The following is a 72,089-nucleotide window of genomic DNA, read 5'->3' as shown; positions in this document are numbered from 1 at the left end:
GCTTCAGGTTAGGATTAAGGTACTGGGACAGGAATGTTCAAGCTCAGTTGATTTCCTGGTCACCTTTGATTTATTTATTAGTTTTATCTCCTACCTTTTTCTGTTTTAAAGAACTCATCACTCATTTATATCATTTCCCTCCTCTTGCTCTAGGTCTTAATAACAACCCTGTGAGGCAGGTTGGGCTGAGAGTCTTTGACTGGCCCAAAGTCACCCATTTGGCTCCATGACTGAGCAGGGAGCCAACTGGGCTCAGCCCAGCTCACCTGAGCCCCAGAGCCATGTTCTCTCCTGCTACACCCCACAGGCACTCTCTCTCACAAATTTGATGACTGGCCAAATCAGGCAGCTTTTCTCAGTCTTCTGAGGAAGAACATTAGCTGATTATATTTCTCTAAAACTTTTAATGAAGTCTGTACAAGTAAGCATTTGAATGTCATATGGCCTCAGGGTGATTTTTTAGAATCAGTTGACTTGCACAAAGTCATAATTTCTGCAAACTGATTTTTCACCACTCAGCCGACTCTGCACATTGCAGCCATGTGGGTTTCAGGTGCTTATTTGCACAAAATAATAAATGGTTTTAAAAGATGTCCATCCTTTAGGCAGCAGTCTATGTGCTGAATAAACATGTGGCTGGATCAATATCAATCCATCAGATTTCTCCCACCTATTTGATCTCCACAGAGTCCTAGTCATGAAAAGATGCGGTGAGGATGAGAAGACTCCACCCATCTCTACTCTAGCCCTTACCCAGCCCCAATCCCTACATGCAAATCAAGCCGGACTGGATCTTCTGAGTCCAAATCACCAGGCTGTTCTTCTACATAAGAGGTACTGAGCTGTGCAAATTTGTGTGGTTTTGTGCAGTTTCCAAAATCAAGGGTAGGAAACATCTACTTGGGGCATCAAAATCTGGCAGATTTGCTTGGCTTGCTTCTCTCATATCCTGACCCATCTACCCAGTTCTCTGAGTCAGTACAACATGAGTTGCATCAGTATGCAGACTTTGGCTTTTGAAGTTGGTGATAAAGTTGAGCCAGTGCGGTGTAGTGGTTAAGAGCATGTGACTGGGACTCAGGCGATCTGGGTTCTAGTCCCGGCTCAGCTGGGTGACTTTGGGCCAGTCACAGACTCTCAGCCCAACCCACCTCACAGGGTTGTTGTGTGGATAAGATGAAGGAAGAGAATGATGTAAGCTGCCTTGAGCCCTTTGTAGGAAAAAAGCAGGATATCAATGGAAGAAAAAAAAGTGCACAGTCTATTGTGACTGGCTTTGTATGAAACCCTATGACCATTCATTGAAGCTAGGGAAGACCTGATCTTCTCAGAAGTGACAACCATACCACAACTTTCCTGTGGGAAAATTAACCAATTTGTTAGGTTTTTTATTTTTAAGTTAGTAGCAGTTCCTCAAAAAAAAAAAAATCTTTGCTATCCTTTCTTTACATTTGGCAGGAACATGGGCCTTCTAAGAAGCTGCTGTGACCACAAATACACATTAGCACCATGCCACTAATCTATTTATTTCGGAGTGTTCTTGTGCAGAAAGAAAAACACTGCATGAAAATTGGTTCCAGGTCTGTCTCTGCTGCCCAGCTTTTGGTCTCTACAGCTCAGTCAGCCAGTTCTGTTCCTGCAAGTTTCCTCTTCTTCTTGTGCCTCTTCCTTGCCCCTTCTCTTTTAAATTGCAAGCTGCGCTAATATGATATGGAGAAAGCAGGGTACCCCTCATGCCTTATACCAGGCCTTGCCCATCCCTGGGAGATTCTAGTGCTTGCATCCTCCACTCTCCCTGGCCAACTGCAAGTGATTTCTTGGTGTTCTGGTGACTCCATCTTCTGGTCTTTGTAGGAGGCAGATATGCTCACTGAACCAAACAGCAGTGACCCATACAGAGAAAGTCATCACCCCTTCCTCCAAGGGGTTAACACAAATGCATGTCCTGGCATGTTTTAAAGCCATTACTTTGTCCCGTCAATGACCTTCCCTTCAGCCATTGAATCGTTTTCTTCATTATGTGGTTTATTGTGACTATTTCTTGTTTGTGAAAAATTGAACTAAAAGCATATTTATGCTCTAAGAACATAATTTAATAGGCTAAGTAAATGGCCTTTGTGTTAGTTTTGGATAAATGAAACCTATATAAATAATTCATCGAATGCACTTCTTTTCAATTGGGTGAGCAATTTTAATGATGTTAACCTCTGCATAATGTAAGTCTGAGAATGCATTGACATAATGAAGTTTTCTTACCTGACAGTCTGTCTCATGACTTAAAACCATGAGTTTTTGCAAGTGGCATGAGGTTCTACAAGTGACATCCTGGGCTAGATCAAGTAGAGAGGGATGGAGAACCTAGTGCAGTTGAAGCACTGAATTCCATTTGGAGTGGTGGGCTGAGCCAAAGGCAAAGAGGGCAGAGTCCCTTCACATTTGAGTGTGAAGTTCTTATTGCCAGCAAGCAAGACCTAAGAGTGGCTTTTCAACATGTTGGAACAGGGTGGGGGAAATGGCACACAAGGTGGGGAAAAACTAATCCATTAGTGGTTGAAGAACAGGAGGTGGGAGAGGGAGAATGAGCTTGGCCTTCTCAAGACAGAACTTCCCACAGGGCTTCCTGTTCATCAATCTTTTCTTCAGGCTTCCTACCTCTGAAGATACATTTTCCCCCTTTTACTTCCAGGTGCTCTTTTTTGTCTATTAATAACTACTCAGTTTTCTGCACCTGGCCCTGTCATGTCATTCCCCACAATTTCAGGTCCATATTGCATTTGGAGCTTTAGTTACTTCTGCTGTTTGCAAACCACTCTACCCTTCCTATTCAATGAATGAGGCTACCAAGACATCAAAGGGAAGGTTTCTAGTTCCTTGAATCTCCATGTACCTTCCTCAGATGTGGTCTGCACAGAAAGCTTAACCTGAACATACAACTGAGCTATCCTTCCTTGCTGTTGTAACTGAAACAGCTCCATACATGTTGGGCTCACCAACATTGCCAGATGAAACGGTGCCTCCTGGTGTTCTTTTACTTGCTCTAGATGTTCCTTTGGAGATTTGTCTTTTGCTGACAAACTCATTCTCATGTAGCTTCATTCTGTGTTGCATCTCTAGCTCCCAAAGCACTATTTTTTTTCTATTCAGCCAGATTTAACTAGAATTCTTCTGCTCTGATATCTCAGTCACTACCTTATTTTGAATCAGGAGAACTCTCAACTCCTCCACATTTACTCTTCAAAAGGAAGTACTTTGTCTTGACAATTTTCAGTTAGTGTGCCTTTATCCATAGACACATATTCTACCACATTCCCAACCTATCTGGACATATGAAACATTTTTGTGGGCAAAAAGGAAGATAAAACATAACAATGTTTTTGGGAGATGGAACAACAGTGGGATTCAAACCCATGACATCTGTTATTGACCCATCCAAAGAGATGCTGCTGCCAAGAAATACAAGAACATCTCATGACCTCAGGTTGCACTTTCGCATCTGCTATTAGAACAATCTATTAGGACAGTTGCTAATACAGCAATCTAAATACCAGTTGTTCCACTGAAGTCCAGCAGACTTTGGTATGGGCTGTGCAACAGATCACTTTTCTAATGAGCATGCCAGGTATGCACATTAAGAATCTGTTGTCTTTGGCGGAAACACAATACAGGCATGTTTCTTTCCAGAAATGCAGTTGGTGGTAATAGGGAGAACTATCTATGAAGATTGTTCTCCAGGTCAATGAAAGACAAGTATAAAGTGGTTTTACAGTTGATCCACAGTTTCTAGGTCACAGTCCTTTTGGTTGTCTGATAGTATCTGGATGGAGGCAGGAGTATTCTGAGTGTTCTTCTCAGGTGCAGGTCCGGCAAAAGTAGGCTTGGGTTAAAAACACAACAATGACCCTGGCGCACCCTGATCATGTTACAGCATAATGGTACACACTCTGTGGCTTCCAGCTACATTTGTTAAGAGCATACATTGGTTCCTGCCTTGCTATGGGAAACCTGCATTGCTCAGGGCTGCCCCTGCCATGGGTCAGTTCAAAGCAACCTGCTGCAGCACCACAAAGGAAGGGATTGATGCCTGAATGGCTTAGCCAGTCTTTTAGAAATGTTTTGACCTAGGAACCATTTGGGCTCTTATTAAGGCTGCAGAAGTTTGGGGCCTGCACTGCTAACTAGACCTAAAGTTTTCTAGAATATCATGAGGGAAGCAGGGCAAAGCAGCAAACTGGGAAAAAAATGGTTTCTGCTTCGCTGAGTTTCTCGGCATTCAAATAGAAACTCGTTTCCTCTCAAATCACATCTAGAAGTGATGTCAGGGAATCCACAAACTTGTCAATAACTATGAAAGTCTGAGTGTATAAAGTAATTGAAGAGCTCACAAGTATATGTTTTATAGGAATCAGTTAAATGAATTACACTCAAGGAAGTGCCAATCAAGTGTCTCTTGAAAAGTCCCTGTTTCCTACAGGCGCTCCAGCTCATTAAAGTTTATTACCAAGGCAATTCTATCTATGAAGTCTCTGCTGTGCAGAGATCTTTTAGACCCTTTAGCAATCATCTGTCAGATCTGACACTTCGTAGACTGCAGTTGCTTTCCAGTGTCGATAGAGAAGTCTGAATCTGACATCACTTTCCAAATAAAATTATATTCAGTTCCTGCTCACACCCGAAGAAGTCTGATGAACTCTGGAAGAAAGCACGTTTCATGAGGACTAGTGAAATTTCTTGTGTTTATGTGTATTATTGTGATGTTTTGCCCAGGTATGAATGAATCAGTCAGTTTTGCTTTTTATTCCTCCTTATCTAATAAAACTCATTCTTTTAGTCTCAAATTAAAATCTGCCAATTTTAATACATTCCTATAAATCAAATTCTTAGTGCACTGACCAAATTCAATAGCTTCAGAAATTTCCAGCATAGATAGGAACTGTTAAAGAAGCCAAGACTTTCAGGAATAAGTGAGGACAACCTTAATTCACCACAAACATGGCTGAACGCACAGAAATAGAACCCATGGCTTTTAAAAGTCAATCATTCAAAACCCCAGCCTATATGAATTCATCTGTTGTTTTCATTTCTTCCACATTCACATCTTTAAATAAATAACTACAAATATAAATAGAAAATTACTCATTTGGGTAAATTCGGATAAAAAACAAATGGAAATGACATTCATACCCATCCCTAGTAGAGCTGGTGTAAGAAATCTGGACTATACTAAGACTGTACTGTAATTCTGAATTCTTCCCCATGCAAAAAAATTCTGCAGGATTTGGCAAATGGGCTACATTAAAGCATGTTCAGATGCTAGTCTACAAAATGCAGTTAGGGGGTGGTTTTTTCTTGCTGTTGTTGTTGTTATTTAAATTAAGGAAGAGATTCAAAGGTATGGCACCATGCCTGCACTTACCTCTTATCATGGTCTGCATAATGTAAAGATGGATGCTATGCACTGAACATAGAGGTTATTGCTAATATTAGAACAAAGTTGTTAAAATGATAAGTTTCATCAGACATTTCTTTTGGCTATACTGTCCCCCAATCAGAAGCCAGGGAGACTCTGAGAACTTGTTTTGCATCTTGTAAAAATATCCAAAAACAGATGGATTGAAATACTTTCTCAAGACACCCCAGAAAAGTTGTGCACAACACACTAAGTGGTTAAGGCAAAGGGAAACCTTAGTAAATGGGACACCACCTGTATAATCAAACCAAACCAGTTAATCTATAACATTTGGGTCACCTGAGCAGAATGGCAGAAATCTATGCCATGAAAAGAGATACAGGTCAGCTGCAACACAGAGACTGTTCCATAGCATGAAAAGATTGCCAGACACAGTTTAGAAGACAATATGGCTTTGGGTGATTCGTGCCTTCGGTAGGTGGAGCCCTGCTTCAGAAGCTGCTTGTGATATGAGGGATTAGATGGATAGTTTCTGACGGATCCTCCTGTAATATCATTCCACCCATGCAGAAAAATGGCCCTTTACACCTTAGATTACTTTCTTCATAGCTCTGAACAAAGAATTCCCTCTTCTCTCAAGGCACGACATGTTGGAAACCATTACCTCTCTGCCATGGTATTCCCTTTGGAGCTGATCATTTCTTTGCTGGCTGCTTGCCTGTGTGTCTATATTTTGAATCTGTTTCAATTTAACATTGTTTAACAGATACTGATCTAGCTGTCTGTCTCTCTCATCTATGCCTCCATTCAACTGAAATAAGGATCAGCATTCTTGCATTTGTGTATCACTGTCCCATGACATCCTAAAAAAAAACGTGCATTGTATGAGACCAAAGGAAACCTTTTGCCTAACTAGGACAGCACTCAGACTTGGAGGAAATTCTGTCTTGAAATATATGCTAAGGGGAAGAGCTGCCTTTACTTTCACCTTGTTTTACAATTGACTAAGCTAATCCAGCACAATGTTAGAATCATATTTGATGTGCAAACAAAATATGTTTTAGGGCAGGGATAGGCAATCCATTGGCCTCTATAGGTGCTTGACCATAATTCCTATCAGCCCCAGCCAGGAAAACAAGTGCTCAGGGATTGTAAACTGTATTATCCAAAATTTCTTGTTGATAATAAAGGAACAAAGTTGCATACTCTGTTTTAGAGCAAGTTCACACAGGAGCATGTTTTGTTTTCGGCGCTGGCATCCTGAACCACAAAAGAATTTCCACAAAGCTAGAACCAAGAAAGAATTATTTTTTTTCCTTGTAACTGTGCAAAAACATCACACAAGGCGAGCGTTTCTTCACATAATAGGGTGACCAGATCTGCTTCCAGCTACTTATTTTGCTCAAATGTGGCAAAAGCAGAAAAACAACGTGCAATTGGCAATTGTGATCAAATTGGATTTGCCACTGAATTTAATTCAGTTAAAGCAGAGGTGTGTAAAGTCTATGGCACTGAGGACCGAATGTGGAACTGGGCAGCTCAGGATTATATTTCTACATGGACATACCCATCCATATCCCAGTCACAGAACGCCCCCCTGCAACACCCCCACCACATACACACCAAGACGAATCATCATGTGAATGATGTTGGAGGAACCTACAAAAATGCATTGACAGATGACTTCAACATCCTATCATGTGTTACTTAAGATGCGTAACTGTAAGAAGCAGACTGTTGTTCTGTTTTTTTTCTGGAACCTTATCCAGTCCATAGAAAGAGGCGGTGCAGTTAATGTTAGCCTTAGCACCCAGGAACGAGAGCAAGATGTACAATGATACGTGGCTCTGCACACCCATCCTTGGAAGCCAAGCTGGGCAGCCTGCTGCATGCCAGCTGCTTTGCAGTGCATTGCCTGCCAGCTCCAACGGGCCTGGCCAGTGCCCAGCAATTATGCAAGCTGCATTCCAGCACCAACTTGCATAGAGCAGCTCTTGGGTTTTGTTGGCTTTTCAGGCTTTGACTATACCAATCACCTGTTCTGGAGAACTGGAGGAAAAAAGTCCTCCACCTCCCTGCTCCTGTTGAACAGATCTTCAAACAGAACTCTCCAAAGATGCTATAAATCTTCTCTTTGGACCCACTTCTGTGCACAAAGTGTGATGGGTGAGAGCCATTGGCAATACTTTGTGCTGGTCATTCTGTGAGCAGACAAAATCTGCATTTGTCATGTAAATTATTGGGCTCTGTTCTAGTTATTAAACCAGTTCCTTTTACACTATATGCCCTTTAATATGAAAAGCGCTCATACTTTCTCCCTGCGGTTCTCCAAAGGTCTTGCGAAAAGGGGGAAAAAAACCCACTCTTCTGCTAATTAATTACAGATGCTTGCATAGTCTCAATTTTTAAAATCCATTTGAAAAGAAACATGTTTTGGAATCGATATCAATCATCAAATTGTTTTTTTTCTTCTCCCCTCAAGGTAAAACAGAAAGCTTGGAGAAATTTAATCTTGCTTCTACACCGTTTTATACTCATTGCCATATAAAATGAACTTTTAAAAAAGAAATGAATTTAATCAGGAGACTCTACAGTGTTTCTTGAATAAATTTATTTTACAATTGTTTTCTAATGTGTTTGAGAAGGAACTGCTTGCTTTGATGATATGATTATTTAGGCTGGCTTAAAAACAAGTCAGGATATAATGTAGTAGACTCTCAATGAAACTCCTGATTAAGTCCTGATGAGACACAAGTGAAGACGGAAGAGAACATGAAAATATAGGGATAATCAGCATTCAGAGCATGCATTCTGTTCAGACTGTGGGGCTCCTTGCTGGCACAGAAAGTTTATGGTTGCAAAACAACCCAGAAAACTGGTGACACATTCAATTCCTGGAATGGGGCAGGTCAGCAGAGAGCAGTTGACATGTCCCAGCCCTGAAACGAGCATTTAGGCTTTTTCTCCAGTTGCTTTAGCTTCCCATCGCACAAGTGATTGGTTCCTAGTCCACACTACAGGTGTGGGAAAGAACTTTATTATTTGGCTTATAATGATTTCAATTTCTTATTTTTCCAGGCATATGTTCATTTTTGATGAATGCTTAGAATTTTTCATACCTTTGGTTAATTTTCTGTCAATTTTCATATTACATGAATGTTTAATACACAGCTTTACTAAACGCAATTGTTAACAATGATAGTAAGAACAAAATGGAGAGTATTTCTGGGCCCCTTAAAAGATTCCAGAGAGGTTCACAAGAAAATTAAGCACATTGAACTACTGTATGATACATGTTAAAATACATGATTGTTCAAATACTTATTCAAATAATTAAATCCAACACAGCACTGTATGCAAGCAACAGGTAGGCAGACACCACACTTATTCTGAGAAGTCTGAATGCTGTTGTACACATTCACATATGTTGTTGTTGTCGCGAAGTCGTGTCCGACCCATCGCGATCCCATGGACAACATTCCTCCAGGCCTTCCTGTCCTCCACCATCCCCCGAAGTCCACCTAAGCTCACGCCAACTGCTTCAGTGACTCCATCTAGCCACCTCATCCTCTGCCACCCCCTTCTTCTTTTGCCATCTATTGTTCCCAGCATCAGGCTCTTCTCCAGGGAGTCCTTCCTTCTCATTAGGTGGCCAAAGTATTTGAGTTTCATCTTCAGTATCTGGCCTTCTAAAGAGCAGTCAGGGTTGATCTCCTCTAGGACTGACTGGTCTAGATTTGCCATAGCTTTCCTCCCAAGGAGCAAGCATCTTTTCCATATAACCCTGCTTATATATACCAATATTTACCCAACTTTATGTGCATGGCCCAGTACGCCACTCAGCATCCTGGTGGCTGTATTCTTTATCAACTGCAATTTCTGAATTGAACATGAATTAAAAACATGGTGGACTAGTGAAGTGCCAGACATGTGAAGGAGTGCCAATGCTGTCTCTCCCTTCAAAAAGAGCAAAGAAGAAGATCCTTAGTCTGACAAGGATCAGGGACCACTTAGTCTGACGACAATCCCTGGGAAAATTCTGGAGCAGATAATAAAGAAATAATTCTTTAAGCGCCTTGAAGACAATGGAGTAATTACTAAAAGCCGGCAAAGATGATCAAGAACAAAGTCCTGACATACTAAGCTGATCTCATTTTTTGATCAGGTAATTTCCCTTGTACATTCCAGGAATGCTGTGGACATAGAAACAGAGTGAGTCAGAAGGGATCTCCTGGGACATCTAGTCTGACCCCTGGCTCCAGCCAGATCCACTCATGACGTGCCTACCATGTGCATGTCTAGTAATATGAAATAACATGCATGGATTTCTGCAAAACTGTTGACAAAGTGCCCCATGACATTTTGCTCAGAAAACTAGTTAAAAGTAGGTTAGTTGGAACAACTTTCAGGTGGATCATATTTTGCTAGAGAACTGAACTCAGGGAGTGCTTTTCATATATTTTAGTACTATTTATTGTTATTGTGGTAGCCATTGCTATATTGTGATTTGTTGTGATTTCTTTGTAATAGACTGTGTGCTTTATAGTTTTAGATTGCTGATTTCTAAACCATTCCGAAAGTCAATTCAGCTAATTGAGTGGGTTATAAAAACCTTAAATAAATAAATGTATGTATCCATGTTGGGAAATCTATTTCAGGAGGGTTGAGACTGAGGGCTGATCCATTCGGGAGAACCTTTGAGAAGCCATATTCTGGTGTTAGAAATAGCTGAAGGTGGAGCCAAAGCCAAAATCATATTTTAGTTTAAAGCTGCTACTGCCAGGACCCAGTCCTTTAGAATGTGGGGAGGGCCAGCACAACCCTTTGGAAACCACAACAGTTAATGGTCTACTTACTGATCCCAAGGTAAACATCTCTGAATAGCACACTGATTTAACAGGCTAAGAATCTGGATTGTGCATGAAAAACTTAAATAAGCACTGCATATTGTTGGAGCTAGAATTAAAATCAGAATTACACCTTCTCGCTCTGAAACTTTCCTGTTTCACTGGAAAGAGAAAAAAAGGAGGGGATGTGTGAAGGTCATCTCCTGGTCCTTGCATCATTCTTGAGGATATGGATAATATGGCAGCCAACAATGGGGTAGGATGGTGGAAGATATTGGAAGAAAATTCTGCAAAGCAGCCTTTTTTTCTGGGGTGATGAGAGAATGGGATGAAAGGAGACAATTCTGATAAAAGTCTTTGACACTTTAGGTCAGAGCTAATTTTTGGAGCTAGCTCACAAAAGCAGCCTGAAAACCTTGAGGAATGTATTCAAAATGGAATTCCCTAGGGTCAACCATCACCCTAGAAAAGAAAAGGAAAAGAAAAGAGCAACAAGGCTTAAAAGGACATGCAATTAAAATAGTTACATTAAAGTGGTTAAAAGTCACAAAGAAACTTCTTCCTATAAATTTTTGAGCTGGAAATTCCTCTCATCCTTGCTCCTGGGTTCAGCCTGGCACAAACAGTACATGTTACTTAATGCTGCCTCACTTTGTTTGCCTTTCCTTGACCAAAGGAAGGCAGAGCTGCTAAAGAACCCATTTGTTGCACCACAGAAATCTCAGAAGTTTATTTGAATTAGAAGCAATTCTGCTAATATTCCAACATTTTCTTGTTTTGAATATATCGTTTCCTTTACATATCCAGCCCAGCTGCTTTAAAGCTGCCGCTTACCTAAACAGTTCATCTCACTTTATTTTTATTTTAATCAGAAAGTCTCTGCTGACATTGCAAATTTCTTCTTAGAGTTGCAAGAGGGCAGTATAATAAAAGGTCACGATGGGTTACTTCCAGATGAGGTTACTTGGATTAAATCTTAGTAAACTTAGTGGGACATAGGTGAAGTCATAACTATGTAGCTTGTCCCATTGATTCCAACGAGATCTAAGTTCAAATGGCATGATACCTTAAGTGTTACCACAGTGGACCCTTGCTTTGCTCTGCTCTGCTCTGCTCTGTCTTTGTCTTTACAGGTAAGTACACATGATAGATATAGGATGATATTTATCCATCTAAAGGACCACTCAAAATAATATCACTTCTGGAAAGTCTGAATACATGGAAGGTGGAGTATGATCCCTGCTGCTGATCCTAACCCTGGATGTCACAGGAATACAAATGGCTTGAATGGAGTTCCAATTGCTTCTAATCTTATTCCTAGTATTGGTTCTGTTTTAGCCCAGTGTCTTCCAGTCAGTTGCATTTCATGGACATATGTTTTGTTGTTGTTTTCAAATTCTGAAATTTATGTAAATCAATGCATTGATGGAAGTGCAAGTTAGATGAAATATGTTACTTTCAATATTCAAAAAGCATAAATGCATGCCATCATTCTGTTCCCATGAGTCATAATAGTTATATGTTACCTGCAGTATCAGAGTTAGTATGTGGAACATTACTCAGAGGGGGCGGTTGAGTTTGTGCTTATGAACTTCCCATTAGCAACTCTACAGCCAGGTTGGGGACAAAATGCTGGACAAGACAGTTCTGTGGTCTGATTCAGCAGGACTCTTCTCATGGGCTTATGAAAATCATGTGACATCATGGATCATAAACACTGATGCCTGCAAATCATCACCTATATCTGTGCTGTCTAATAAATTTCAGGTTTTTGTAATTGTCTGTATTGCCAGTTGCTCAAGTGAACTGCCTCTGGGACAAGAAAAGGTTTCTTCAAGTAGAGGGATTCTGGCAGAATTTATAGAAATCTTTTATACTTTCCTTTTACATTTATTTCAACATGATTCTGAATTGTATGGACTCTACTGAAAGAATGGTGAGGACGTTTTTAAGTCTCAACAGACAGTGCAGTAAACTTTCGCAGTGTCCAAAAATGAGGATAGTTTCTTAAAGGCATGCCAAGGCCTCATGACCCTCAGCTTGTTAAGGAAGAGCACCAGAGGTACAGTGGTACCTTGGCTCATGAACTTAATCCATTCCAGGACTCTGGTCATGACCCAAATTGGTCGGGAGTCAAGTTAAATTTCCCCATAAGGTTCAATGTAAATAAGGTTAATCCGTTCTGTAACTATTTTTTTATCAGAAAAATGTGAAGCAAAGTGACAAAGAACAACAAAGATCGCGGCCATCTCCCCACCCCCCTAACCTGAGCACAAGCGCAGCTATCTCCCCCCCGCCCAGCACAACTGCGATCATGCCCATCAACCCTGCACTCACCCATCATCCCAGCATGCTGGGGAAAGGGGGGAGAGATGGGAGCAATCGTGCTGGGAGGGGTGGCCGAGATCGTGGTTGCGCTCATGCAGGAAAGACGGGTACAATCACAGGCGTGCTTGTGCATGAAAGACAGGTGCGATCTCAGCATCTCCTCCCCTGCCCCCCTGCACGATCGTGGCCATGTCCCCACTTGGGGAGGTGGGGAGATGGCTGTGATCCTGGTTGCTACCCAATGCAGAGTTTGCGACCTGAGTCAACATTTTAATGAAACGTTTGTTCGCAACCCGATTTGGTCATGAACTGAGGCTTTCGTGAGCTGAGGTACCAGTGTAATTGCCTTGAAGCTGCCTTCCCCAGTCATTCTGTAGAAAAGGGATACTTTTGCTGTGAGAACAAAACTGTTTGCCTTACTGAGGCAGCTTCATTCCTCTGCTGTCTCTCTCTGCTGTATTTTAGGGGTGGGGGCTTCAAACTTAAGGCTACTGATAGATTCTGAAAGAAGGGGAAAGAGAAACTGTATAAAATCCATAGCAAGAGTGTTCACAGCTCGGGGAGAAGAATGGGCATATTGCTCAGCCAGGCAGCTTAGGACATCCACAAGCATTCCCTGGCCTGAACCAAGATAGCCACAGATAAAGGAAAGTAAACTTTTCTTTGCTTGTTCGTATTTTATAATTCCATTCAATAAGCGGTACATCATCATTGGCATAGGTGGCTTCATTCCTTTCTATATTTCCTCAAATCTAAAGTGAGGTGCCTTATTTGAACCATGTCCCTGGTTTTATTTGACATATTGGTTAACCCTGGGAAGGGGATGTGGTCAGATAATAAGGCTGAAATAAACTTCTTTCTACAGAGGACAGATTATCATTTGATAAAAGTAACAGATTAATGGAGGGAAAAGGACCTTTTCCAATCATGTGGAGGCAAAGCAGTATAATGGACTTTGAAAATACTAATTAAGGGAAACATGTTTAACTAAAATAATAAAAATAGAGACATTGGAAAGAATATATTTAAAGGATTCTGAGTACTTTTAGAAATTATTGAGAAGAATTTCTTAATTACTTGGGTATCTGACCGCATAATTCATGTGCCCATAGGTTAGCTAAATAGAGGAAATTGCAAAAATTAATCCTTTGAACATGGAGTGATTTATTTTCTTTAAGCTACATTAACAGCTACTTTGGGAATTAGCTGTGTAACCAAAATACACAGAAATTGTGCTTCAGTTAGATTACATATGAATCAAAGCCCTTTTTCCTCTGTGTTTCAGGGTTGATATTAATCAAACCAATGTGGTGCTAAGCAAAGAAGATTGGGGCATTCAAACTCTGCTTGGCCATGGGTTACATAACACAAAGGGGAAAGGGCCCTTGTCTTATATGCTAACACTCCTTCCCCCAGAATTGGGATGAAGAAAGGCAAAACAACTGTATACAGTCAGAAAATTCTTCAGAATTAAAACATAATTTGGGGGAAATTGAAGAAAAGGAACAGATGGGTATTTGATATGTTGCCATAAACAAAGTTAAGGTTTCAGGATTATGCTTTTAGTTGAGTACTACTAAGAACCTAAGGAAAGCCCTGCTTGATCAGACCAAAGGTCTATGTAGTCCTTTGGGCTGATTTTGCTTCCCAAATCAGAAGAAGCAGGTCATGGGAAGACGACAAGCAGGTCATGTGAGCAATAGACTGCTGTTTTGCTTGCCCAGTAACTACTGAGATGCTTCCCTTCTGATCTAACCCGCCCCCTCCCCCCAAGATTCTGGAGTTCTGCCTTACCTGGCCTCATTGCCTAAGTACCGACTCATTAGAAATTCTCAGGTGATAAAGATGGTGATGAACAACTCTGTAAAACATCTCTTTCAGACTACCTTATGTAACATTTTTTAGGCTATGTGATTTCCACTATTCCCCCTACCCTATTAAAGTCATTTCGTTTTAATGAAATGGTTTCATTTAGGTCTCTGATGCTAAAGTGCTTTCTCTTAATCGTTTGTACCATCATAAAATGCATCTGTGTATCTTCTTGATTGTCCATGTAGGGCATGACCCTGAAAGGTAGCCTATAATTACCTTTAGCAAATAATAACGCATTCATGGAAAGTATGATGGATATTTAGTGTGCTGTAACTTCCAGTTATCCCCATTTTTCCTCTCTTACACATCAAATTATTAATTAAGGTTATTCAGATCAGTTTGTCTGGACCCCATCATGTGTTCGCCCAGAGGTCTGTTGCAGACTTTGCCCACCTAGCACCCTCTAGATGTGTTGAAAATACAACTTCTGTTAGTCCTAGCCAGCATGGCCAGTAGTCAGGGATGATGGGTTTGCAGTCTAACACATATAGATGGTGTCAAGTCTGGGAAAACTGGTCTTTTGTGTCTTATTTAAACCAAAAACAAAAAAGGAAAAATCTGCAGAAAAAATGCATTTAACTATGAATTTTTATTTAATGTGTGAATTTTCAAAATAGACATTTCTAAATGTGTGCTCTTTCTCTTTCAAGAGATGCACTTGAAAATATGCATGTTGAAACATTTTTCGTTAAGAAACGCATTGGGACATTTGGGATTTGTGAAAATTGTGAATGAAGTAGCATTAGTTTGTGAGGAGCAGATCAAATGAGTTTGTATGGAATTGTCAATATGGATATGTGCAGTCATAAAATAACACAAAAATAGCTAATTGATGTTAGTGTGCATATGGTTGCAAAAAGTTTCTGTGTGCAGGTCTGTTTTGTACAGAAGCTTATGTGTTCATCAGTGAAACAACACACAAATGACATTGTGGTGAAATAATGCATATGATGGTAGCAAAATCGCTCTGTTTTGCAGTGCATTATCTAGTGATATGCACACATCAGTAACGCTGAGAAGGGAAGTGTTGCTTATTGTAAGCCATCCTGAGGTCTTGTATAATAGGATGGCATACAAAAGCTTTTAATAAATAAAAATTAAAAATTAAGTAAGCTCAAGAGTCTGACTTCTGTGGCAAAATGTGCTTGTTCTGATTCCAGACTTAATTACAGATACTCTTCTAGTTAAACCAGAATTCTGGTAAAGAGAAATGTAGGACACAGAAAATCCTTGAAATGATAAAGAATGGAGTGGGAACAATACCATCATCCTTGGATATGTGCTAAATAAATGCTGTTTGTAAGATCCAGAGCTGGTTTACCAGAAGCTTAAGATTACCACTTACAGTACCAAAGGCATTTTGCTGCCTGAAACAGCCTGACTCCTGCAGCCTGACTCCTGCCTTTTTTCTTTTGTCCACCTCACCATTACACTGCCTGAAGCAGGTGACATTGGATGTATAGCCAGAAGTTGGATGCATATTAATTCTCCCATTATTTTAATGTTTAATTGGTTTTAATTGTGATTTTATTGTGAATTGCTGGATGCTGTACCATTTTATATCTGTGCTTTTTGTAAACCATCCTGAGATGCCAGTAACAAATAAAATAAAATAATAAATGTATAGCCAGAAGTGTGGCTTCCAGATCTGGGAAGGTGTTTATACCACTCTACACAACTCAGATGCACCCACAACTGGAGTACTGCATCCAGTTCTGGACTCCATATTATAGGAGAGACATAGCTAGGTTAGAATCAGTTCAGTGCAGGGTCACAAGAATGGTAGCTGGGTCGGGAGGGATAACATATGAGGAGAGACTGAAAGAACTGGGTCTTCCAGATTGGAGAAGAGGAGACTCCGAGGAGATCCTCTAGTGACGTGTAGGTATGTGAGGGATGTCATGTGGAAGTGGGCTGTGACCTGTTCTTCCCTGCAGTGGAGAGCAGGATGCATTCCAATGAGGCAAAGCTCAAGGAACCAGGCTTCAGGTTGAACGTCAGGACGAACTTCCTGACAGGACTCCTAGGATTTGGAATAGGCTTCCAAGGGAGGTGGTTGAGACCCCATCAAGGAGGGAGTTCAAGGAAGGATTGGGCAACCACATGTTGGAGATTACATGAGCAGAGCTGGCTGGAGCCGAGGTCAGACTAGATGGCTCCTTAAGTCTCTCTTTGTTTCTATGTTTCTTCATTGTCCTGCTGCACTTGAGGGCTGGCCCTGATCACACACCATTCTATTTCGGGCAGGGGCTGAAGTTCCTGCTAAGCCAAACACAACTTAACTTTGTTCCTTTGAATGCCAGAAATAGTTTTGCACCTCAGGACAGATTTCATTGCAAAAGGTTCACACCTTTCCAGGGACCCACCGACACACTCTGAGGCCTCCTTTTCCCCACTTTTCAAGTATACAAGCCATGACAAGAGCAAAGTGAGTTACAACAGGCAGATTTGTCAGTTTTGCTTCCTGCAGCATTAGAATTTCTTAAATCTCAAGGAGTTTTTTTTCTGGGGAGGGAGGTCTCTTCCAAACAGAAACACATTCATGCATTTTGGTGCATTCCATTAAAAACAAAGTGAAACAAAATTCTCACTCACCTGCACCAACCAAATTCAATAGGTACCACTATTCTCAGCCTGGAAAGATCATGGTGTACTTGCTTGCCATAGAGATCTTAAAGATGAGGAGCATCTGGGTGGTGAGGGGGTGGCAATTGTAATTATATAATATCCTAACTGAATACACAAAGAATCACACTCAAGCTGTCAAGAGCAAAGCTCTGGACATGGACTAGATGGACATATGTATCCATTCTAGTTTCTCTCACATCCATTTTTCTCTAAATCCCTAGTTCTTACTTTTTCAGGTAGTTGAATTTTGTGTCCAATTAGCAAATGCCTTAGAGATGTGTAATCATATAAATAAACAACATCATTGACAACAAGAACAATAAGAAACAAATGAAAATAATTATACAACAATACATTGAGAGAGAGAATGTTATAGTGGTTATAGTCCTGGACTGCGACTTTGGAGGCCTGGGTTCAAAAAGCACTCTTCTTAATATGAAGAAGAAGTTTTACCATCTAGATCTCTTAGCAGTTGTTTGAAAAACTGGATTCTTCATATGATCCAGTAAGGCAATTTGGTGTTCTGTCCACATTTAACTGCCTTATCTATCACCTGTGCTGTTCCTCTTGTCTTTATATATTTTCTTCCTGGTGGGAGAGGCAGAAATTTAGGATGCGCTTCACTATAAACAGTTGGAATAGATGAAAAATCCATTGCACGAATGGAAGCAGTTGGTAAGTAATAATACTGACATCAAGTGCCATGTGCCATGTTTCATAGTTTAAAAAGTGGGATTTATAAGCATCTGTCGAAGTCAGAAAACCATATAAGAGAGAGCATGCGCCGATCCAAGATAGTGACACCTACTTCCACTTACACAGTGCGTCAACAGCAGATTGTTATAGTTTGTTTCAGCTTTCTTCTGTGCAATATAATATCCCCCTAGGGTGATGTGAAACATAAATCCTTGAGCGAATCTCTCATTTATGAATAGAGTTGTTATCCCTGAATGCAAGGGCATTTCCAATTGCACTGGTCCAATAATACTTCTTGTGGAGCTTTATAGTGATGGTCAAAACTATAATGGATGTCAAGATTGTTCTGTTGATTGAATTCACATTTCATTTGGGGATCCTTAGAGTCTCCTCATGGTGTATTCCTGCATTTGGCTTGGGGTTTTACGGATCCTACACAGAAAGCTTTGGTGCATTGGCTTTAGGTGTGGGGAAGCAACGGCAGCAGCAAAACATTTGTTGCAAGGCTGGTGGTGTCTTGGTCTTCTGCTGGTTGTACCTCAGAGTTTAGATTATGCAGACCTTCATTTTGACAGGCCAATTTGAATTGTGTTTCTCAGCTCTTGGTTTATGCATGTGCTATTTTTGGTGATTTTCTGAACAGGGTAGTTTAAGTTTGTCAAATACAGCAAAACTTTCTGAGTGTTTTTGAGTGGCATTATATTCTGTGCAATGTAGTCAGTTCTATCTGTCCCAGAGAGCAATGGTGTATAGCATATTTCTAGCATAATTAGGACCAATATAGAACACAGGGATGCGTGAATCAACAAAATTCAGGTTCCTTGAATTTTTTCTCAGAGGTCATTTTGATGCCTCTCTGTATCAAATAGTGACCTTTTATTTATTTATTTATTTAGGCATGAAAAGCCATGCAATTTTCATGTACATTTCCCAAATCTCTCTCTCCATTTTTTGAAACTGATGCCATTTTCTCACATGAATGAAAGCGTATTTCTGTTCATTACCCAGAAGTATGCATTTTCTCATACTAATTTTTGTTGTGTACTTCCAATGCATTTCTGGTCTGCAAATTGCCTCAGAAGCTTCTAGTTCTACACACTTCGGGCACAGAGGGTGTTTGGTCCACATTCAGCCCCAAGAGTTATAAACTCAGTAAATTCTGGTTAAAATGAATGGAAATTATTTTCTCATACAATAATGTCATGTATGTCAGTATAAGTGCTAAACACTATTCCTATAATAGGAAAGCTATGATAAGGGGCTAATGGGATGGGTTATAAATCTAATAAATACATACATAAGTAAGCAAGCAAGCAAGAAAGTAAATCTAATTTATATATGGGTCTGGATCAAGTTTTAATCATATTTTGATTGTACAAATTGAAAGCAGTGGGGCTCCTTTAGTCCAGAAAAGATTAAAGCCCATCAATTTCAACAAATTTACCAGGTATGAGTAAGGGCACAGAGATCTGCAGAACCCTTTGAATTCAGCAGGTATGGAGGGAAAGCGTCTGCGTAACGGTGGTGCTTTGGAAGGGGATGGGGGAAGGAGACTGAGGCCATACCGGGCACATACCTTGCATCATGCAGAGCCAGGCTTCTTGTCTCATTTTCCCACCTCTGGAATGCCCACTCAGCTCCTTCTCTGATGTTGCTTTTGCAGTCTCAGAAAATCAGCCAGTGCAGTGAAGTTCTTTCCATGGCAGTGGGAAGGTACTCCTAGCACAGTGTCAGCATTGGAGCCGGGGGGTGTTCCCGAGGTCAGCGCTGGACTTGGAATAATCCTATGACCAGCCAGCCACTGCCTAGTGACCATAGACTTGCATGGCCCATCTTAATTCAACACACAGTTTTTAAGGGTAAACTATTTCCTGTTGCAGAGGGTTTGGCTGAGCAGTTCATTGATGAGTTTTAAGCTAATTGTGTTCAAGGTTTTGTGACAGGTCTCTGAACTACATAAGTTTTCAAACAGTGAATTTATGGTAAGCTTTATAAAATGGTTCTTCAGCCTCTGGAGGACTCAGATCATCATTATTTCCCTTTGAAATGCCAATTAGGTTTACCTGCTTGATGGCAGAAGATTATACAACTCCAAATGCTGCCGTGCGAGGAAACTGGTGGGGGTGTGAATCCTCTGGATTTCCTCTGCTCTGCTCCTGGGACTCAGGCCTGCTTCTCTGCATTTGTCCAGGTGTCTGGCAGAACATGGGTCTGTGAGGTCTGGTTGTGCAATGCTACCTGCACACCCACTGTGTGTGGCTGGTGGGCTTTGCATACTTTCTGTCCTTTGCACAAAGAAGGGCTCCACGAGCATCCTATGCACTTTCAAACTTGATTTTAGCTTGCCTCACTTCAGGGCCCGGACAAAACATGGGAAGGAAATCCAACAAGTGAAAAACAGCTGAATTGCTGCTAGATCTTCAGATTGCTAGATAGAACATGCCAGGAATTGTAAGATTTTTTCTAATTATGGATAGGATTATGCCTAAGCCTTTAATTGAATCAACTGTATGAACCATTTTTATCTCTGAATAAATTTAATTATTTACCTTAATATTAAGGATATGTTTTATTTTTATTTTACTATTTTTGCATGTGTTATTTTGTTTCTGATGTGCTGGTTCATTGCTGTTGAAGAGACAAGGCAGGGCTGGCTTCAGAACCAAACATTGGTCACATTGCTACCATGTTCCTTCTTTTGTTTAGATTTCAGTTTAAAGAGATGCCAAACTAAAAGCCAGACATGACAGAATGCTGACAGCAATATTGCTAAGTAGGTAGAGCTATAAGCAGAGCTGCAGGTAAAATGAAAGTTCCAGTGAAATTAGCTCTTCAGTTAACCTCGTGTGATGTGACAGAGCAGTTGGATGAAGGAGCTAAGTTTCTGTTCTTTTTGTTTGCTTGTTTCTTTTGTTTGAGGTTAAGGGGGAAATGTTTTCCTAACACCAAGACGATGAGATGGAAGCCTTTTCGGAATCTTCTGTATGTATCCTTGCAGGAAATCCTTAAATTTCCATCACCAAAATTAAGCGTTTGAGAGAGTGTACAATCTGTGTAATTTCAAGCCAGAGGAAAGGATTTAATATTTCATGGCAGCAAAGACACCTAGAATGAGTGGAATTCTGCAAGAAAGCAATTTAAACCAGTGGTTTTTAAAGCACTTATCTCCTAATCCTTCCCTTCCATTCTGTCGTAATGCACATAAGTCAGGCTCTCCTTCTGAATGTAATTGGCCTTCAGCCCTACGTGGAGTGCAAGGGCTGTTCTGACCAAGAAGCCCATCTACGCAGCATTAAGAGGCAGGTGAAAAAGCCAGGCTCCAAATTAGGGGATCATGGCTCTTTCTGCTTCCTTGACCTTTCCCTTTGCTTATTGGAAGGCAGTATCTCCATGTGTGTACAAAGCACAGCTCAGCACAGACATATCACTGAGCTGGTTAAGTACCGCAAATCAGGCTGTCCAGATGACCCAAAAGTGATGTCCTTGGAAGTAGCTGTGTGTACGTGGTGCCCACTAGGTTCCCTGCCTCTCCAGATTGTCTTTATTTCTTTTGATTTGCTTAACATTAAAACGTCAGACCAAGCAACACCCTGGAAAGCTGACATGCTGCAAAGCAAGGGTTAGCCTCTAGCATCATCTTTATTTGTACACAGGTAAAATAAGAAAGCATTAGCCCTTACCTACAGTTCTTTTTACATTGCACAATAAGCCATATTGAAGACAGTAAAACCAAAGAACTAACTACCACTTAAAGTCTCTCTTTCTCTTCCCCCTCTGCCAATGAAAGAAGAAATTATGTCATGTCACACTATTGTGATTTAGCTCCTCATTCCAAAATCAAAATCCACAACCTGTGCTCAGGGGCACATTTTTATAAAATTGTAACACACCTGTATGAAGTGGAAACTTGAAGTCCGTCAGGACCATTCCTACCACCAGAGAGAGTGACTGAGGGTGGGGTGACTTGGAGCTGTCATGAAAGGACAGTAGATTGTTGGTTATTTAATTCATCATGACTGTTATTCATTGTGACTTCCAAAATACTAGAAGGAGTAAGGATGGGGCCGCTGCCTCAGATGCCAAAACAAGATGGCTGCCCTTAGGCACTGACTTGAGGAAGAAACACTAGTGATTACTCTGCCTGGTGCAACATAAAGTCTGCCTTGGGTGGAACTACATAAATTAATGTGACAGGAAGCAGCACTGATGCCATTTATTGATTTTACACTATCCTCTCTGAAAATCTTGGGTGAACAAATCCATTTACCATATAAACAGAGGCATGAAATTCCATTTTGCTGTGACTTATCTGGTCCTCTCTCATACTTGGCATCCCCATGCAGCAAGCTCGGGCATCAGCTAGGAGCAGGGCCCTCTGGGACTTCTGCCTCCCAGCCTGCCTGCTGAGTGCTGCTACCACCAGAATCCTCCTCCCAGTCCAGCACGATCACTGGGCTCCCACCCACACTGCCCAACAGTTCCAGAGTGCTTTCTGTGGGAGCTGAGTAGTAGCCCTCCTCCCATCAACACAAGATGGCCACCCTCTTTATATTCCCCACAATGCAATGCAGCACAACACTCAACAGCCCTGGTAGGTCACTTGTAGTGCTGCTGGTATCAGCTCTTCCTCCCTTTAGCTGCAAGAAGTAAATGAGTGTTGAATCAACATACTTAAAGGAGACTATGGCTGACCATAATAGCTGCATCTGTGACAGTAGCCTTGTTGTTTCTCACTGCCCTGAGGTTCTATGTGGAGCTCCTCTTTGAACTAGGTCTATATAACCCATATCTACCCAAACACTATGCTCAACCTCTGGGGCCTTTCCCCAAATGCCAAACCCTCAAGATGCCCCCATCTTTAGAGCAACCTCCCTGCTGCAGCCACCTGGTATTAACTTTGCTACCTTTTTGGCACCAGGTTAAGAGAGCCCTCTTTGTGGCAGCCTTTAAAGACTCCCTGATCATTCAGGAGGCTGACACAAATATCCGGGTGCCATTCTTTTATTCTTGGCTGGGCCTTTTTATTATCTTTTAATGCATTTTATTCTATTTTAAATTAATTTCTGATTCTTGATCAAGTTTTATCTAGTGTATTCTATTGTTTACAGCTTGACTCAGCAAATAACACCATATTGTATGTTAAAATATCCAAAAGTGTTTTTTAACCTGTACATGTTTTTACTCACTGACTTTTTTCCTGTATATTTTTAAGCACACTGAACATAGTGTTACAGCCTCCTTAATGCAATAAATGAAGGTCATATGGGTTTCCTACAACCTCATGTGTCTTTCTTAAGGCTACAACTGCAGACAAACTTCACATATCTGAACAAAGCGATCTCACTCCAAAATTAAAATATATGGGCCTTTGATTTTCAGGAATGTTGCAGTGTACTTAAAGATTAAGTCCAACTGCTGCCCAAGCCGGATATCCTTTAACATTACACTGTGGTAGGGATTAGGATGGAAAAGATAATGAATGCACCAGGGGAAAAGTTAGGATAACAGATAAGTAATGCACCATTGTGGGAGAGGAATTGTTTGGGGAAGAAGATAATGGAGATTACTTTACACTGAGAACTGAAACAACTTGTGGTAATGATTAAACATTGAAATGTCCTGATATCTTTGGAGAGATATAACTACACACATACCATTTTATTTCCCCAATGCTCTATCTGTAGAATATGTTGATCATTAGTTATATACCTGAAACTCAATCCCTTCTACTACAAGCAATGTTGGATTGCTTCTCCAGAGTCATTTAAAGGAGATATATTTTCCTCTTTCTGTGCTGGCCATTGCTAACAGAAAATTACATATTTTTGTTTAGAAAAACATTATAGTTTCCTTGCAGCTGAAGTATATTATGTTCATCTCCTATCTGTAAACTATAGAAATTCAAATTAATAGTAAGGTGTATTTATTGTAAACTTTATCTCTTTGTCCAGTTATTGGTTTTTCAGATCATTACTAATTTCAATTGCTTTGGATTAATGCTGTTAACACAAGGGTTAAGCTTTGGTTATGATCATAAACATGCATTGAAATCATGAGGTTATCTTACTAAACTGAGCTTCACTCCAGATAAAGAATACAAAGGGTTTCTCCCACTCATCCTGGAAGCAGAGAAGCAGGAGTGGTGGAAAATGTCTTTAACTACTCAGACACTATTTCTCACAGGTGTATGCATGCTGCCCAATTCTTGGCATCTTAGAAACATAGAAACAGAGTGAACTAGAAGGAACTCCTGGACCATCGAGTCTGACCTCCAGCTCCAGCCGGCTCCACTCATGACATGCTTACTGTGTGCATGGCTAGCCTATCCTTGAACACCCTCACTGATGGGCTTCAACCACATCCCATGGAAGCCCATTCCATACCCTTGGGGGCCTAACTGTCAGAAAGTACTTCCTGGCATCCAAAGTGAACCAATCTTTATTCAGATACTAGCCCCCCTATGTTATGTGGGGGTTTTCCCAGACAAGTATGCATAGAACATAAAAACAGAGCAAGTCAGAAGGGGTCTCCTGGGCCATCTAGTCTGACCCCCATCTCCAGCTGGCTCCACTCACAGCATGCCCACCATGTGCATGTCTAGCCTTCCCTTGAACCAGATATAGGACTGCAGACTTAAACATAGCTAATGAAACTATAGCTCATAAACCCAGTTCAGACCATGTCTCTGCTTTTCATGCATACACATATCTTAGCCATGGAATTTAGACTTTGTTCTTAACCATGGTTCAAGATATCATCATCACCATTTTCATTTCTGTACTGCTGCACAGCCAAAGCTCTCTGGGTGGCTTGCAATGGTCCATAAAAAGAGATATTAAAATACATTTATATATAATAAATGTAATAAAATACATTAAAAGTCTAACAATTTAAAATAGTTAAATCCAAAGGGGTGTTCAATGTATTTTCGGTATCGGGTTGATTTGCTATTGATGTGGGTAATTTAATTATTTCATTAACTAATGACACTATCTGAGGCTATACATACAAAATTTCAAATAAGTATGATCATTAGTTCCCTAGTAATCCTCAGTGAAAGACGACCATAATGACTGACATGACAATGTTGAAGAAAATTGAGCACCGCACTGTGATGAATTTCCTTACAAAACAAGGAAAAAGTCAAAAAATCATTCACGAAGAGATGGTGGCCATTTACCAGGACTCCGCACCTTCATTATCTACTGTTCCAAAGCGGTCAAGTGAATTTAAAAGGGCAGAGAAAGCATTGAAGTCGACCCTCACTCAGGTGGGCCAGTTACTGCCACTACAAAAGAAAATGCGAAAAAAATTGAGAAACGTATATTGGAGATGCCCGAATAAAAATCAAAATGTTAGCAGAGATGACAAACCTATCCGTTGGTACCATATTTACCATTTTTCATGACCATCTTAACCTTTCCAAGGTCTGTGCAAGATGGCTGCCACAAATGCTCATGGCACCTCAGAAAAAAGTGCGAGTCAAGTGCTGTAGGGAGTTTTTAGAGCTCTGTGGTGAAGATCCATCGAGTATTTTCTACCAGATTGTTACTGGAGGTGAAGCCTGGGTTCATCACTATGACCCTGAAAGTAAGCAGGAGTCCATGCAGTGGCCTAAAAAAGGTGCTGACTCTCCAAACAAATTCAAAGTCACTCCATCAGCAGAAAAAATCATGGCCACAGTGTTTTGGGACTCAAAGGGAATTTTATTGATCGAATACACGAAAAAAGGTGAAACCATAAACGCAGCATCTAACGCAACTATTCTGCATAATTTAAGAAAAGCAATTAAAGAAAAAAGGCAGGGAAAACTGACTGCAGGTGTGTTGCTTCTTCACAACAACACGCCCGTTCACATGACACGTGTTTCGAAGGCTGTTGTGTGAGACTGTGGTTACGAAGAAATAAACCACCCACCCTATAGCCCGGACCTGGCCCCCAGTGACTACTACCTATTCCCGAATTTAAACAAAGATCTTTGTGGAAAGTGATTTTCCGATGATAAAGAGCTCAAGGTGGCAATTAGCGCATATTTTTTAGACAAGGAGGAAGGGTATTTTTTACAGGGAATTGAAAAGTTAATTTCTAGATGTAGTAAGTGTATTGAAGTTATGGGGGCTTACATTGAAAAATAAAAATTATTTCAATTTATTATTCCTTTTTCTTCATGCTGATACCGAGAATACATTGAACGCCCCTCGTAACAAAGCAAGATGCAGTAAAATATGCAGAATGTGCAATTCTTTCAAGCACTGGATAAGTCTTTAAAGCCTCTAGTCTGACCCCTAGCTCCAGCTGGCTCTGCTCATGACATGCCTACTATGTGCATGTTCATCATCATCATCATCATCCATTTGTGTAGTGCCCATAGTCAAAGATCTGGGAAATTCACTACATTAAGTCACCCATTTAGCTTTCAACTATGTTCCATCCAGCTTAGCTTCCAAGTTTAGGCAGGATTAAGCACTTCAGGCTATATGGTTATATATCACACAAACTGAATACTAGCTTTGTCTGTGCATCCATGCGTTCTCAGAATACACTGGCGTCTGAGCCTGTGCACTCTAGGCCACTTGCAGTAATCTGCTCCCCGGTAGGTATAGACTCAGACTTTGTGCACTGAAACCTTCACACATTCAACTGATGTGAATCTTTGTGATGGGCTATGCATTGGGACAATAAGGACAGGGCTAGCATGTACAGCCCTGTGTCTTGCTTCACGCATTCTGAGAATGTATATAGCTGAATCCCGGAACATGTTTCTATTTCTCTCAAAGTTCCTCTATAGCCTGGAATGTAAATCTCTGTCTTCTATGAGACAGAGATCACGTGTTCTATGATAAGTCTACTGTTAGTTCAACTCCTGGACTCAACATTATGTTCTGACACAGCTGAAGAAGATAAGAGGCCTTCTTTCCAGATCCTGAAGTGTCTGGGAAAAGCTCAGCCAAGTGCTCTTGTTTCACCATAGGTGCAATATTGGCAAAGATGGTAGTTGGCAGCAAGTTGAATGCGTATTGTTGCCAGACATCAGCCTTCAGAAATTTACTTTGGGTTCTTTTTGCTAGGATCCTGAGATGCATCAACTGCACCTGGTGCAAAAGACACATACTTAGCATCCAACTTTTATGAGAATAGGACATTATTCTGAGTTTCAGAACTGAATGGAGCTCTCACTTCTCCAACAGAAAAATCCATTCCTACTTACTCCAATGTTTTTGTATTTCAGCATAATTTAGGGAAGGGTGTCATTTTGTTGCTGCTCCAATAAAACAGAAGTCCTTGATATGCTGCAGTTAATTAGAGATATACCATATCTATCTATCTATCCATCTATACATCCAGGAATGAGTAAGAAATTTGTTGCTATTTTTAATTAGAACGTTTTTCTTTGTTAAGGCAATCACCTTCAGAAACAGGACAGAAGGAACACTGTATTAAGAAAGCCAACCTTACAGATTCATCCATCCTTCTCCCAGCCAGTCTGCCTCCTTAGTCCCTTATCTCCTTAGTTTAGTCCCACTAATAATGCACTGGCTTGGGCATCTTGGGAGTTGTAGGCCTTTCTTCTGCCTAAACATGCACAGGACTGCACCTTAAGGGTAGTATCCAATATCTAATGTCTTTAAAGGTACAACCTTATCTAAGTTTAGACCAGAAAAGGTGGGGAAATACTATGATCCTCCAGCATAATTGGCTGGTTCATGCTGAAAGTTGTAGGCCTTTTTCTCCATAAACATAAATAGGATTGTAGCTTTAAATGCATTAGGAAACCACAACTGAAAACCGAAGTGTGACCAAAAAGATAGCCCTAAGGACTGAAAACAGAAAGGAGGAAAAAAACACCTTCAAGTGCTGTTTCTCAAACTATCTACAGCAGGGGTCTCAAACTCAACTTACCTGGGGGCCGCTGGAAGTAGAGTCTGGGTGAGGCTGGGCCGCGTCAAGTATTCCACCACCGCAGTGGTGGTGGGCTGCTAATCCCTCATTGCTCCCGGAGGCCGGCCTGGGCGCTGCCGGCACTTTGAAGGCCACAGGGCCCCTTCCCCCTGTGCTCCTCCTGTCCCGGCAATTGGCCCGTGGGCCGCAAGTTTGAGACCCCTGCTCTACAGTAATTATTAATGTCTTTGTGTAGCCTTGGATGAATCTTAGGAAGCCAGACTCTTTTGGATGTGAGTTATATATAAAGAAAGTCAAATATTTACTGCACTATTATACTATCATTTTGGATATCATACAGCTTTATCTTTAATATCCAAAGTTTATTTAGCCTTATTAACCAATGTGCCGTGGTAAATTAATACATTCAGAGGAAAAGGCTGAGAAGATTAATGCCTCAAACAACAATAGACTCATTAAAAAAATCAATTCTCAGGTAAGATCCAAGTTTCTCCACATTCGATGCACATATGCCTCCAAACAGAGGCTTTTGTGTACCCAGTGCAGGGTTATTATTATTTCTTTGTTTAAAAAGTAGGGGGCAAGTAAAATTTAGAGAGGCATACCTCATTGGCTAAAAGCTAAACTAACATCTGGAAATCCTGGCACACTAGACTAATAAATGCATTATACTTATGGATTTTAAGATCTCAACAGTTACACTGCCTTTCTGCATGCTAAGAACCCACATCTGTGGCTGAATTGGCTACCCATTGAAGAGAGAGAACAAGTCCACAAGTCCTGCAGTAATTCTTCTACAAAAGCTGTCCTAGTGACCAGCTTTTGAATCTGAAAGGGTGGGAAACCCACCTTCTAGAACCAGGACTTTGTTTCGCACTTTAAAAAAGAAGAATGGAATGAAGCCACAGTTCAGATTTGACTCAATAGTAAGAGTGGGTAACCAGAGTTTCCACTATTCAGTGAAAAAGAGTTAATTTTAGAGGGCACTAGGAGTTACATTTCAAAACCTGAAAACTGCAGATTACTGAGATGAATTGCTCATGCAGAGAAATTGACTTTACAATGAAATGAGAGATTCAAAACCTTTCAGCAGTTTAATAAACCATATAAATAGAACTGATGGGCTGGGGCCAGAGTTGCTCAGCCCACCTGTCTACATCCAGCTGCAGTCAAAACACCCATGGGTAACCGAAGCAAAATCACCTCTCTCCTATCCATTCACAGGGCTGGCACGCAGATGGAGGCAGGCCTGCCTTTAGGAATTAAAATATTGATGTGTTTTTCCAGTGTAGAACGAAGACATTTCACTGGCTGACAAGGCAACAAGGATCTTATTTGTATCTCTGACAACCAATCATTGTATGACATTGGTCCTGTCAGAACTTCTCTCTACCACTGGTGCAGCAATGCTAGGAGGCTGAGGCATGATACATGCAAAACAGGGCTGCCACGGGGAGGCCATTTTAAAATCACTGTGGCAGCTAGCACCTCCTGCTGGGTCAGGTTTCTGTGCTTATGAGCAGGTGTAGAACAAATGTCAGAATGAGCAAGGGGAGCAGCGAGATGCTCACTGACCACATTTGGGCTTTTGAAATACGTACTGCAAGACGGCTGTGATTTAGCTACTACCCTACATAGCAGACTTGTTCAATGGAGGAGCCACATAAGGTAAATGTCAGATGTTTGAGAGCCACAAGTGGATGCCCACAAGTAATGGCGGCAAGTGGCAAGCGGGTGCCTGTGGGTGCCCACATTGGCAAGGAATGATTTGCAAAATAAAGAGCCACATGCAGCCCCTGGGCCTCTGTTTGGCCACCCCTCCTATATAGTATGGGTCCAGTTTATCTGAGGAAACCATTTTCTTTATACGAATCGTCACATAGATGGTATGGTGAGTTTCTTTTCTATACTACTCAAAAGCTGAAACTAAGCAGTTAACAGCAAGTCATATGGGGACTGTGTGGCTCAACAGAACTGATAAAGAAAATGATCTTAGAACAGCCTGGAGTTTTCAAGAGCTGAGCAAGGCTGCCAAGGACAGGTCATTTTGGAGGATGCATATGCCTAGGGCCATCATACTCTGAGACTGCTTGACAGCATGTAGCAAGAGGAGGAGGAAGAGGAGGAAGAGGAGGAGGAGGAAATTTCTTTCAGCAACATTTCTTGAAACTTTTGGCTCAGTTCTGGTTGTGGATTTTACAAATGAAGAGGGGGATTTTGCAAATGAATAACATTTCTGAGGAATGACTGTAGGTCTGCCTTATCTGAAATGCAGGTAAAGTGAGCTGATTGCCCAATGAAAGCTAGGGCACTTTTATATAATCCTCTCACATGTCGTAAGGAAGTTATACCCAAGAATACAACACAAGCCCTGCAAATTTCTCCAAAATTCCTTCTCACTTGATTCTTTTTTTTTAAAGTAACTTCTATCAAATTGGATTGAAGTGGTTAAAAGTGATATGAAAGAAAAATCTGGCACATCGCTAGAAAAAAATGTTTCACTGCAAAGAATAAAGAAACCAGGAAAGTGATCCCAAATACAAAATGGGAAATATGAGTTCCTGAGATATGATAATAGAAAAAAGGCTGCTAACAAACCCTTAAAATCTTAAGTCCGATTGATTTGGTGAGTTATATTAATTTTTATTGTACATCCCACTTTTAGAGATGCTGGCCATGATCATTCCATGTTTCCATGTTTAGTTTTTTAGCAGGAATTTCACAGGAAACTTGCTGATAAATTGCAGCCATTGAACACTGTAAGCCTTTGAGATATAGTGGAACAACAATTTAAATATGTAAATAAGTAAACCCAGAAATATGGAAATAAGCAAACATATATACAACTCCTCTTTAACAACAACACTTTCAGTGTTGCTTTTCATTTTGCTGGGATTTCCCTGCTGTGAGGACAAGATAACAAAATTACTATTGTTGAGCATAAATGTTAGCTTTTACTGTAACTTCCCTGAAATCACTATACTTATACTTTTAGCTTTCTGCCTTGGTTTAGGGATGCTCACTAATACTTGGAAGAAACCAAATAAAAGCAACAGACTGGAAAATTCAAATATATGCTTTTTCTATTATTTATTATTGTTATTATTAAAATGCCAGACACTGTTAAAAAGGAAGAAAATAATAATAATAACAACCCAATCAAATAACCATAATATGAGGAATTTGCTAATTTCTCTCTTAGTTCTGACCTTTTCCTACCTGACTGGTGTTCTCCATTTGGCTCAGACAAGACACAGCTAATGCAAACACACTTATTAGTTCCCTCACGAAACAGACTTAAGAAGAGTTTCAAGTGTACATTGATCTGAATTAGTGCTGTACATAATGTATCCCCACAACTACCTTTGTGGTTCCTCAAACCTCCATGGAAAGGTGTGTGTAGAGAATGTCTGTGACTTTGTGGGAGGGGAAATTCCAGGACTTTTAAGTGGTGGGGTAGCTAGGCTAGTTGCAATAGCCAGGAGGTCTTTCAACTTTATTTTATTTCTCTTATTCCTTTATTTTTACGTAATTTCAAAGACAATCTGCTGTGGTGTTGTATTGTGTGGCCATGTGCTTTAAAAGTGGAGCCTCAGACACCCTTGGAATGATGGTTTATGATAATGTACAGGCCTGTTCAATGGGGGAAATTGACTTCCTCCCTGTATGGGCAGCCCTTTTCCCCTTCTGCAGTAAGTCTTGGATGGAAGGTCCATGATCACAAAGTGTCACTCCCAGAAACATTTTAAGCTCCACTTTTAAAGTATGTGGGAAGCACAACTGCAGAGGCATGTGGTGACGGCATATAAAAGTGTTAAATAAATAAATAAATCTTCTGAACATTAGCTTTCCTTTCAAATTCTCTGTGTTTGTTTTTTCAAAAGCAGAAAATAAAGGAGACCACCAGGTTATCTCCTCCTCCTTGAAAACAATATTCAAGACCATTCCAAACCTTCAGGAGGACTTTTGCCCTAATCAGAATCAATCTTATAAGTGTATGAGTAGAACTCACAAGAAACCACTGTATCACAGCAATAGTTTTCCATGTTTTCATTTAAAGTAATAATTGAAAGGGGAGGGGGTGTTAAAATCCTTTCAGAAAAGAAACGTCAGTGTGATTCACCTTGCCAAAAGAACCATTTCAAAAGATTCTCCCAAAAAGCACTTCTAACTTCTTTCTTTTCTGTCCTTGTATGAGTGAATGTGTGAATTCTCTTTTCTGTTTTCAGTAAAACATATCTCATTTTAAGTAGGCTTGCTATAGAACTGTGTGCTCTCAGTCAAAGGAGTAGGTTTCAAATCCTAAGTCATCTTCTATTGTCTCTAGCTTAGCACAGGCCTTTCTCAGAGCGACTTTGAAGCTTACAGATCAAACCCACTGTAACTAGATTTTAGGGCCAAATGTATTTCCTCTACCTGGGTTGCAAGATCACAACTAGAAATCGATGCTTTTCAGTGTTTAAAGGAACTGGGAAAATATACAGCCACTGCTTCTCCCAGCCTGTTTTTCTCACTGTTTGTTCACCTCTGGTCCTTCTTTATCATCCATACCAAGCAAGATTGAGAGTTGACTACAAAGCAGGTGAGAGGGGAACTGAGATAATAGACCAGAGGATGAATGGGACACAAGATAAAGAGACTGCATCCAATCCTGCTTCCTAGGACATTTTGAAGGATAAGCTTGCTCTACACATAGAGCAAAATGAACTATTAAGAGGTATCAGAATTATGAGATAGTGGGATGCACTATATCACTTCTGTGTGTGACCAATCGCATTTTTGAATGTATGAAATTTCCTTATTCAACAATAAGCTTCTGGTCCCTTTATTGGTCCCTCTATTGTCCTCACTGGTGGTCAACAGCTCTCCTGGGTCTCTGCCCCTAGTTTATCTGCTGGCTGGGGGTTGGCGGAGGATGTTGCCTATCATCTGTGTTAACAGAAGATAATACTGTCCATCAGGCTGGCTTCTGAAAGTGAGATGCAGGCAGAGGACATGAGATTATCCTTTGCCTCTGGCAGAAAGATGGCAGACTGGCTTATATGAGAGTCTGGAAGACTGTGAAGGAGACGGGGAACTGATATACGGTTGATGAAAGTGGACCTTTCTTTCCCTTCCAGAAACAGCCTTCCCTCTCCCACCTGTCAAACTAGCAGGCCATTATCTAGTTCAAGGGTGGGCAATTTGCATCTTTCCAGATGTGCTGGCATACAACTTGCCTCATCCCTCATCACTGGCTATGCTGCCTAGGGATAATAGGAGTTGTAAGCAAAAACATCTGGATAAAGTTGCCCAGCCCAATCTAGCTTGCAATATTTAACTTGTGTGTTCCAATCAGGTAAGATAAAGCTGAAAGCTGTTTCAGAAAATTGAGGCAGGGGAGGGGAGGGGAGGGAGGGAGACAGAGAGAGAGAGACCCCCTCAGGCAGTCATATAGCTCCATGTAAGATTAACTGGACATTTCACAACTTGGTATTTCCAAACCTTAAACAGAACCAAATCTTTAAATTTACTTCTCTGTTAAGCCACTGGCCTTGCAAGGCCTAAGCGTGCCAGTTTCCTCGTGCCTCCCATCCTCCATATGACTCCGGCGTCCTTCTGAACAGCTCTTTAATTAAAAGGAAATGTTCACAAGCTGTTTTATGGGTGGCCCATTTCAATTGGATTATTCTGCATCTTATAAAACAGGGACTTTGACAATCTTTCAATAAAAATATCAAACATAAACTCTTTATAAGTTAATGGCCAATAGTCTGCGGAATGTAGCTAAAGGGGATGTTTATGCTGCAAAATGCCCATTTTGTGAGATTTGAGGCTACTCTCCATTCTCCCATAAGTGATGAGGGGATTTTATTTTGATATTTTGGGCCTTGCAGATTAATGTTTCTGTGGCATGAAGATCATCATTAAACAATCTCATTATCTCTGTTTGAATGAAAATGCAGTGATGCAGAAGCAGCAAATTTCTGCATACAGATGGTATATTAGCTTCTATCCAGCATAATGGTGATGATTGTACTTATTTTTATACAAAGCTTTGAAATGCTGGGCTATTTTTACTGTTTCCCTTGCACCCTTGAGATTTATTCCTACACACCTTTAAATGGCTTTGAGGTATGTAGAATGGTCATTGAACTATGGTTACCAGGCATTAATCTTTCAGACTTAATAAATGTGTTGGCAACTAATGAGCATCTGTAATGTCTTGTCGAACATTTCTCTGGTGTTCAAATTCTTCTGCAGACATTCGCTTCAGTCGGAATATAAAATTCCGGATGCAGTCCCATGGCTTATGAGCATCCTTTGCAGAGCAGGAGATGCAGAGCAGGTGATCTCTGCCTCTCTGCAGCTCCGGCTCTGTACAGATCTGCAAATTCACTAAAATCTGCACATTTTCAGCACATCATCTGGGACACTTTGAAGGGGGAGAGACAGTAGCTACAGGAGAAGGAGAGCAGTCCCTGCCTGTGCTTCTGCAGTCTCTCCCCCTCCCTGCCCACTGGAATGCTCTCTGTAGCCCTCTCCACAGTCAAGTTCTTGACCTTGGAGAAACAACCCCCTAAGAGGGGAACTTAGGACAGATTCCCAGCTCTGAGGTCAAAGTTCCATTTCCAGCCTTGAATCTGGGAATCCAGAGTATTGTCTAGTGATTGAAATGATGTCTAGGAGTCCTTGAATCACTGTCAGTGACTCTTAAATGGTGGCAGGGGACATTTTATCTCCAGTGTTGCTACCACTTGTGGAAAAATGGCTTCTTCATTTGCAATCCCACGCATAGGGTTGCCTTCTTTTCAGCAAATGCTTATATTTCAGAGGCTAGGGAACTATCTCCCACTATAATTCAGAGCTTCCCAAGCTGATAATTTCCACTGCCCCCAATTATTTAGCATTTTTAAAACCACCTCCTAGCTTGCTTCCAGCAAGTTCTTCAGAGGGCCTGCTGGCATTATACGGACACCAGCTCTCTATTCCTGACCTTCACTGCCCCGCATATTGTTAACCCACAGAGAAGGAACAGTTTACTATTCAGGTCTTGGCAATTTACTACTCAGTTTACTTTCTCCTGGCCCTTCCACAATGCCACACACCAAGCAGCATGCTGTGGTTGTAGTTGTTAGTCACGAAGTAAGGTAAGCTCAGAGAACAACACAAGCCCAATGGGCTGAAAACAGTGACATTGTTGTTGCTGTTAGTTAGGAAGTCATGTCCGACCCATCGCGACCCCATGGACAACATTCCTCCAGGCCTTCCTGTCCTCCACCATCCTTCGAAGTTCACCTAAGCTCACACCAACTGCTTCTGTGACTCCATCTAGCCACCTCATCCTCTTCCATCCCCTTCTTCTTTTGCCATCCATTGTTTCCAGCATTAGGCTCTTCTCCAGGGAGTCCTTCCTTCTCATTCGGTGGCCAAAGTATTTGAGTTTCAGCTTCAGTATCTGGTGTTCTAAAGAGCAGTCAGGGTTGATCTCATCTAGGACTGACCGGTTTGATCACCATGCAGTCCAATGGATTTGCAGGAGTTTCCTCCAGCACCACAATTCAAAGGCCTCAATTTTTCGGGGCTCAGCCTTTCTTATGGTCCAGCTTCCACAGCCATACATTGCAACTGGGAAAACCATAGCCTTGACTATACACACTTTTGTTGCCAGGGTGATGTCTCTAGTATGCTGTCTAGATTTGCCATAGCTTTCCTCCCCAGGAGCAAGTGCCTTTTAATTTCTTGGCTTTAGTCCCTGTCTGTGGTGATCTTGGAGCCCAGGACAATACAATCCATCACTACCTCCATTTCTTCCCCTTCTATTTGCCAGGAAGTGAGAAGACCAGATGCCATGATCTTAGTTTTCTTAATATTGAGTTTCAAGCCAACTTTTGCACTCTCCTCCTTCACCCGCATCAAGAGGCTCTTTAGTTCCTCTTCACTTTCTGCCATAAGAGTGGTATCATCTGCATATCTGAGGTTGTTGATATTTCTCCCAGCAATCTTAATTCCAACTGGTGATTCATCTAGCCCCGCCTTTCTCATGATGTGCTCTGCATATAACTTAAATAGGCAGGGCAACAGTATACATTCTTGCCGAACTCCTTTCTCAATTTTGAACCAATCAGTGGTTCCATGTCCAGTTCTCACTGTTGCTTCCTGACCCGCATATAGGTTTCTCAAGAGGCAAATCAGATGGTCTGGTACTCCCAACTCTTTAAGCACTTGCCACAATTTGTTGTGATCCACACAATCAAAGGCATTAGCATAGTCAAAGAAGCAGAAGTAGATGTTTTTCTGGAACTCCCTAGCTTTTTCCATGATCCAGCATATGTTGGCAATTTGATCTCTAGTTCCTCTCCCTCTACAAAATCCTGCCTGTACTTCTGATAGCTCTTGGTCCACATACTGCTGGAGCCTAGCTTGTAGGATTTTGAGCATAACTTTGCTAGCATGTGAAATGAGTGCAATGGTGTGGTGGTTTGAACATTCTTTGGCATTGCCCTTCTTTGGGATCGGAATGTAAACTGAATTTACAGTTTCCAATCCAATCCTGTGGCCACTGTTGAGTTTTCCAAGTTTGCTTGCATATTGAGTGTAGCACTTTCACTGCATTGTCTTTTAAGATTTTGAATAGCTCAGCTGGAATACTGTTGCCTCCACTAGCTTTGTGGTTGCTCAGACTTCCTAAGGCCTGTTTGACTTCACATTCCAGGATGTCTGGCTCGAGGTCAGTGATCACCCCATCATGGTTATCAGGGACGTTAAACTCTTTCTGGTATAGTTCCTCTGTGTAATCTTGCCACCTCTTCTTAATCTCTTCTGCCTCTTTTTGAAAGTTTTGCTTGGATTCGAACTGAGATCATTCTGTCATTTTGGAGATTGTATCCCAGTAGTGCTTTTCCTACTCCTTTATTGAATATGAAGGCTACTCCATTTCTTCTGAGGGATACTTGCCCGCTGTAGTATACTTGATGGTCATCTGAATTAAATTCACCCATTCCTGTCCATTTCAGTTCACTGATTCCTAAGATGTCGATGTTCAGTCTTCTCATCTCTTGTTTGACCACCTCCAGCTTGCCTTGATTCATGGATCTTACATTCCAGGTTCCTATGGAGTATAGATCTTTGCAGCACCGGACTTTCCTTTCACCACCAGATACATCTGCAACTGAGTGTCCTTTTGGCTTTGACCAAGTCACTTCGTTCTTTCTGGCGCTACTAGTACTAGCCCTCTGCTCTTCCCCAGTAGCATATTGGACACCTTCCGACCTGAGGGGCTCATCTTCCAGCGTCATATCTTTTTGCCTTTTGGTACTGTCCTTGGGGTTTTCATGGCAAAGATACTGGAGTGGGTTGCCACTTCCTTCTCCAGTGGATCACATTTTGTCAGAGTTCTCTGCTATGACCTGTCCATCTTGGGTGGCCCTGCATGGCATAGCTCATAGCTTCATTGAGCTACACAAGCCCCTTCGCCATGACTAGGCAGTGATCCATGAAGCAGCATGCTATTCTCTCCCTATAACAACGAACTCCTCTCCTCAGTTTCAACTGCTTCATGGACTGCTCTCATTCCCCAACCATTCTTTCCACCTAGCTAGAATTCCCTGCCAATCAAAACTAAATTTGCCAAACCAGTCCTCCTTTATAAACATCCTAAGTGAGCATCTCTCCCCCTCCTGCTTCAGAACATTACCAAGCTACTGCTGATAAAACTAACCTTTTTGAGCACACGAGGCTTTAGACCTACATAGGTATATTATAGCCTGTCAGAGGCTATGCAAAGTATTTACACAACAGTCACACATACAATATTTCTTCATAGTCAGATTATTGCTTTCTGGGTCATTACTATAAATGGGTCTACTGGTCAGCTCCAGCCCCTGTGTATGGCAAAACTGTGTGAAAGCCAGGGCCTATCTTAGGGAGCTCCTGCACCTGCACCCATATATGCCAGCCATATGTGCCTACATTATATTCTTTTTTGCATCAGGTAAAACCCTTCTTATTTTCCCACTACTTTAATGTTTAATTGATTTTAACTTGGGCTTTAGTATATGAAAAGTCGGATGTTGTGGGGTTTGTTTTATTCTCCTTATTTATTGTAAGCCGTCCCAAGACGTTTGTAGTGGACGGGATAGAAAAACTTTTAATAAATAAATAAATACCCAGCCTTTGAGATCTACACAGGGGAAACTCCTATGTGAGACATCCCTTAGGGAGGTGCTCCCCATGTTTGGAATGTTCTTCCCAAAAAATGGAGATTCACCTGGCGCCTTCCTTACTTTCTTTTTGGCACCAGGCGAAGACCTTCCTTCCTAAAAAAATCATTTTAATACCTAATTTCCATAGACATTTGTTTTGTATCTTTTGCTGTATTTTATTGTTGTTTTTAATGTGTAATGTGTTATGGTTTGTATTATGTTTTTATTGCATTTTTATCTTGTGGTGTGAGCCACCCAGAGGTGCTGTGGCACAACTGGGGGGCATACAAATGTTTTAAATAAATAAATAAAGGCCCAGCAGGCCTCGGATGCCTGCTCCCACTGAACTGGATGAACCCTTTCATAGGTTTTTCTGTCCCTGAGAGGAGCACCACACAGCTGCTTGCAGCAAGCATCTGTATTCCCCACAATACTAAATGAAATTCTCACCCATCTGTATGAAAAATGTGTGGTGATGATATAGTGACTTGGAAAGGCTGGTTCAAGAAGAAAACAGCCCTGTTGGACCAGGAATCAATGCAATCACCAGCCTTCTAATGCAATTAAGCAATGCAAACATATACTCATGGCAATTGTAATTACATTTCTTGGATGAAGTAATTATATTAATTTAAAAAACAGGACTCATTTCTCTTAAATTGATGGGAAAATAGCTTAAGGGCTGCATCATGCTAAAGCTGAATTCTATAAATACCCCTCTGTGAGGTGTTTCCTTTGCCCTTATATCTGGATACACTTAGGCATTATCATCTAAATAGGCATTGCAATTTAAATAGGTCAATCAATCTACCCTCTTGCCCCAGATAGTTTCTTTGGGTCATTATGATGCCTAAAGCAAGACTTCTCTTGATAAATCAGAACTGGTAACTCTGTAAGTCCTGTGTAATACCCAGTAACTCTTTAAATCCCCTTTGTCTATTACAGGTCAACAGTAGTTCCATCCTCTGTCAGCTCAGCAGACAGAAATGGTCCTCTGAACTTTAATCAACTTCCCAGCAATGTGGAAGTCCTCCAAAGAGACTGTTGCAAATGCTTCACATCCCATCACAATTTCATGTAGACATGGGATGGGATGAACTGCTTGGGCATGAAGAGTTACATAAGTATTAATGCCTATTCTAAGATCTATATTCTCCAAAAACAAGGCAAAAGGACTGCCAACAGCACATCCAGTTTATCAATTATACAGATTTAAACATTTAAACATTAAACATGGGAACAATTTTAGAAGCAAGGCCACACTTCAGAGAAGGAATATTGGTTAACAAATAGCATATTTTATATTCCATAACCAATCAAGGTGTATTAATAAACATCATGCATTGTTGAGTCTTAGCTTTTTACACTGATAGAAGTTTTCAGCTGATCAATAAATGTTGCCTCTTTAATCTTTCTTCTTCGGAGGCCTTGTTCAGCTGCTAGCATACAGATCTTCACTGCAGCTTCCCTGCTTTTGTCTTATAAGAAGGGACAACAGACTTGCACATTTCATTATGTTGCATAGCAGTGAAGTTCTCCATAGGATCTCTCCCTCTATTTCTAGGAGACATCTTTCCATTTCACCAAGGTTAACTGATTCCAAACAATCAGTTGTGTAAATAGCACTCTTAAAGTACACTGCCCCTTGCCTTCCACAGAGAGAGGGTATTCAAGCATTTGTTGTCACAAAGCCTAGACTTCATGACAAGTTATTTCTGTATTACTGGGGCAGTGCAGACAAGATTAACCTTCACATTAATGTTAAGGTCAAGTTTCTTTTGGGCTTCCCATGAATGGGATTTTCAAACAGCCAGTCCTCTGGTATACCACTAGCTCCTAAGAGCTGGAATTGTTCCTTTACCATGTGCCTTTTCAGTTTGAGTTACAGTTCAATAATGCATCCCTTTTATCTCAAAATGTACATCTCTAAACCCCTTTTCTCTCAAAACAGAATCTGAAATGTTTTTATTTATTTATGCTAGTTCTTGCTCTTATGCACCCTCATGTGGTCCTGGTGGAATTTTTCACTAGTAGGAACCAAGCACAGGCTGCCACCAAAGGGCAGTTAAGCGAAAGTTGCAGCGATACCAGTAGCAATTGGAAGGAGGCAGTGGTGGTCCCTGATTGGCTAACCTCCACCCCTGTTGCTGAAGTCAGCAGCTTTCCTGTGCCTGGTTACAGATGATGCAACAGCCTCATGCTTATGCTCACAGAGGGGCTTAAGTTATAGCCTCCCTGCCTAAGTTATAAAGATGGGAAGCTTGTGGATTGCAGCTCCTCTGCTGGCTGGGGCTGATGGGGATTGCATTCCAACAGTGGCTGGTGGCTACAAGTTGCTCACCTCCGGGTATAGGCAAACCAATTCACAAGCTATCTCTGTAAGAATACAAAAATCTGCTCCTAATTTAATTTAATGGTGATGGGAAAGTTGTCTTCACTCCAGGCCATAGAACACTGTTGGAATGGATGCAGCTCTAATTATGTATTTGTAACTACCACCTTCAGGGGTATTCTGGTGAGCTTAATAGGCTGAGCGCTGAGTTGGAAGCCACAGAATGGAATTCAATAGGGACAAATGCTGAGTAATTCACCTAGGAAAAGGGAACCAAAGGCACAGATGCAGGATGGGAGATCCTTGACTCAACAATAAATACTACAAGTGAGAAGGATCTTGGAATTGTTGTAGACTACCAGTTGAACAGGAGTCAACAATGTGATGTGGTGGCAGAAAAAGCTAATGCCATATTGGGCTTCATTAGTAAAAGTATAGCTTCCAAATCACCGGTTCTCTTCTATTTAGCACTAGTTAAGCCCATCTGGAGTACTGCGTACTGTTCTGGGCCCCACACTTCAAGAAATTAGAAAGGGTTCAGAGCAACAAAAGTGATAAAGAGACTGGAAACTAAGCCCCTTGAGGAGAAATTGAAATAAGTGGACAAGTTTAGTCTTGAGAAGAAAAGAGTGAGGGGAGGTATGATAGCACTTTTCAAATATTTGAAAGGTGTTCCCACTGAGGAGGCTCAGGATCTCTTCGCCATCATCCCAGAGTGCAAGACAAAATAAAGGATTTAAGGTACAGGAAGCCAGATTCCAGCTAGACATCAGGAAACACTTCTGACTGTTAAAGCAGAATGGCAATGGAAACAATTACCTAGGGAAATTGTGGGCTTTCCTTCACTGGAGGCATTCAAGAGTAGCCATCTATCAGGGATGCTTAACTTGGAGTTCTTCACTTAGCAGGGAGTTGGACTCAATGGCCTTATCGGTCCCTTCTGACTCTACAATTCTATGATTCTATGCATTCTTCCACTGTGTGCGTGTGTGTTGTAAATTTCACTGGTCCTGTCTGGCTTTAGGGGGCAGTACTTAAAGGTGGGTAGTTTTAAACATATGTTTGGTGACAACCCCAGCTTGAATGCTGCGTAGATCTTTTGGCAGGAGAACTGCTCCTCCAGCAATGTGCATGATGCCATTAAATTCAGCACAGCATTCATTTCAAGCTCCCTCCTCAGTGCTCTCCTGAACAATGTGCAGCTGATTCCCTCTTCACAGAGACCCAAAATGATAAAAATGGCTCAGCGCTCAAAATGAAGCTAAAAGGGGGGATAACAGCAAAAACGCAAAAACCTTGCAGTGCTCGCCAAGAATTGGGATTCGGCCATTGTTCTATGTGCCGAATCTTCTATTCATGTTCCAGTGTATTCCTCTGATAAAACTGGGAAGAGGGGGGAGGTACAAAGGTTTCAATACCAAGCAATCTTCATTGAATAATTAACACTTCAAATGGGACTAAAGAGCACCTGACTTGGATTGCCGGGGCCTACTTTGGCCAGCTGCTTTCGCTGACATTGCTTGCATGAGAACAATGGACAGTCACTCTGGTGGGTATTGATGTTTGTCAGCAACACACACTTGGAATGGTATAATGCTACATATCCTCACAGTTAATCAGCTTTGTGGTAGCATCACAAATATTCTCATAATTAAGCATTCTAGAAATCTGGGAGGTACATATAACAGCTCTTTTTAGAGTCATAGGGCCTATCTAGACTATAGACCTATATGACAGCAATTCTTTCTCCAAGGAGCATTCTGAAAACTGCATCTTGCAGAGGGAAGGTCCTCCTCAAACTAAGACTCCTTGGTGGAAACGGTAATGTTTAAAATGCTATAAATGCAATAAGGTTCAAAGTTCATGGCTATATGAATATGATGCATTTTCTTCCAGTCTTACACACACACACACACACACACACACACATGTGGGGTGGAATTTTATATCAGTACAGCTTTGATAATTTTTCAGAATTTTTCCACCATATTTGGAACAAAAAGAGCTTGAAAATATCTGAATCCATTTTGATATTATATTTTATCTTATATTGTTATATTTTATTTGTCATTGCTGCTATGCAGTTGCTGCATGGCAGCAATGTTTGCTCTATTTGGTTTGATTTGCTGTGAGCCTACTGTGGGAATAATGTCATTTTTATCTGATGTACTATTTTTGAGATTTTATACGTTACTGATTTTTTTGTATATATAATGCTGTACACCATCCAGGAAGCCTTGTTTGGCTGATGGACAGTATGCAAATATTTAAATCAATCAATCAATCAATATGTATGCACATTTTCTGTAATTCATTCTCCTCTTTTGTCTTCTCCTTGGGGAAATATTGCTACTTTCAGGGTGATTCCTAACTGGCTACTCTACCTGGAAATAACTGCACCAATTTAATTTGGATGGGTGAAATTTTTGTTTTGGTTTGTTAAATGAATTTACCAAAATGCTTACACATTTGTAAGAGAAAGAACTTGAAATAATATTAAAATGAATATAAGAGAAAGTGGAATATATAAATACATCCTTCCATGAGAGATAGACAGTGAGAGACGGGGGGAGGGAGTTTTAATATGATCAGGAAGGCTATGTGGATGTGACAGATTCTGTATTACTATTTGTTATGTTACAGTAAAAAGTACTAAGTAGGGTTGTGTTGAGGATAAAATGAAGAGCAGCAGAGGGAAAAATAGATGGGATATAAAGGTGGTGGTGGTAATGCTGAATGGAAAATTTGTTCAGTTCAGCTTTTAATGTGAGATTACCTGGATTCTCGAGAGGATGAACCTGCATTGCTTATCCATTCACTGCTAAGGCCCTGCCTGAACTGCTGTAATGTTCTGTGCGTAGGGGAACCTCTGAGGATGGCTTGGATGCTCCCGACGGTGAAGAAGGCAGCTGCCCAGGTGATGGTGAGGGCAAGGCTGCACGATCACAGAATGCCCAGACTGCACCAGCTGCACTGTGTACTGATGCCCTGATAAGAATGTCTTCTGGGAAACTCTGGCTTAGCTTTAGTTGCTATACTTGGAGGTTCAACGCCTTCCCAGGGTCTTATTTCTGAGAGGCTGATGGTGGCTATTTTTTTCTCCCTTCCTTGTTGCCCCACCGTGTGTGTGTGTGTGTGTGTGTGTGTGTGTCAGGGTCAAATTTCAAGAAAACATGACAGGAAGCTAAGCCAGAACACCGCAGCCCTAATTTGGATTGGACCTGCACATGCTTACAGGAGAGTAGAAAAGGCTAGCATACACAACAGGGACATTAATGTTTCAACAAAGTCTGTTTGGCACAGAAGCGTGGAGCTTTCTTCATTTAAATAAATAAATATGTACAAAGGGAACATACCATTAGCATCAGGAAAAGCAATCTGAACCGAAGACAGGTAGGTGTGTGTGTGTGTGTGTGTGTTATAATACAAGTCTGTGTGCATGTGCATACATTTTGGGGAACAGAACACTATAGGACAAATATTTTTCAAGAAGTCTTGCATCTCACAGTAGTCCCCTTTACAAAGAAGAATTCTGCTGCAAGAGTTAAGCAGAACTTTTTTTTTTTTTTTTAATAAAAGAAGAGGACATAGACACAATCCCTGTTGGTGAGAATTGCCATTTCCCAGAAAGAAGAAAGACTTTCTTATCAAGTAGAGAGTCAAAGAAGGATATCACAAACCAAAAAATAAAACATGAGATGTGGAAAACTTTCATGACTTTTAAAATGTGCTCTTTCCTTTCCTCACCAAGAACTTGGGGTTCTGCTCAGGCTTTTAACAAAAACAAGTTTAGAGAGATCAGTCTGAGAGAACACTGTAGTAAAAACTTACTTGTATAATCTCCTATCTGAAGATTATTTTCAGAAGTCAGCTGTGTATTTTCCCCTTGAAAATAGCTAACTTAGATCTAATACTACCATCTTCTAACTCCAACTTCCCATCTAATCCCCAGTAGATGTGACCATTGGCCTGAGCAGGCATAGCCCACCCCACTCCTTCCAGGGATGCCACATCCTCCAAGTTGGGGGAGTGATGTTACATGCAGCTCAACTCCCTGCTCATGCATGGAGACAGGTGGGTCTACTTACTTATTTATTACATTTCTATACCACCCAATAAATGACCCTGTCTGATCAATACGCAACAACTATTCATTTATTTGATTTATACTTCACCATTTTTCTTAAAAAAAAAAAAAGAACTCAAAGCAGATTACAGAATTCTCTGCTGCTCTCAGGTCTATGCCCACAGCAACAGCTCTGTGAGGTAGGATGTGCTGTCTTTAGGACAGGGGCATTATACATCTTTCAGCCTGAGGGCTAAATTCAGTTCCAGAGAAACTCCTGTGCCGACAGTGATGGGGAGACTGTGGCACAGTGGAATGCTGAGCCAAAGTGAAAAGGGGAGGAAGACAAAGGCAAAAAGAGCAACATTTATTCATTTATCCATTCATTATTTTTAGGAGAAGAATTTAAATCTTTCAGAATGTGCGGAAAATTGTGCAAAAGCTGGAAAACCACCAGGTGCTTTGTGGGAAGGGCAAGAGGTTATGGCCCTCTAGAGAGCCCTGAAGGGTCCTCAGGGGTAAAGTAAGGGTGATATGATGAGGATGATTTACATTGTATACTGTGCAATGGGATGAAGGATCTCTGGGAGGCTTACCAAGTTAAAACAGAGAGAAAAACAAAAAATAACAATATCACAATAAAAACAAAAAATGTTAGGTAATAAACAACAGTAATAAAACAGTCCCAAAACAACTGACCAGATTGACACACAGGTACAGCAGCATCTAATAAAAACACATCAAAACTGCAAATTTAATTATTAAAATGGAAAATAAAAAATCCAATCCAATCCAATCCCCTGGAAAATAAAAATGGTTTCACTGACGACAATGGAATCCTAAATACGTGGACAATGTGCTCATGGCATCCCTACACTATGTGCCCTGCTGGAATTTCCTATGGAAACTGTATCATGTTGACTTTCTTAATATTAGGACTGGATCACAGTGTAGCAGGCTGAATTTGCCTGGCTTGTCTTGCAGAGAAAGTCACAGTGTTGAAGTCAGCACATGCCACGCTGAGCACCGACACAATTATTCATATCTTTCAAACAGAGGTGCCAGATTACAAGTGTGGATATAAAAAGAACTCCTTGTTTCATCTGTAATCCAAATTCAGCCTGCTTTGTCCTTTTGCCAATCAAGCTGGCTGCTCATTTGGCCATTGTTATCTCGATTCCAAGAACTTTATATAGAAAGTACATAAAGCTAGCATTAGTAACAGAAAAAAAAATATGTAACAACAATGGAGCAGTTAAACATGCCTGAGTCGAGCACTGAAATTTTAGTTTATTGCTAATGTTCGCTTCCCATAAATAGACATTAAAATATGGAGCACCATTCTACAGATGGTGAAAATCAGATGCCAAACACCACAGCTGTGTGTAACTTTGCTATCCAGTTGGGTGGAATACACCTTCTTGAGTAGATGCCAGTTTAATAATGCTACATTATTTTAACTACAACTAACGTTCCCTAAAGAGCCAGGCCCCATATATAATTCTCCCTTTAAAGCCCTTTCTTTACGGGATGCAGCTGGGAACAGCATTATTACTCAACAACAAGCGGAAAGGAGCAGAAAGCAGTTTAGAATCACTTGTTCTCTTTTTCCTGTGATTAGAGTGGCACAATGCAAGCAAATGTGTGACAAAATGGGGGGAAATCCATGTATCAAGATATGAAATGAAAGTATAAGAGGCCCACTTGATTGTCACTTGCTGGAGAGCTGCAAGGTCAGGATAGCTAACACAAGCAATGCGGACACACATGTTAAAGCTCCGTATAGAACTACCAGTTCAGGATGGTCAGTATCCAATGCTGCTGCTAGGTAGCCAGAATGAGCTCCACTGATCATTTCAGCTAATTTTCTGGTTGCATTCAAAAGCTCGTTTCTCATCCTCCTAGTGGTACTTCTTGCTAGTATGATGTGTTTAGGGCTGTCATACTGCCTGTATTGGATACTGTCCAATATCGTAAACAGAGTTCAGCTTAGCTCTAGCCTTCCTTCCCTTGCAACCCTGTCCCTGTGTTTCCAAATATGCTTTTACTCTCTCTGTGTCCTACCCAGCAGATCAGTGGCCCTGTCTTCCAAGCATTCCCACCGTGGGGATGACCTTGCTGCCTGGTGTGATGCTTGCTTCAGAAAGCTTCCTGCCTACCTCTCCAGTGCCTTGTGGCTGCCCATTTCTCTCCCTTGGGAATCACAGAGGTTCCAGGCCAGTGGGACAGGTGCCCTCCATATGGGTGGGTGGCAGTGCCACCTCATCTATTTTGTTGATTTTTTAAAAACATGATTAACATTGCCAAAGTATATTTTTGATCAGGCTGTTACAGCTTCTATTCCCTTTCCTCCAGATAAGCTGGAATAGGTAAATGACTTTTAATTGGACCATTGCTAGATTAGAGATTGCTTGGAAAAATGGAAGAGGAAAACCAGATTTTTATTTTAAAATGGTTTCCCCTCTTATATCCATGGAGTTTTTGAGAAAATGGAGAGGGGGAATGATATTCCCTGTCATTCCACCACAACCATCGTAACTCTATGCTAGATGGTTAAAGTTTTTGAACCACATACCATTTTTCAGCCCATTATGTGTCTGAACTGTGATTTAAGGAGATGCCTTGCACTGAGTCACACCTCTGGTCTATTTGGCCATGTTGATGGGAGACAGCAGTGGAGTTGGTGGCATGGAGATGGGGAAGAAAATTGTGTGAATCAGTGTGGGGAGATGGAATCCTTCATGCTCAGAGCCTTCCCATACCTGGCAGTGCCCTCTGCTTCTAGGTCTAAGGATAGTATATGGAGCAGAGGAAAGACCAGACTGAGATGAGTATGATCTGTATATTAATGACAGTTCACTCCAGTCACCTGGATGGCTTTTCCTCGGCGGGGTTCCTAGAATTTTCATTTAGGAGTTAAAAGGCAACCCTGCAGCACCCCTACAAACTCATTGCCATGGGGTGGAAATGAAGTCCTGTAGCTCTATCTTCTGGGACCCTCCTCCAGGAAGGAACAGAACCACTCTCATGCCATGCTTCCTAAGCTCAACCCAGAAAACTGAACCAGAAGGTTACTATGATAAATGGTATTAAAAGACTGTGAGAAGTCCTGCAGAAATGACAGAATTGTACTCCCCTAGCCCTTCCCCAGTGTGAGTTATCTACTAGGGTAGTGAAGGCTTTTTCTATCCTGTTTCCATCTGAAACTTGACTGGAATTGATCTAAATAATCACCATTGTCCAACACTGCCTGGAATGGAGAGGCAACCATTAATTCTAGCACCTTGCTCAAGAATGACGCATGTGGCACTAGCTAACAGATACGCAAAGCCATTGCATCTAACTTTGGTTGCTTCAACTCTTCCCCACTACCGATTCCTTCTAAGCTGAAGAGACCTAATCATCCCACAAAGAGGCACTGAGCATCTAGGAGGTCCACCAGATACAGAGCCCAGGAGAGGGCTACCCTGCTGAGGTTTTTTGCTCTGTTCTGGGGCCAGTAGGCAAACCATTCAGGGGGCACCATGTTGCCTCTTCCTGGATTATGGGATGAACCTGGATTGACCAGAAGATGTTACTTCCAGGCAGGCCTAACCCACAGCAACTCCAGGTCTAGCAAATTAAGCACCTGGCCTGCTAATGTTCTCTGACAGCTTATGTGGTTTGTAATCGAGAAAGTTTAGATCAAAGTTACTACACTTCTACAGCTAAACTGCCAAGGAACTCAAATCATCTCCTGTGTTTCAAATGTTAATATTTCTAGGACATTTAAGAGCCACTAATCTGTGTCTTAAAATCATCAAGGGCTTCCCTAAAGAATCATAGACAGCATATAATTAATTAAGAGGATAAGCGCTGCTCGGCTGCAGAGCAGGGCTACCATAATTCTTTTTCCATTCTGTGCCAAGTGCTACATGAGCCACAGACTTGTTTGCTCATTCCAGACGTTTTATGCCTAATCTTCCTGCTTCTTCACTCCTGCTTTCACCCCCTCTTTCTCTGTACATGTTTTTCTGGGTGCCTGACACATTTAGAGAGTAATCTTATGGTACTTGTCCTGAGCATCCAAACTCAGATGCTTGCACTTATTCAGTGCCGATTGGGCAGAGTCTCTCCATTCCCTTTCCCTTGCAATTTTTGTTTGTTGGGCCTTTTTGTCCATCTGGCTGGAGCATTCTGGAGAGACATCACTACAGCTTCTCTCCATCAGTCTCTTCCCTTCTCAACCTATCTGAATGCCTCCTTTGCCCTCTCTCCAACACTGACCTCTGGTGACAGCTGGCATATTCTTTCCATTCCAGCTTTGGCAGGGAGGGGAGGGAAATTGCTCCAACTCTCAGGTTAGAGTGCCATCTGTGACACCATCTAGGGACCAGGTAATTTTTCCCTTAGCAAACTTGCATTGAGAGCCATTCAAGAATGATATCCAAAGTAGCAATGGGAAAGACGGTCTGTTTCAGTTTCTCTCTCTCTCTCTCATTTTTTTCTGATCTTAAATTTGGTTCATCTTGAACTTTTAGGAGGAAAAGTTGCACAAACAAATGCACACATTTTTATGCAGTATTCTCTTAATACATGCATGTTTCATGCAATTTTGCTTTATATACACTTTTGCAGGTAATTATACTAATACAAATAATGTTAATGCCATTTTCACTCATAGACACATTGTGTGTTTGTGCATGTTTTCTTAATAAAGAAATTTGCAAATCTTTTCGTTTCTTTTCTTTTCTTTCTGGAGAGTTTCATTCCAGACAAGTATGAATGTTAAAGGATAACTTAGGGCCAATTCATCCATTGTTTCAGAAAGGCAATAAAATGTGATTTGAACACATTTCCCCCTTTCCCTAAACCAAAGGAAGTGAATTGAACATGTGCTCTTTTAGCTTTCTCCAGTGCATTAATTTGTTATTATATTGACCTTTTTAGGCATCAGATATAGAAAGGAAAAGTTATTTTTTGTTTCCCTTCCTAAATTGATAGATATCCTAAGCATATTAATCTGTAACCAATAGTTTCAGGCAATGCCAGGGTTATCTCCTAATGGATGGGGATGGAATTTTGCTCTGTTTATTTCATGCCGCCAGTCACAAGTTGTTATCTGTGGAAGATATTTGCTTCAAACATACCCAACATTTTGCAATACCCAATCTGGAATGTTCCCACACAAGATTTATTATAAATGGACAGAGAAAGCATAGCAAAGGCTAGGAAAATGCATTTTCTTCCCACTTCTAGTTTCTTTCTAGTTGCTTAACTTTCCTTTGAAATTGCCTTCAAACATGATGACCCTATTGCTGAATAGGGTCAGGTTTGGGGTAGCTGTAGCCAAGTCAAAGTGATTTTGACTCCATTCCCACTGAATCTTGCATACTCCTTAGGCATTTTGTCTTCTTGTTCCTTGCATTTGTGACTAAGAGGCATGCAGAAATCACAACAGCTGAAGCCTCCAGGTGTTCTGAACATTTACTTTTGTGGTACTTTTCCTTGCTGTGGACATGTACATGGGGGAGTATTTGATGGTTTTCAAGTCTTACCTGGTGAGGAAGTCTTACCTTTCAATATGTGGTGGCCAAGGAATTTTCTTTGTAAAAAATAAGGAAAGAAGGTTTTGATGTTGTAAGCAGTATCCCCCTCAAAATGCTTCCTCCCTCCATCTCTTTCTATATGCTTACATTTGCTTCATGCAGACTCATGCTCCTTTTTCTATTCCTCCTTTGAGCAAGCCTTCCATTTTCTGAAGGAAGCCTTCTTTTCTCTAACAGCTTCCTTACCTTGCTTCTAATCCATGCGGGTGTCCTCTTAGAATTGGTGCTGTGCTTCTTAACCCATCATAAGCTCTCTAGCTGAGCTTTTATCTACTGCCGGTTTGAGTGACCTTCACAAATTTTGAAAGGATTTAACCCTCTTGACTCCCCTTTTCAGTTTAATTTTTTACCTGTTCCTTCTTTTGAAGTCAAATGTGGCCATGCTGCCCCATTTCCCTCTTAAATATATATTAAATCTGATACTACTGTGGTCCCTGGTTCTGGTTGGTTCTACACAGAGCTTTTTTTGTAAAACTAAAGATGCCAGAACTCACGTCTTGGGGTCACACTTTTACACAATGGTCGCCGCCGGCAGTAAGCACTCAGCGCGCGACCACATGACCGATCCCAAGCCAAGCAGCGTCCCAAGCTGAGCAGTGCCCTCACAATCAGTGCCAACACACAAGCAGCCCACAGGCACTATGTTAATGATTTCTGCTGCCGATCTGCTATGCCCAACAGGGCGATTCACAATCACTTGGAAAAATCCGTCAAAAAAAAGGTGCCGGAACGCTGTTCCGGTGCATTCTATGACAAAAAAAGCCCTGGTTCTACAACATTTACATCATATACTAGGTCCTGGGTGACACCGCTTAGGATTACATTCAGAGTAACATTAACTCTGGTTGGTTCCATCACCCATTGTTCTAGGATACAGTCACTTAGTGCATTGAAAAAAATAACCTCTTTGCAATTACTGCAACTTAAATGTATCTAGTAAATATGGGAGTGATTGAAGTATCCTGTTATTATAACTTGTCCTTATTTGGAGGCATCTTGCATTGTAAGGTCACCCTGAACATTTTGATCAGACGAACACTAAATTGTACCTAGTACTTAATTAGTTTTGGAGCCTGTATGGTCATCCAACAGTGCTTCTGTGGAAGAATCCATCCCTCTCTTAAAATTACCCCTTGTGTTCCATTACATGTTTACTCATCAAAAGTAAAAATTTACTTTGATGGGATTTACTTCCGGATAAATATGTACTGAATTGCAGTTTCAAGCACCTATTGATACAGTTCCCAACAAAGTATGCTTTTTTTCTTTTTCTTTTGGCACACATTGGAAATTTTGTAAAGAGACATTTGTCTGGATCCAGTAGATATATGCAGTTAAGACAAGAGAATGGAAAGGAGCACCATGCGTGGGAGCAGATATTACAATTCGTAGCTATCCAAGGGCACAATTTCTCAGGAAACCTTACAGGATGGAAATAAATGGGATACTATTCCAAAAGTTCTTATTCATTTGAGTGCATTTCATGCAAGGGAGCTTCCTGGTAGATTGTTGGACAAATGAACAGAGCAAAGAGGGCATTATTTTAAGAGTTATTTTGCTGAATCAAAGAAGACTGAGCTGTACCTAATTGACAAAGAAATGAGTTCACAGGAAAGAGATTCCGCCATTTAAGCCATCAGTAAGTTTATAGAAATCAAGAATGATTTGACTGAATGGGAATATAAAGGTAATATATCTGTTTCTTTCCATTAAGGAAGAATATGACATTTCAAAGTAATTGTGAGTTAAATAGATTACAATTTGAGTTGAGCTGAAAAAGAGCTTCTGTAATTACTATAGAGCTGGTGACAGGGGATGGGGAAGGAGAGGGACTTTATTGCCTAAGTTATTCCTTGAGATAAAACGGTCGGTGATGTAATTGGCATATATCAATCATGTTTAATGCATTTTATGGGCCTGTCAGTTTACTCTACAGATCAGGAGAGTCCTTTAAAAAGACCCAGCCTTAATACCATGGCCGCCTGATAGTTTCTATTGTTATTTCAGCTCTTTGTGGGGACTCCTTTCAGGCTGGGACCGAGGAGTTTCTTTAACTGTTTGTTGCCTTTACCCTTGATATGGATTTGAAAGCATTGACACCTCTGTTGCATTGTTGTTTCTCTTTATGTAGAAGATTTGTCTGCAAGGAAAGAGCCCCCCACCCCCGGTTCTAGACATGTTTGCACATGAGGTCCCACAATTTGCACAATTTCAATTTACTCATTTATCTTGGTGGGATGGGGAATCTAGAAAATTGTATGAACAGGAGTATAATTTCTACAGACTCATAGGCCCTCTTCTCCATTTTGCCTTGATATGGATATATCATCGTGGGTATAGTAATGCCATGTTATTATTGGGAGTGAGTGTTCAGTTCTTCTGTCTCCATCCAGCCCCCTCTAGTGATTTCTGATGATTGTGTGCACATTTATATATCTGCTATGTAGTCCCACAGAGGTACATTCCTTTCTTAGGAATATCCTTGTTTCTTCCATCCTTTCTGTACACTATTGCATTTTTCCCAGGGGAGCTATATTCCCTACTTCTCAAGAAATTTGTGGATACCATCCTCCACCTTGCCACTGCCCAAGTGAAGGGGGTCAAGAATAGACAATTTCTTTCACAAGTATGAAATGTGATCCACTGGGATAAACAAAGTACGTGTAGGACAGGGAGACATGTTTAGACTAACAAAGTTACTTTCAAGTGGGAAATGCAATTCCGTGGGACTATACAGTAGACAGGCCAATTTCCAATCAAGGCATCTAATCATCTATAAATGATCATCTATAAAATGTATTTTTTTAAAAAAAAGTTACAACCCCATTGTGACAAATTCAAAATCCCCCTGCCCCCCCCCACAAAAAAAGCTATTTGCAAAAACTGCCAATGTTAAAAATGCAAATAAACTACATGACTACAGACTGAGTCAATGCCAGGAGAAGTAATGAAATGAAATCCACTATAGTCAAATCAAGAAAAAAAAATCTATCAAAATTTCACCCCCAAAATGAAATTCTCCTTCATCCCAGTACAGATTTGGCATAACTCACATTGTCTTGGGAAACCTAGAACAAAGACATCTGATTATCTCCTCTAATTCAACAGGGAGCTGCACTATCAAAGCTGACAATGTCAACATTTACCTATTTGACTAAGAACATTCATGTATTGGAAGCCCATCCTGAACCAAAAGCTGTCATCTGGAATATGAAAATAGTACTCCATAGAGTATTAGTAGTTAATCTCTTGGATCACTTTGTTCTAAGGATGGGATGCTATAGTGCACATATCTTTAGTAGTAATAGTAGAAATGCTAAATCTATTTCTATACTACCCAATAGGTGAAGTTCTCTGGGCAGTATTTAACAATTGACAAACTACAATATATATAAGTAACAGTAAATTCATCATGAAACTTCAACAAAGATTTTAAACTTAGCAACTTAAATAGCTAAGACCAGTTCATACAGCTCAGCTAGATAAAAGCAGCTGACAATGTCCATCTGCCAAGCGCTAGTTAGAGCTGCTAAATGCTTTGACATAGCAGGCAGTCAGCCTGGTGCTGAAAGGGTAGTCAAGTTGGCACCATGGGAGGCTCAGTGGAAAGACTATTCCAGGACACTGATTTATTCTCTGTGCCTGGAAGGAGGGGAGTTTCTCTCCAGATGCCCCAAGTATGTGCAGTGAAGGATAGGGATGGGATCAAATGATGGGTTCTGATGGGGGACCAATTAACTGAGTTACTGGCAGGAGGAGCTATGGCATTATGTGGAGGGCTAGCCAGGTAAGGGGAATGTGGCCCAGGCAATTAATGACTGTGCTGTGCTCCAGTTTCAGTGCTTGCCCTATCAGCCTACTTCTGGGTCTCTGGGTGCTGCTTTTGAATGCCAGATTGGTGCACAATAAGACTTCCCTTATCCATGATTTAATACTGGACAAGGCAGCCGATCTGGCATACATAACCAACACCTGGGTGGCTGAGCAGGGGAGGGAGGTTATTATCTCCCAGTTCTGTCCACCTGCGTACTTGGTACATCATCAAAGTAAATTGGGAGGCCAAGCGTGGGCAGTATCATTGGTTAGAATTTCTACAGAATGCTATCTCTCTATCCAGACTTCTGCTCTGTCTGATTCCTAATCTAGAGAGTTTCTATTTTGTCTTGGGACAGTGGGACAGATTGGGGATTATGTTGGTGTACTGTCCACATCATGACCCAACAGTCTTCCTACCTGAGCAGCTAGAGGATGTCTCAGCTGTGATTTTGAGGTCCCCAGCTGTTGACCCTGGGAGATGTCAACATCCATGCTGAGGGTGTACTGTCTGGGGCAGTCAAGGACTTCATGGACATCATGACAAATCTGGGGCTGTCCCAACACATGTACAGCAGTGGAATCAGGCAAGATATCCAGAGCACACTGTGGTCTAGCTATATTGGATGAGTTCCAGTTGCTACAGCTAAAAGGATGCTGACAAGATGCTTAGAGAGCTACTGGACTGGACATCTATACTGGAAACTAGCCCCTCCTGGCTAATAAAACCAATAGGAGGGGAACTGCTGGCTGGGCCGAGCAGGTGATTAATGCTTCTCTATGAGAAGGAGTGTTCCTGGGCCACCAGAAACAAGTGGTGGCAAGAACACTCCTGAAAAAACTCTCCCTGGACCATCTCAATCTTGCTGGACTGAGTTTCAGTCTACTGTCATAACCAGGCAGCAATTTAGGACATCCACAGCCTCACCTGCAAAAAAAAAAAAAAAAAAAAGCAGAGGGGGTACAGCACTGTGTATCATCAGCATACTGAAGAAAGTGTTCTCCAAAACTCCAGATTCTCTCCCCGAGTGGCTTTATGCAGAAGTTGAATAGCATGGGGCACAACACTGACCACTGAAGAATCCCATGCTGGAGAATCTATGGGGCTGAGGAATATTCCTCAAGCACCACCTGCTGGAACTTGCTATCCAAGTAGGAGCTGACCCACTGCAAAGCAGTACCCTTTACTCCCGCCTCAGGCAGCTGCCTTGGAAGGATACCATGGTTATGCATATCAAAAGCCACTGAGTTATCCACAGGGCCACATTCCTCTGGTCAATCTTCTGACAGAGGTCATCATATCGTGGCCAAAGCAGTATCTGTCTCCAAATCCAGCCTGAACAGACCATCCTGTTTTAGTAGGGTCAGTGCTGCAGGACCACTGTCCTTTTTTGCATCTGGCAAAAAGAAAGGAAGAAATCTGTTCTTTACGGAAGGGAAGCCTCGGAGGCATTGCTAAAGAACAAAATGAGTACTCATCTCTGCAACTATTTGGTGGCAAGCCTCAAAGTTTTCCATATGAGTGTCCAGTATTGTCAGGCTCAGTATGAGAGTGCTGATGTAATGAGCACCACAAAATTGTTAGTGGCATTTTGTGTGCCAGCTTAGAGCTGATCGTTGTGGATATATTCTTACTGAACATCTCACCACAGTACATTACTATTCTGGAGTTCCATTGATGCTTAATAGCTCACCTTGAGGAATAATTGAATGGGTGAAATTCACCCTGTGCAAAAGGCCAAGACATATACAGCACTTAAAATTCATGTAAGGGAAAACTGAACTGCATTTAAATCAGGAAGAACAAAAGCCTTCATTTTTGGAGGTGAGTGAAAACCACCCATTTCAGCTATACCATACCTCTCCATCATCAGTATTTTTATTTCAAGTCCCCCCGCCCCACCCTTGGCTCCAATGTACAGCAGTTTCTCACAGATAAATGGCTTTGAGTGCATCCACAAAGTGCAATCTTCAAACATCGTTATGCAGCAAAATTAAACAGTTGCTTAATGCTGCCTCAGAATTTCTAAACATTTAGAAGAAAATACTACAGATCCCTCCTACATCAATTAAGAACTCACAGGAATTCATATCTCTGAGCACTTTCAAAGGTGCGAAGACTACAGGAAAGACTTGCTTCAGTATATGTGATATGCCTATTCCTTGGTCAGAGGTGTACATTTTGCTCCTGCACTAGGAGATTTCTTTTCCCTCTTGCAGAAGGGCAATATTTTCTATAAGCTGTGTGCAACTGTCATCTCAGATGGCACTGCTCTATTTGAGGGCAGAGATATTGGAGGCGGGACAAATTTAATCATATTTTGTCAAGGGAAGGGTAAGTCCTGGAACAGATTTTGAAGGATAGGAATAGCCATCAGCAATGGCAGGAGCACAGCTGAGCGATTTGTTCTCCTAGGAGGTGTGCTGGTTTTGCAGCAAGCTGTGCTAGTGGTCTGGCCACCATTTTAAGTCCTCCTCAATGTCCTGAATTTTATTTATTTATTTGGGTATTTTTACCCTGTCCAATACGTTGCAGGTCTTTGGACGGCTTACAAGTCAATATCCAATAAATACATATAAACCCAAATAATACAAAATAATCCACGTCTGATTTGGTGGGGGTGTGTTGGCCACCATGAAAAATGGTGGAGAGCATCTGGAGAAAATATTGCAAAGTGGCTTTTTTCTCTCTCTCTCTTGGTGGTGGGTGAAAGAAAGTTATCAAAACTTTCCTCAAAACTTCTGAGGAACGTGTGCTCTACCTTGCATCCATTTCCCTCCTTGCACAAGATGTGTGAGTGGCAGGGCAGGAAGCCTCAATCACTTTTCTTCTTTGTGATATTATCTGTCACTGCCAGATATTTGGTATATGGCAATGTTGTTAATAAACTGGGCAACACTTTATGACCCAAGGACAGTGCTAAATTAAGTGAAAGTTACCGGTCTATTTGCCCTTAGAGGCAAATAAAAGAAATTGTAGTAAGCCAGCTAGAGTAAAATTTTCAGCAGCAATTTAGCTGCCTTTGAGCTGACGTGAGAGAAGGAATAGGTGACTGCTCATGAGAGTTCATAGTGGATGTTCAGGGGTGTTTGGGGAAGGAGATTTAAAAAAGTAGAGATTACTATTCTGGTGCAAGATGCTATCATGTTTCTCCCTTCACAAAGTACAGATTTTGGTGTCAAAAAGGGTGAAATAATATTAACTACCTGACAACAGCTGTTTCTTCTTATCTGTCCAGTATATTTAGGTTGGGTTTAGATCCAAACGTAGGCAATGCATAGAATAAACCCACTGAAACAAAAAAGATGCAATTTAGTCATGATTAACTTAAGTCCCACTGATCTTATTGGATTTATTCTGAGTTGGCAAAATGACCACTTTTAATATATAATTTAAAATTTAATTTAAAATTCACCCTGTGATGATACTGATAGATGACCAAGGTGCTGCCCTTTCAAGACAAGGGCTTGGCTTCTCTGCAGCCCCTATTTATGCAACTAAACATCTGCATAAGCTTTCTTCCATGTATTTTAAAGAGGCAAGAAGGAAATTCTATATTTATATCCCCTTCACATTTGATATAGTATGCATGACACTTGGGAATTGTATTCAGGTAAAAATGTTGGGTAAGAAGATGGATTTGGGCTTCAAGTTTCCTTCACATTGAATCCTAACTAGGGCCACCTGCTAGCCATTCCGTTCACAAAGCTGGCTGTATGGAGGGTTTCCTCTGTTTGTGGGTTGTTCTTATTCTTCTCTATCCACAAGAGCATCACTACTATAATTGTTAACAAATTGCCTTGTTGGTTTATTGCCAGGTTGGCTTCTGTTTGTCAGTTGACCCCTCCTTCCATTGTATGAATGAGAGGGTTGGACTAGTATAATTCATAGCAAAGGAGGGAACTCTACAATATCCCCACATTTCTTTTTTGGAAAGTAGAAAAGGTCAATATTCTCTCTGTAATTTCTGTGATGACAGTTTGGGGGAGGCAGTCATATTTTTCCAACAGCAAATGTAATTACGGCTATGCCCTTTTCTCCCTTTCTGCCTTTGCTTAAAATTACAATCATCATTCATGTGTGACATGGCACATATCAAGGCAAACCTTCCTGTAACCATGTGGCAAGGCACTGACCACAGCTCCTGGCTGGGAGATATAAATTCCAAGGGTGCAGAGGCAGACTTTGAAACCATTGCCATCTGATGAAAATCTGAATTATGTTCTCATGGTTCCTAGGGAAACCAAGTTCTCATTTAACTTCTCTACTCATTATAGTCTTCAGTTCACAGAAGCAAACCTGACTTCCATGATGTACTGCAGCCTTCCCCAATGTGGTGCCCTCCAGATGTTTTGGATTACATTAAAGCACAAGAAGAGTCCTGCTGGACTTGACCAAGGCACCTTCCAGCCCACCATTTTGTTTAGACAGCAGCCAACTGACTGCCTATGGAGAACCAGCAGGCAGGAGATGAGTGCCATGACAGCATCTCAGCCATGTTTCCCAGCCACTGGTGTATGCAGGTATGCTGCCTCTGGCACTGTGGGGATATCATGTGGTCATCAGGATTAGTGTCCACTGAAAGCCTTCTCCTCTGTGAATGTGCCCAATCCCTTTTAATGCCATCTGCACTGGTGACCATCACTGCAGTTTATGAAAGTGAATTCCAAAGTTTAATGGTGCACTGGAAGAAGTACCCCATAATACAAGGAGTGTGGTAAAATATATCTACTCAGTGATTGAGGGTGTTAGTGAGTTTTCACTTTAAGTACTTTCTTTGTCTGAATTTAATTAATGTTGTGACTAATATTTTTATCCTGGTCTTTCTGGCAAGTCTTGAAAGGTATGGTGAAACAAAGAGTTATGTGAAAGGGACTGGGAAGTCAGGGTGAAAGAGCAAGTCTGTTTGAATATTTTAGTTGCAATATATAGTCAATATATCCCTGCATTTCTTTATTTATTTATTTATTTATTTATTCATTCATTCATTCATTCATTCATTCATTTATTCATTTATTTATTTAAAGTTTTTATATGCTGTTCCCATTGCTACTCAGCCTTGGGACGGCTTTTCCAACACCGTTCCCCATGATTTCAATGGAGAAATCATGGAGGATTGTGTAAAGGAGACATTCTATGCCCTCCCTAATGAACCCTCTGAGATCAGAAGCTCTACTCTGGTGGAAATGTGGTGGAAGGTGGTTCATCTTGTATTTTTATTCTGTCCAAAAGAGAGGGGAAAAAACCTTTCTTGTTTCTGGCAAGAGAAAGGTAACATCTGACATACTCTTTTGTACATCTAAACTGGGGACTGGGGCATGATCAGGAACTGAGAGGAGTTCTGATCACATAGATCCTTGACCTCCTTCTCCACCCTCTGCTTGGTGTGTCCCCAGAATTCTCATTTTCCTCCTTCTAAGACATCATAAGTCCAAATCCTCTGTAATAGCTGGACAGAATCAGTTGAAGGACTTTCATATTAGAAAATATCAATCTTATTAGCGATCATAAGATTGTTCTCTAAGTATGAATTCAAACCCTAATTGGGCATAATACATATTTAGAGCCAGAAACTAAGAAGATATTAGGCTTGCTAACATATTAAAGGCATAGCATTGTGTTATTTTGCCCAGAAATTAGAGGAAATTACAAGTATATAGTTGTATAAAATATAAATTATGTCATTTATGAACTACTGTGTCTGAAACCACATTTCAGGCCACTATTGGAGTGATACTTTCCAATATTATTATTATTATTATTATTATTATTATTATTATTAAACATTTCTATGCCGCCCCTTGCCGAAACCTCGGGGCGGCTTACAACATGATAAAATACATTGAAATACAATAGTACATAATAAATTACCATTAAATATAACAATACAAAAAATACATTGATTTACAAATACAAAATTAAAATTATCAGTATAAAATAAAAATATAGGAGGAGAAAGAGAAGGAAGAAGAAGTTGCCCAGGCCAGATCATATGTTTTAACAATTGAAATGATGTTTAAATAAAAAGGTCTTTACCTGGCGCCGAAAAACCAGTAACGACGGTGCCAGGCGGACCTCTTTGGGGAGTGAATTACATAGGTTGGGCGCCACCGCAGAGAAAGCCCTCCTCCGGGTACTTACTCTCCTAATTTCTTTCATGGAGGGTTCCCGGAGAAGGGACTCTCCCGCAGATCTCAAAGGGCGGTCGGGCATATACGGACGTAAATATGGGTACAAAAACAAGCAAGCAAGCAGTAATTGCATTGTAACTCAAGAACAAAGAAAGCACTAAATCTTACATGTAAAATAGAATAAAGGAATAATGAAGTCACCCTCACAAATACAAAAAGCCTTCTGAATAGTTTTTGTATATGCAGCTAGATATCTGTGTATGCAGTGAGATATCTTAAACCATGGCTGAATCAGGTTATTCCTGATGGATTGCAGAGACAACTCCACATGCTTTCAGACACCAGGGGAAAACAGAACAAGTTGTCTTGTCTTGTTCACCTCTGCCATTTTTGTCCTGTAACCTGATTTGCTCTTGTCTCATATTTCTTCCTCCTATGTCTTCTTCTTTATCTCTGCAACAAGTGCCCTTCCCCAGTTGGAAGCAAATCAGCTTATCTCATGCCTGTGCCTACTGACAATCATGCAGTCAGCTTTAGGGGATGCTTGCAGTTAAACAGTGCTTGGTAGTCTTCTTTGACAATGAGTATAAAAGCATGGGCAAAGCTGATTTCAACTCCGGAATTGTCTCGAGCCTGTGTTTATTTCCTCTGGTGCTAGTGTTACTGTGCTTTGTCAATACAAAGCAACTCTGCTGTAAGTAATCCAAACTTTTGAACAATTCCCTGTGCCATCAAGGGCTGGTTATAGGTAGAAGGTTTCATCACTGCTCCTCATAATGACTCCACGGAGGCACTGGAGCTCTTCAAGAAACCAAGATCAGATGACTGGAGAAGACCATAAAGTCCCTTTTGGGTCCTGTGGAACAACTCAGTCTTGCTGCTCATCAGGCTGAGCATCATCTTGGCCTGAGTAGGCTGAAATGCCTGAACTGCCATCCACTAAGATGCATTCCCTCCCTCCTGATCTGCCTCTCAGCTGCCACTTGGTGAGATCCCAAGGGATTAGTGGTCTTAGGAAGGCTGGGACTACAGAGCTGGAGCTGAAAATACAGGAAGATAAATAAAGTCACAATCCAGTCAATGCTCAAGTTCAAAGAGGGAGTCCCTGCCAGAAATGAAGCTAATGAGTGAGAAACCAGTAATGAGATAGGATGCTAGAGGAAAGGAGATGTTCTAGGTACAGTAAGACTGGAGGAATCCAGGGATAAATGAAAAAGTGTCAGGATCAGAACATGAGTGACCATGCAAGTGTCTGCAGAACCAGGAACATTTTTGCAGGTGCCTGAAGGGAACAGCTGAGGAGCAATTACGGAGTGCAGCTGGAGGCTTCCTTGCACTGCTGCTCTTTGCCACAGCAACCAAAGTTGTTTCTGGGTTGTGCTCTGGGTTTCTACATCACCTACCTACCTCCCCCTCCTTCTAACCAACTGTGCCTTCCTAGGTATCTCATCCTTCTTCCTCAACCCTGCCTGCTCTAGAATGTGACTGCCTTCCTGGCACTTGACCTCTGGATTGGATTGGATTGTGACCTTGGACTGTGCTGCCTCACTGGCTTTGACTCTGGTTTGTTACACCAACACTCTTCTGGGCCTGCTACAGGAATCCACCTTGCACGTGTGCCGGTATTGGCATACCAATCTTGATAGCTTGCTGCCCACACTCCAGACCTTACAAAAGAAAGGGAAGAGGGAAAAACAACCAACTGGTTCATGGAACCAGTTGATTGTAAACTTTTTGCACAGAGAATTATTGAAAGTAGACATGGCAATTGCAAACAGAAGATAATTAGCAAGTGTAGGTCCCAGTACAGCTTGATCCTTGCAGGGCTTCAGAGTAGGGAAGACACTCAGGGTGAAGCCCTATTGTATGTCGAGGCAGAAAAAAACATGCTGGGAGTTGCGGGCTTTTGATCCGTCTAAACATGCACAAGATCATGCCTTTAAGGCCAGTGTCAGCATGCATGTCTCAGTTGCTTAAGCCAACATATGCAGAAAACCTATGTCCACATGCTACCCTTTACCTCCTTCCTTTGATCAAAGACTGCTTGGTTTAATTAACTCTTTGCGTCTAGACATGAAAACTGTGGTTATCAGGACTAAGGCAAACCAGAGTCTTAAGCCAATTTTAAACTGTAGCACATGATTCATGTTTTCCTGAAACCAGTAAGCATAGTTTTCTGGTTTGGTTGTAATGAAAATTAGATTAATTAACTTAGAAAAAGTTCAATTGCAATATGCTGACAAGAAAGGGGAGATATGGAGGTACATTTGGTTCTTGCACTAGCCCACATCTCATGCAAAGCTCCCCACCATAAGTACTTGCAAACTGAGCCTAAGACACACGGGCAGAAGACAGGAGAAGGTGGTTTTCCAAGAAAATCACCAGACTGAAAGACAGCAACTTCCAGACCTCCAGCACATATTTCCCACAGTTTTTACTCTTCTTTCCCTGAGCAAGGAAGTACCTGCTGGCTACGAAGCGTTAACCCAGGAAATATAGTAAGGCAATGTATAATTCAGGCAATGACCTTGCACTGGCCTTCCATAGATGGACACTCTCTGAATGCACCATATTGTGATTTTGTGGGTAGGGAAATATGTGATATTATCTAGAGTTCCTCCTTGATTTTCTGAGACCATCTACCTTTCCATTTGGCTATCAAGCATAAATGCATAGGGCACATTTAAAGCAACTCAGCAACGTGATTAATAAGGACAGCACATTGAAGGCCGTAAAACTGCCCCGTCTCCTTCATCTGTTCCCCTGGTGCAGTGATTAACCTTTGAGTTTATGAGTATTTTTGCACTTGCCTCAGATAAAGTATTTTATGAGTTCTTCCCTCCCAGGCAACTTGGATTAAACTTATCAGGTCCGGGAAGATAGTGGTCCATAATGACTGTTCCCACAGAAATCATATCTGCCTCTTCATCGCATTATTGGAACATCCTTTTGCACAAAACAGATGGAAGCATCAAGGTAAGAGACAAGGCAACTTGTTAAGGTCACATTCCACACTCCTATGCATCATTCATGCTTAATTGATTCCCAGGCCCACCTAATGACAGATTGTTGTACATTCTAAGGACCAGGAATATGAAAAGATTATTTTTGTTTCCCCATTAATCCCACGTTCGACACAGCTCCCGCCTCAGCTAAACTTTCTTTGACAGTGTACTTGCCAAATGACTGATTACTGCCTTTCAACACACAAATAGAGCAGAAGCAGTCAGATTTATCTTTTTGCCAAATGCTCTCCATCTGTGACACGACATTTCAGGTGTCACCAAGCTCTCACAGCATCTTCAAAAGGGAAGAGGAATAACCCATAGGGTGACAAAGATTCAATAGCCATATAGATACTTAGCAGGTGTATGATTTTAAAAGGGCACCATTTTTGTCCTCACTTCTTGCTGTCTGCTTTTGTGTTTGGGCATCTCCTCACATGCACCTGATAACATATCACTTTCTAAACCGGCATGGAGGAACTCAATCAACCATCTGCCTCTTCTGGCCTTGGCAGCTCAGAGCAAATAGATGAATAATTGGGCACCAGATTGGAACCTTCTTCAATTCTCCTGAACATTTTGGGAAATTGAAATATCATGGTGGAAAGTGATAAACACCTCCAGAGAAAATCTTAACAGCTATTTTGAATTGGCTTTTTCCTCCCAGTTTGTTCAGGTGAATGAAGACTTTGCGAAATACTGACATCTGAAGGTCCGAGCTGAGAGTTAGTAAACAACAGTTTTCTGGAGCTTCTACAAAGCCACTTCAGGGTCGCTTAAAGAAGATGTAAGGTACAAACATGAGCTGGTGAGAAATAGTGATTCAATGCCAAAAGCAAGCAAGCAAACAAACATGCCATTGACTCTGGGATTTGATTAGAAGCTGTTTCATAAACACCACTCCCTTCGGCCCTACATGCTTTCTTTCACTGAAACCAAAGGGAGACATGTTGGCCATAAAAAAGGGAGGAAATCCAAGATCCATACAAATGTCAATGAAAAATGTACACATTTTTGCAATCTCCATATCTTTTCATCAGGCAAAGTGTTAGAAAATGCAGCTTTTTAGGGAGCGTGCAGAGATGATCATGCAGAACATGAGAGAAAGAACTTAAACTCAGATGCAGGAAGAAGGCAAGTGCAACTGACAAATTCCACTATCTACATTTTCAACCACTTACCTCCATGTCTGGATATTTGCAGGACAATCCTCTGGTTCCTCAAGATTTCATCTCCCTGCCTGTGCTCATGGGAGCTCCTTTTAGGCCCCAAAGTGTACATTTCACAATCCACAGAACCCTAATTCTTTCTGCTCTCCCAATTAAATTGGGTTTAATTTAGAAATTAAATTCAGAATTCAGATGTGGTTGCTTGGTTTCATTAATAACAACTCGGGTTGCAATTCTATGCCCATGTACCCAGGACTGAGTCATACTGAACACACTAAGCCTTACTTCTGAGTAGATATTTGTGGAATTGTGCTGTAACTTATTATTTAATGAGAACCTAGTTCAATGAGAACCTAATAAAAACCCAGTTCAAATATTTAAAAATCTAGTCTGTATCTAGACTGCCTAAAAATAAGTTTTATTTAGAGCAGGGGGGCTAAGTTCTCTATAAACATCCATAGCTTTGCTCTCCAGGGCACACAGATACTATACAGTTGTGATTATAAAAAGAAATTGAAGAAAAGACTGAGCAGGAAATTTAGATTTGGCATGCAACCAACCTGCAGAAGAATAGTACTTTTTAGAGCAGGACTTGTTGCTCAGTGATAAAACAGGTATCTTGCCAGTGGAAAGATCCAGGTTCAATTATTATTACTATTTATTCAATTTATATTCTGCTATTCTGAAGACTCTCCAAGCAGATTACAATATTTCATAAAATAATAATAAAATATCCTACAATAAAACAGAGAAATACCAGCTGAGGTCAGATATTAATAAGGTTAAGTATATTAATGGTAAAACGGTATAAATAATATCCAAGTATAAAATCAAATCTTAAAATGTCTGGAGAGGAGAGCTGTTTGTGCCTGGTGTCAAAATGATTGTAATGATGGTGCCAGGGGAACTACTTTCGGAAGCCATTCCATAACAGGGCAAAGTCATTGAGAATGCTTTTCCTCTTTTAATCTTTTGCTCTCCACTTTTTTAAAGGAACACTTTGCAAGTAGCATTTGTTTTTAAAATACCTGTTCTGTCAGTTTATTGTGGATTGTAACTCACCATTATTTTATTGTCCATTCATTAATGGAATCAGATTTATTTTATTTCATTTTATACTCTAGGGATGTACAAAGACTTCATCCCACTTGTGCATGTGTGTTTTAGACTGATGCATATTAGGGCAAGGGTGCGCCTGTGCTAATGTGTGCTTCCTTTATTTATTTTGTTTATTTACATTTTATATCATGATAGACACATATGTAGCTCTCTGGATGATTTAACAGTTAAAAACTATCAACTTGTGTCTCTGCATTTTGGTGCTAAAGCCCATTAATGCAAGTAAAGATGTCTCTCCTTTCCCCAGTATAATAATAATAAGATGATGATGATGATGATGATGATGATGATGATGATGATGATATTGATGATGATGTCTGGAAGTTCCCAAGTATGCATGACTTGGGAAAAACCATTCTGTTGCAGTATCTGGAGGTCAGATTCACAGACATCCAAACCCATCCAAATACATTGCAGATTCCCCTGATGTCATCACCCGAGATGCTGTAACACTGTGGCCAAATACAGAAGAGAATATTAGGCCAGATGAACAAATAGGCTTACCTGGAAAGACAGCTTCCTCTTTTCCTAATTTACATTTACCCACAGACGGCCAATTGCCTGGTGTGGCTGATTCTGGGTTAGGTCCCTTGCACAAAGGTCAGTACAATGAGAATTGCATTGTCATTCTGGATCAGACAAGGGGCCCGGGTAATGCAAGTGTTTTCTTTCTTGACAAGTAAGCAGTCTTATGGAAGTTGTCATTCTGTCTGTTTTGAATGTCAAAATATTAAAAGAATCTTTAGGGAATATTCATTCCCTGCTGAATATTTTAATAGTAAGAAATTGCATAGCTGTACCAGCTTCTCTGTAGCCACCTTCACCCTACAGGGCTGACACACTCTTCTTAGAATTCACCAGACAAGGTGTCCTTGGTTTATTTTGATTTTTCATGTTGCTACAATGATAAAAGTTTATATTAGGAGATAAACATCTTATGTTGTGTTAATGTGTCTCTTCTTCATATATTTGGCCTAGAAATACGCCCTCTAGTCAACATTGCCACTTTTATGTAAACTGGTTTATGTTCTACTGAAATATTCCACTATGATTTTTATGCTGTGACATATAATTTAACCTGGTCTCCATTCTCCCCACTTACTGCTTCCATGATCCTGATTTTCCATCTTCTACTAAACTAGAATAAGGCTAGCCCAATATGTCATCCCCAATTGCACTGTCATTTCACAGCTGGCGTAAGTGGGAGAACAGCTGCGCTCAGAGGACCACTAGAAATTCTCCACCCTATTTTGGGCAGAGAAATTGGGTGGACAATTTCACTGAATTTCTTCAAGGGAAGGCCAAATACCCACAAGTAGGGCTCATCATTGGCACGGGTTCTTGAACAGATTCTTCCTGCTTTTTTTCCTAAGCGCTTTTGTTTCTCATGTTGCCACTGCAGGAAGGCAACAGCAAATTTTGCTGTCCTTCACAATGGCCCGTACCTAGCAGGGGATTCTAAGGGATGCAGAGAGGGAAGGAGGCAACTGTGATGGGACACACATGAACACACACACCGTGAAGGAAGCTGCAATCTGCTTAGGCACTCCTAATGGGACTAGTAACATGGAATAAAAATCTAATAACGTTTTAGAATGTTCTGAACAAAAAAATCCAAATAAAAATATTTGGAAAAAATGGTATTTCAAGGTTCAGCACCTTTCATAGGGTCTTAAAGTGTTAATTTTGCAAGGGTAATTGTGGAGACATCTTATCTCTAAATCGGATACAATACTATGGTTTCCTGAAAGCATAGTACCTGTGAAGTATTGCTTAGAAGTGCAGTTAGCACTCTCCCAAAACCTACCAAGTCTGCAATCACCTGAAAGTTTTCTTCCTCCATAAAATTGGGAAATAATTTTTATTTTGTTTTGTTTCAACTCTGAGGTGGCCAAGAGCATTCTGTATGTGTTTTTCTTACTATTATACATCTCTCCATTGATCTGCAGCCTCCAAGGTTGCCTGTATTTCCATGCCCGAAAATGTATTAGGAAAAGAGTTATCTCATCGTGGGGTTTAGTTAATTTGGCTTTAAAGGAAGTGCTGGAAACCAAAGTGGCCAACAAAAGAAAGGACATTTCTCAGTGCCCTCATAGCCAAGAACTCCAAACCCAACCCATGAGAATTTATCCAAAGTATCCTTCCTTTTAATTTTTTTTAAGTGCAATTTCTTTTCTATCAAATTACCCAAGAATGGTAAAAAGAAGAAGAAGAAGTGTTGAATTGTTCAGCACACCACTAGCTGGAATGGTCATTTCAGATTTGAGAGAGCTGAAAGTCAGATGTAAACTTAGAATGAAACTTTTCCTGAGTACTGTATTTTCTTCTTTTCTTTTTTTCCCCCCTTTCTAACCCTGAAGCCTTCTTACCTCAGTGCTATGACACCAGGTCACATCAGAATGAGAGGTGAAAAAGAATCACAGTAGTGGTGGGTCCAAATGCTACCAGAACAAACATTACTGGGAGCAATGGAATTGCCAGTGTAAAATCATCAGTGGCACGAAATAAATAAGCTAGGGGTAATTTCAAGGGGACCTTTGGATAAATGTGGTTAGGGTGCAATGCAAATCCATTCATATAGGAGTAAATAATAATAGTTTTAATACTATGATAAATCCTAGTGGTCCTCCATAGTACTGAATACGGCCTACATTTGTACAAACATGCATACATTACACAAAGATATTTTTAGAAGATACAGAATTAAAACTGGCTCTCATTACAGCAAATTGTGGTTAAAAGTAATGCAGAAAGGCACCTTCTGATTTAGATTCCAAAGGTTGTATTTTCCATTTACCTGATAAGGCCTTCCTAATTTCCCCACCTTCTAAACTGCCAGAATATACACTTCCATCCCTGCCCTTTCAGTTGGCATACCAGGTTCCTAATGACTGGATCTCCACATAAAGGCAGCAAGAAAAGAAAGTGCCAAAACAGTTTAGACTGCTAAGTGAATGACACAAAGGCCACCTGTTAGGTTGTATCTCTTTCCCTTTAAAAATTAAGAGCAAGCTGCTCAGTGGTGGTGTCGCTCAGATGTGGAAAGCTGTGAGAGTTAGGAACTTTTTTGTTTGCAACTGTTACTAACACCTGCCTCATTACCTCCAGCCCTCCCAGGATTCTATTCATGTGTCCTGAAACAAAGGTGGAAAAGAAAAGCACAGATCTCTTTTTCAGACCAACCTGCTTCGGAGAGCATGTCCCCTGTGTAGTGTTCTAACGAGAGCAGAGATGGTTCTTAAGCTGCTGTTTGCAGCAGGAAAAGAGTGTATTTATACCAAATGTAAAGCCATTTTCAGAGCAGAGCCATTTCGGCATTACCTGTCACAGCTTTATCACAAGATCCTTTTGGTGTAAAGGAACTGTCAGAATAGCTTTGAAAGAAGGAAAGAAAAGAAACATGATTCTTATTTTCTGCTTCGCACTGGGAGAAAAATCTGTTGAAATGCCAAGGCTGTTCTGCTGGTTTCTGCTCCAACAGATGGCAGACAGCATTCAGTATGTTCCTTTCCCGTTCAGCAAATTGCAGGTCACATCTGGTCTAGACCATGTAGGCTCAGAACAGATGGAAGCGTGTTCTTTCGAGCAGTGGTATAAAAGAAGATGGGAGGAAAAAGAAGCGGTCAGAGAAAAGGGGTAGAATTTCAAAGCGGTATAGATCCTGAAATTTTGAGTGTCCATATGGAAATTCTCACTTAGAGTGTAAAATTTCAAATCACCGTTCAGGGATAGAAAATGTTGAAAGACATTTTTTCCATAGGTGGAAATATTCTTCCACAGCACTTAGATGATAGGAATATTCACATCTACCCAGTCTTTGTTCACTGCCACAACTTGTCTCCATGAAGACAGTATATTGATAATCTGTGTTCATGCACAGTGAGTAAGGCTCTGGGTTGCTGCTCCTCAGAATTTCCTATTAAAATCTGTTGCAAATTTCCCCCACTCCTGGAGCAAGGGAATAGACTGCTTCTAACATTGTGGCCCACATCATTACTCAGCAAGACTGTTCGTATTGCTAATGTTCAAGTGAGTTTTTATGAGTTTTTGGTTCATCATTCAAATTTTGGTACAAACTACTTAAAGACAGTCCCAATCCAGAAAACATGTGCTACAATTACGTTCAACTGAAATTGAGAGACAGTGAGGTATAGTCATTAGAGTGTTGGAATGACACTTGTGGGAGATCCATGTTGTAGTTCCACTCAGCCATGAAACTCATTGGGTGACTTAACCTACCTCCTTGAATTCTTGTGAGGATAAAATGGGGAGGAGAAAGATCATATAAGGATCTTTGGTTTCCTTGGGCAAAATATAAATGTAATGTGCAAATACTTTCATGTTGTGAGATGCCCAGAGAGCCTTATGGGACAGCATACAAGTCAAATAAATAATAATGAAATTGTTATGGATTACTAATTCAAGCTTGTACACTTTGCTTTAATCAGAATTAACTCTCATTTTGTCCTTTGGGGCACACCCAAGTAGGACTTGCAAACTAACTTATCTCGCTAATGGCTTTTACAAGGATTTAAGGTCAACTAGAGGGGACTGCAGGTGGTGCAGTGGTTTAAACCGCTGTGCTGCTGGGCTGGTTGATTGAAAGGTCACCGGTTCGAATCTGCACAACGGAGTGAGTTCCTGTTGCTCCGTCCCAGCTCCTGCCAACCTTGCAGTTGAAAAGCATGCAAATGCAAGTAGATAAAAAGGTACCACTTCGGTGGGCAGGTAACAGCATTCTGTGCACTTTGGTGTTTAGTCATGCTGGCCACATGACCACGGAGACTGTCTGCGGAAAAACGCTGGCTCCCTCGGCTAGGAAACGGAGATAAGCACCACCCCTAGAGTCAGGCATGACTGGACTTAATGTCAAGGGGAAACCTTTACCTTTTTAAGGCCAACTAGATGCAGATGAATTGTGGCTTCTATGGTTATATATTTTGTGTCATGTTCTGTTGAGTTTCTTCCAACTTAATGTCAGGTCTGCGATAGCCCTGCACTCAAGGCTGTGAGTTCCTTTATGGAATTAGTACATATTTGGTCTTCCTTTTCCTCTTCTGTCTTTGACTTTCCCTGGCATGTCTTCTCCAGTGAGTCTTGCCTTCTCATGATGTGCTCAAGGTGCAACAGCTTCAGTTTTTGCTTACAGGTAAGGTTCTTGCTTGATTTGATTTAAAATCCACTTGTTCATTTTTCTGTCAGTCTGATGGACTCTCACCTCCCAAATGGATTTCTCATACATCCATATTTTTGCACACATCATTTTACTTGTCAGCTTTCTTCACTGTTTGGCTGTCACACCCATATATAGTGATCAATAATAAAACATGTGGATGATCTTGCATTGGTCTCCAGTGAAATGTCTTTACACTCAATTATCTCTCCTAGTTCCCTTATTGCTACCTTTCCAGGCCTCTGCTTCTTTGTAATTTCTTTGCTGCCACTTCCCTTTGAATGGATGATTGAGCCAAGATATGCAAACTCTTTCACAATTTCAATTTCTTGACAGTTGTGGGTAAGTTGGATAATTCTTCTGTAGGCATCATTTTTGTTTTCTTAATGTACAGCTGTACCTGCTTTTGCACTTCCATTTAACTTCCATCAGGATTCATTTTGATTCCATCAGTAAGGTATGATATGCCAATCTTAAAATATTGATGTATCTTCCACCACATTTCACTCCTTTGATCCTAATCAAGCTTTACATATTATCATAAAATCATAGAATAGTAGAGTTGGAAGGGGACTGCAAGGCCAGCAGGTCCAACCACTTGCTCATTGCAAAACTCCAGGTTCAGCCATCCCTCTCAGATGACTTTCCAACTGCATCTGGAATGCCTCCAGTATGGGAGAGTCCATGACCTCCCTAGGTAATTGGTTCCATTCTTCCATTGCTCTGACAGTCACAGAGTTCTTCCTGATGTTCAGCTGAAATCTGGCTTGCTGTACCTTTAGCCTGTTATTGCATGTCCTTTGCTCTGGAATGATTAAGAAGAGATCCTGGCCTTCCTCTATGTGTCAACTTTTCAACTTGGAGACTGCTATCATATTTCCCTTCACTTTTCTCTAGTCAAGGCTAAACATGTCCAGTTCTTTCCATTTCTCCTCACAGGAAACAGTCCCCAAATCATCCTTCTTGCCCTCCTCTGAATCCTTTCCAGTTTGGCTCCCTCTTTCTTGAACAGTGATGCCCAGAACAGGATGCAGTACTCCAGGCAAGGCCTAACCAGTGCTGAATAGAGGGCAACTAGAACTTCAGATGATTTTGAAGTGATACTTCTATTAATTCAGGCCATATCAAATTGTTTACTCACATTCAACTTGTGATCAACAATGGGATCCTTTTCACTTGCAATATTGTTGGGCCAAGAATCCCCCATCTTGTAATGAAGCATTTCGTTTCTTTTTCCTAGGAGCAGAACTTGACATTTGACCCTATTTAATTTCATTGTCTCCTTCACTGATCACTGCCTTGTCGTGGCAAAGGGACTTGCATAGCTCAATGAAGCTATGAGCTATGCCGTGCAGGGTCACCCAATATGGACAGGTCATAGCAGAGAGCTCTGACAAAACATGATCCACTGGAGAAGGAAATGGCAACCCATTCCCGTATCTTTGCCATGAAAACCCCATGGACACTACCAAAAGGCAAAAAGATATGACACCGGAAGATGAGCCCCTCAGGTCGGAAGGTGTCCAATATGCTACTGGGGAAGAGCAGAGGGCTAGTACTAGTAGTGCCAGAAAGAATGAAGCGACTGGGTCAAAGCCAAAAGGACACTCAGTTGCAGATGTATCTGGTGGTGTAAGGAAAGTCCGATGCTGCAAAGATCTATACTCCATAGGAGCCTGGAATGTAAGATACATGAATCACGGCAAACTGGATGTGCTCAAACAAGAGATGACAAGACTGAACATTGACATCTTAGGAATCAGTGAACTAAAATGGACAGGAATGGGTGAATTTAATTCAGATGACCATCAGGTATACTACTGCGGGCAA

Source organism: Varanus komodoensis, unplaced genomic scaffold, assembly GCF_004798865.1.
Source record: "Varanus komodoensis strain SLA01 unplaced genomic scaffold, ASM479886v1 scaffold3, whole genome shotgun sequence".
Classification (NCBI taxonomy): Eukaryota; Metazoa; Chordata; class Lepidosauria; order Squamata; family Varanidae; genus Varanus; species Varanus komodoensis.
Note: the sequence above shows the minus strand (reverse complement) of the source record.